The 72,089-nt window shown below is 36.3% G+C and overlaps 1 protein-coding gene across 1 annotated transcript; it reads left to right on the top strand.

Annotated features, from left to right (window-relative positions):
• The first annotated feature begins 32,957 nt into the window (after positions 1–32,957).
• On the top strand, positions 32,958–61,433 carry RASSF9 (Ras association domain family member 9). The gene is made up of 2 exons (XM_008004175.3): positions 32,958–33,266; positions 60,031–61,433. The coding sequence occupies exons 1-2, from the start codon at positions 33,220–33,222 to the stop codon at positions 61,289–61,291; spliced, it is 1,308 nt and encodes a 435-aa protein (XP_008002366.1). The 5' UTR covers positions 32,958–33,219; the 3' UTR covers positions 61,292–61,433.
• The last annotated feature ends 10,656 nt before the right edge of the window (positions 61,434–72,089 follow it).

The raw sequence follows: 72,089 nt of genomic DNA, 5'->3' as shown, positions 1-72,089 counted from the left end.
ATCACAAAACTTATCCCCCACGATCAAGTTGACTTCATTCCTGGGATGCAAGGCTAGTTCAACATACGCAAATCAATAAACATAATCTATCACATAAACAGAAACAAAGATGAAAAATCTCACAATTACCTCAATAGAATCAGAAAAGGCCTTTGATAAAATTCAACATACCTTCATGTTAAAAACTCTCAATAAACTAGATATTGATGGGACATATCTCAAAATAGTAAGAGCTATTTATGACAAACCCACACCCAATATCCATTTTAAATGGGAAAAAGCTGAAAGCATTCCCTTTGAAAACTGGTACATGACAAGAATGCCCTCTCACTACTCTATTTATTATAGTTTTGGAAGTTCTGGCAGGGACAATCAGGCAAGAGAAAGAAATAAAATGTAGTCAAATAGGAAGAGGATGTGAAACTGTCTCTGCTTATAGACAACATGATTTCATATTTAGAAAACCCTATCATCTCAGCCCCAAAACTCCTTAAACTGATAAGCAACATCATCAGAGTCGCAGAGTATAAAACTCAATGTGCAAAAATCACAGGCATTCCTATACACCAACAGTAGACAATCAGAGAGCCAAATCATGAATGAACTCCCATTCACAATCACTACGGAGAATAAAATGCCTAGGAACACAGCTAACAAGGGATGTGAAGAACCTCTTCAAGGAGAACTACAAACCACTGCTCAAGGAAATCAGAGAGGACACAAAGAAAAGGAAAAACATTCCATTCTCATGGATAGGAAGACTCAATATCATGAAAACGGCCATACTACACAAAGTAATTTATAGATTAAATGATATTTTCATCAAATTACCATTGGCATTCTTTGCAGAATTAGGAAAAAACTACTTTAAATTTTATGGAACCAAAGAAGACCCCGTATAACCAAGATAATCCAAAGCAAAAAGAACAAAACTGGAGGCATCACACCATCTGACTTCACACTATACCACAAGGCTACAGTAATCAAAACATCGTGATACTGGTACCAAAACAGACATGTAGACAAATGGAATAGAACAGAGACCTCAGAAACAACACCACACATCTACAACCATCTGATCTTTGACATACCTGACAAAAAGATCAATGGAACAGAACAGAGACCTCAGAAGTAACACCACACATCTACAACTTTCTGATCTTTGACATGACAAAAACAAGCAATGCAGAAAGGAAAGGATCTCCTATTCAATAAATGGTGCTGGGGGGAAAACTGACTAGCCATATGCAAAAAAGTGAAACTAAACCCCTTCCTTATATCTTGTACAAAACTTAACTCAAGATGAATTAAAAACTTAAATGTAAAACCCCAAATCACAAAAACCCTAGAAGAAAACCTAGGCAATACCATTCAGGGCATAGGCATGGGCAAGACTTCATGATGAAAATGCCAAAAGCAATGGCAACAAAAAGCCAAAACTGACAAATGAGATCTAATAAACTAAAAAGCTTCTGCACAGCAAAAGAAATTATCATCAGAGTGAACAGGCAACCTACAGAGTGGAGAAAATTTTTGCAATCTACCCATCTGACGAAGGTCTAATATCCAGAATCTACAAGGAACTTAAATTTACAGGAAACAAACAAACAGCCCCATCAAAAAGTGGGCAATGTATATAAATAGGCACTTCTCAAAAGTCAACAAACATATGAAAGAAAGCTCAACATCACTGATCATCATCAGAGAAATGCAAACCAAAACCACAATGACAAACCATTTCATGCCAGTCAGAATGGCAATTGTTAAAAAATCAAGAAACAGGATGGGTGCAGTGGATCATGCCTGTAATCTCAGCACTTTGGGAGGCTGAGGCAGGAAGATCATGAAGTCAGGAGATCAAGGCCATCCTGGCTAACATGGTGAAACCCAGTCTCTACTAAAAACACAAAAAATTAGCCAGGTGTGGTGGCAGGCACCTGTAGTCATAGCTACTAAGGAGGCTAAGGGAGGAGAATGGCATGAACCCGGGAGGCGAGCTTGCAGTGAGCCAAGATTGGCCACTGCACTCCAACCTGGGTGACAAAACAAGGCTCCATCTCAAAAAAAAAAAGAAAAAAAAAAATTCAAGAAACAATAGATGTTGACTAGGCTGTGGAGAAATAGGAACCTTTTACACTGTTGGTAGGAATGTAATTTAGTTCAACCATGGTGGAACACAGTATGACAATTCCTCAAAGATCTAGAACCAGAAATACCATTTGACTCAGCAATCTGATTATTGGGTATATACCCAAAGGAATATAAATGATTCTACTATAAAGACACATGCACATGTATGTTTACTGCAGCACTACTTACAAGAGCAAAGACATGGAACCAACCCAAATGCCCATCGGTGATATAGACTGGATAAAGAAAATGTGGTATATATACACCGTGGAATACTATGCAGCCATGAAAAGGAACGAGATCATGTTCTTTATGGAGACATGGATGAAGTTGGAAGCCATTATCCACAGCACACTAACACAGGAACAGAAAATCGAATATTGCATGTTCTCACTCATAAGTGGAAGCTGAATATTGAGAACACTTGGACACAGAGAGGGGAACAACACAAAGCAGTGCTTGTTGAAGGGATGGGGGGTGAGGGAGGGAACTTAGAGGATAGGTTGATAGGTGCAGCAAATCATTGTGATGCACATATACCTATGTAACAAACCTGCATATTCTGCATATGTATCCTGTTTTTTTAGAAGAAATAAAGCAAAACAAAGTTTCTGTTTTGTTTTGTTTTTTTGAGACAGTCTCACTCTGTCTCCCAGACTGGAGTGCAGTGGCGCAATCTCAGCTCACTGCAACCTCTGCCTCCGGGTTCAAGGAATTCTCCTGCCTCAGCCTCCTGAGCAGCTGGGACTACATACAGGTGCATGCCATCACGACCGGACAATTAGTTTTATTTTTATTTTTATTTTTATTTTTAGTTGAAACAGGCTTTTACAGTATTAGCCAGGATAGTCTTAATCTCCTGACCTTGTGATCTGCCTGCCTCGGCCTCCCAAAGTGCTGGGATTACAGGTGTGAGCCATCACACCTGACCCACAAAGTTTTTTTTTTTAGACAGATTCTCGCTCTGTCACCCAGGCTGCGACCTCCGCCTCCTAGGTTCAAGCAATTCTCCTGCCTCAGCCTCCCAAGTAGCTGGGAGTATAGGCACATCCCACCATGCCTATTTTTGTGTTTTTAGTAGAGACAGGGCTTTACCGTGTTAGCCAGGATGGTCTTGATCCTGACCTTGTGATCCACCCACCTCTGCCTCCCAAGGTGCTGGGATTACAGGCGTGAGGCACTGTGCCTGGCCCACAAAGTTTTTTTATAAAAGAAAATAGAAACCAAGAAAGGTAAATCTCCCAATTTTCAGGATTTTGCAGAAAATTGTATTTTATGAAAATATTACAATCTTTAAATGCTAATATTTAGTTCAATTTATTTACAACACTATGCAGACAAATTGAAATGTGTAGCTACTGGCCATGAAGGCTGAGGCAGGAGAATAATGGGAACTTGTGAGGTGGAGGTTGCAGTGAGCTGAGATCATGCCACAACCCTTAAGCCTGGGTGACAGAGTGAGATTCTGTCTCAAAAAAAAAAAAAAAAAAAAGGTACAAAATGTGTTATGTAGCAGACATACAATAAAAGTTAGCTTACACATCCAACAGGAAACTAAACTTGCCCCTCTCATTTACTCATTTTTCCTCTTCTACTTTACATTTACATACTTTCATCTCTTGAAATCATTCCAGGATCTGTTCATGAAATCTTAAATCAGATTCTGTCTCAGAGATTCTATATGAACCTTATTTCTCTTCCTTCTCTCCAAAGTTGAGCATCCTTGTGTCTCTGTGCTTTCCAATATTGAAGTCTTTTAGTGTTAGTTTCATATATAGCATTTGTCCCTCTTTGGATTATTTTTTAACTGAGGCAAAATTTGCATCCAGTGGAAGGCATAAGTCCTAAGTATAAATGTTGATGAGTTTTGACAATTATATACATTTGTGTAATTCAAAAACCCCCCAAAAATTCACATTCCCAGAGAATCCTCTGACATCACATGTAAGCACTTAAATTTGCCTGTTTTTAATGTTCATATAAGTGGAATCAATTTTTGTATACTTTTTAAGTGAGTGTCTACTGATGTTCAATATAATGCTTTCAAGATTGCTTTATGGTACTACACACATCAGTAGTACCTACCACTTTATTGCTGAGTATTATTCTATTGTATGAATATACTGTAACTTTATTCATTCTCCTGTGCAATGAACATTTGTGTGGTTTCTAGTTTGGAGATATTATGAAAAAAGCTCTTACGAACCTTCCCTCACATATAAGTATTTTCCTGGACATATATTTTTATTGTTCTTGTATATACCTAGAATGAAATACCTAGAATGAAAGTGTTGAGTTTTAGAGTAGGTGTATGCTCAAATTAGTAAGAAACTGACCAACAGTTCATTATGGTGACTGTCCCATTTTAAAGTCCTTGCTAACATTTGGTATTACTACATTTTAGCCATTGTAATGTGTCATCTCTTGGTTTTTCATTTTTTATGACAATGTTGAACTCTTTGTCTTGTGCATAGTGGCTATTCTATTTTTGTTGTTGTTGTTGTTGAGACAGGGTCTCACTCTGTAACCCAGGCTGGAGTGCAGTGATGCAATCTTGGCTCACTGCAGCCTTGACTGCCTGAGCTCAAGTATGCTCCTGCCTCAGTCTCCAGAGTGGCAGAGACTACAGGTTGTGTCATCACACCTGGCTAATTTTTGTATTTTTTGTAAAGATGGGGTTTCACCATGTTGCCTGGGCTGGTCTCAAACTCCTCGATTCAAGCAATCCCAAAGTTCTGAGATTGATAGTGGTGGTGGTCCATCTGGAGCACTGTTCCCTACCGAGTTGGGTAGGCAGAAGACCTGCTCCAGGATGCAGCTACAGCCACTCAGCCATGGATGGCATGTTGATGGCAGAAGACAGACAGGTTCCTGGGTGGAGAGTGGCAGGTCTCCAACGAAACCCCACTTTCTTTTTTCTTTTTTTCTTTTTCTTTTTTTTTTTTTTTTTGAGACAGAGTCCTTCTCTGTTGCCCAGGCTGGAGTGCAGTGGTGCGATCTGGGCTCACTGCAAGCTCTGCCTCCTGGATTCATGCCATTCTCCTGCCTCAGCCTCCTGAGAAGCTGGGACTATAGGCCTCCACCACCATGCCCAGCTAATTTTTTGTATTTTTAGTAGAGGCAGGGTTTCACCGTGTTAGCCAGGATGGTCTTGATCTCCTGACTTCGTTATCCACCCGCCTCAACCTCCCAAAGTGCTGGGATTACAGGCATGAGCCACTACACCTGGCCAAAACCTCACTTTCATTCCAGGGATAGCCTGAATCCTGGGGCCTGGCTGCCAGTTCTGAGTAGAGTTTACTCCCCAGAATGAGAATTTATGTTGTTTTCTCTGGACCCACCCATGGCTGCCCATGAACCAATTAGCACACACTTCCTCCCTTCTGAGCCCATAAAAACCCCAGACTCAGCCAGACATTGGGACTACCACCTGCATGAAGGAGCTACCCACTCCAGCTCTCGTCTCCATTGAGGGCTGCACTTATCAGGACTACCTATCTGTGGAAAGGAGCTACCCACTATGGGTCTCCTCTCTGCTGAGAGCTGGACACTTGTCGGGATGCCCTGCCTGTGGAAAGGAGCTATTTTGTAGGCTATTAGGAGCACTAATCAGAAAGAATAAAAATGGTCAATTGATTCCATCAAACTTAAACACTTGCTCTTTGAAAGACATTCTTATGAAGATAGATAAGCTGCAAACTGGGAGAAAATATTTGCTGTGCATATATCTGAAAAACTTCATAACTCAACAGGAAAAAGACAGCCCAGTTAAATAATGGGCAATGATCTGAACAAACACTTCCCAGAATAAAATATGAGTAGCCATGGTTGGGTGCAGTGCCTCACACCTGTAGTGTTGTCACAGGATCCTTAGGGTGTCACTTTTCCAGCTCAAAACGTCTGTGGCCAGTGGCACCTTTGTTCTTTTGATCTTCTGAGAGCTGTTCCTTAGCTCAATGAAGCTCCTCTTCACCTTGCTCATCCTCCAGTTGTCTGCATACTTCATTCTTCCTGGATGCAGAAAAAGTACTCAGGACCCATCGAATGGCAGAACTGAAAGAGCTGTAACACAAACAGGACTGAAACATCCCCCTGCTCACAACTTTGTGGGTGACAAGAAGGAGAGAAGGAGAGAAAAGCTGCAGCTGTATTAGTTTATTTTCACGCTGCTGATAATGACATACCTGAGACTGGGAAGAAAAAGAGGTTTAATGGACTTACAGTTCCATGTGGCTGGGGATGCCTCACAATCATGATGGAAGGCAAGGAGGAGCTGGTCACATTTTACATGCATGGCAGTGTGCAAAGAAAGAGAGCTCATGCAGGGAAACTCCCACTTTTAAAAGCATCACATCACATGAGACTTAGTCGCTATCACAAGAACAGCACAGAAATGACCTACCCCCAAGATTCAATCATCTCCCATCCGGTCCCTCCCACAACACATGGAAATTGTAGGAGCTAAAAGACGAGATTTGGGTGGGGACACACAGCCCAACCATATTAGAGGCCCTTTGGGGAACCCAGACCTAGAACCTCCCCAAGCCAGAGCTGTAACACCATCTTTGGGGCGCTGCGGTTCCTGGCATCCCCAGACTTCTGGGTTACACTGTGTTCCCTGGTCCCTACAGTGGAAGTCCATTGCAGTATGCCTGGTTTAGCTACAGCATCGCAGGGAGCTGGTACCTGTGTAGTGCCTGGAGCTACCCATCCCACTGAATCTGGCATGCCTGACTGTGCACAGTGGCCAGACTGTACTTGCTCACACATTCCTCACCACTCCACACCTGGCTCACCCTTGTCAGGCATGGGATGTGGGCTGGTAGCATGAACTGAGCACAGCCTGCCAGGCAGTGTGGGCAGAACAAGCTCAGTGGGCCCAAGAAAAACTCAGGCAAAAGTGCCACCAGCTACAGAAGTTTCAAGCTGGAAAAGCGACACTCTAATGATCCTGTGACAGCATTACAGGTGTGAGCTAGCGCACCCAGCCCTGGCTACTCTCATATTTTTCTTTGGAAAGTGTTTGTTCAGATCATTACCCATTGTTTAACTGGGCTGCCTTTTTATTGTTGAGTTATGAGTTTTTTTTTTTTTCCAGGTATATGCACTGCATATATTTTCTTCCAATTTGCAGCTTACCTATTTTCATAAGAATGTCTTTCAAAGAGCAAGTGTTTAAGTTTGATGGAATCAATTGACCATTTTTATTCTTTCTGATTAGTGCTCCTAATAGCCTAAGAAATCATTGCATACCTCAATGTCACAAAAATGTTTATGTTTGCTTCTAGAAGGTTTATAAATCTAGCTTTTACAATATAGTTCTATGAAGTGTTCTCAAATTAATCTTTGTGCAGGCTGTTGAGGTCAGGTTCATATTTTTCATTTTTATATTTCATTCCTCCACATTATTTGTTAAATAGATATTGTTTCCCCATTGAAATTATTTGGTGCCTCCTTTGAAAAACCATTGATTGGATCATAGAAGTTTACTGTCTTTGAATGGTCTCTTTATTTGGCCTTATGTAAATAGTATAGTATTTTGATTACTGTATCTTTGTAGTAACTTTAAAATGAACAAGCTTAAGTTCCTCAGCTTTGTTTTCTTCAAAATCACTCTGGTTTCTGTTGATTCTTTACATTTCTACATACATTTTCGAGTCAGGTTTTTTGTTTATATTTTAAAAGTCTGGTTTGATTGGGATTGCATTAAATCAAATTGATTAATTTGAGATAATTGATATGTTCAATGCATTTAGTCTTCTCATCCATTAATATAGTATGTTCTCCATTGCTTCAGATCTTTTTAAATTTAACTTCTGCTGGGCATGGTGAGGCACATCTGTAGTTCCAGCTACTTTGAAAGCTGAGGCAAGAAGTTCCCTCGAGCCCAGGAGTTCCAGGCTGCAGTGAGCGATGACAGTTCCTGTAAATAGTCACCCTACCCCATGCACTTCTGCCTGTGCTACATAGCAAAATCTTGTTTCTTAAATAAGAGAGAGAAAAAAAGATAGAGAGAATTTATATGTATCTTATAAACCATAACTTCTGTCAGAAATATTTTATGTTTTCAAACTAGAGGTCTGTTTTAGCAAGTTTTATTTCTAATAATTGTTAGCATATAGGCAGCAAAATGATATTTATAAATTGTCATTCTACACTGCAATGTTGTTAAATTCATTAATTAGATCTATTAGCTATGTTTATGTAGACTCCTTTGGATTGTCTACGTAAACAACCATATTGTATGCATATAAAGACACTTCTTTTTTCTCTTTTTCTAACCCATAAGTCATTTAGTTACTTGTTATTGGTTCTTACTGAATTAGCTAACACTTCCAGTACAAAGGTGTTGATTAAGTGGTGAGAGCAGAAATCCTTATCTGATTTCTGATTTTAAGTGGAAGCAGTTAGTATTTTACAATTAAGCATTATGCTAACTGTAGGTTTTTCTTTTTATTCCTAGTTTGCTGAGAGGTTTTTATTTTTTAATCGTAGATGGGTGCTCAATTTTGTCAAATGTTTTTGTCACATGTATTAAGATTATCATATGAATTTTGTCCTTTTTATTATTTTGATAATGGTTTTGACTAATTTTTAAACTATTAAATCAACATTATATTGTTGGGATAACAGCATAATGTCATGTCTTATACTATTTATATAATGTAGAATGTATTTTGTACTTTGCTAAGGGTTTTTACATTTCTTTTCATAAGAGATTGTGTTCTGTGCTATTTGTTTCTTGAAATATATGCAACTATTTTTTGTATCATAATTAGTCTGGCCTCACAAAATTATATAGAAAGCGATCTCTTTCCTTTTATAGGTGAAACATTTGTGTAAGATTGGTATCATTGCTTTACCAGTAGTTAAGAGTCTACTAGTGAAAACACCTTGACCTGGTGGGAAAGTTCAAACTTGTAAATTTTTTTTTTCCAAACAAATCTAGGCCTATTCATGTGTTCTGCTTCTTTTATCTAATCTGTCTTTCGTCAAAAACTAATCACGGAGGATGACAGAAGTTTTCCTCTGCTTATTTTTAAGTCCTTTAATGTATGCCTACAAGATGTCATGGTACATCACAAATTACTTAAGACTTGGACAACCAATGGCTTAAGAAAATACAAGTGATAAAATTCACACATCCCAATAATTATCTTTCAACATGATCACTCTAGGAAGCTCTCTACTAATTCTGACAACAAGGTCACAATACCAGCTTGAGATGCAGCCTCAGATAAGTATTTTTGGTTTTAAATGCATTAATAGGACCTGGGTTGATAATCCTTATTTTAGTAACTTGTATCCTTTATTGGTTTTCCTATATTATCTAAGTCATCAAACTTATTGACATGTATTTACTCATAATATTTAGTTATTATATCATATTTTCTGTAGGATCTATAGTAACATTTTCTTAATCATTTCTGACATTGTGTTTTTCTCTTTAATTTCTTGATGAATTTTGCTACAGATGTATCAATTTTCTTCATCTTTTTATAAAACTGGCTTTTGGCTTTTGTTGACTTTCTCTATCATTTACTCTCAATTTTATTCATTTATATTCTTGACATTATTTATTTCCTTCTGTAGTTGACTCTTAAACAATGTGAGTTTGAACATAGGGGTCCACATATGTACAAATATTCTTCTGCTTCTGTCATCTCCAGACAGAAGGACTAACCATTCCCTTCCTCTTCCTCCTCAGCCTACTCAACATAAAGATGATAAGGATGAAGGTGTTTATGATCATCACTGCTACTTAACAAAGAGTAACTATATTTTTTCTTGCATGTGATTGTCTTAATAACCTTCTTTCTCTATCATACTTTATTGTAAGAATACAGTATATTATGTACATATATAGACCATACAAAATATGTATTAATGGACTATTTATGTTATTGGTAATACATACTTTGTCATAACTTTAACCGAGTAGGTGAAAGATCTGTACACTGGAAATTACAAATAATTGATGAAAGAAATTAAAGAAGGCACAAATAAATTGAAAGATATATTGTGCTTCCAGATTTAAATAGTTAATATTGTTAAAATGTCCATAGGGATTCCTTTTTATCCTCTTCACTTCTCATTGCTTGCTGTGCTGGCCCACACCCTCTATCTGTGTGTCTCACCAAAAGCCATATGTTAATCTCAACAGATGCAGAAAAAGTTTTTGATAAAATCAAACATTCTTTCATGATAAAAACTCTCAACACATTAGGCATAAAGGAACATGTCTCAAAATAATATGAGCTATCTGTGACAAACTCACAGCCAACATCATACTGAATGGAAAAAAGCTGGAAGCGTTCCCCTTAAGAATTAGAATAAGACAAGGATGCCCACTCTCACCACTCCTATTCAACTGGAAGTCCTAGTCAGAGTAATCAGGCAAGATAAAGAAATAAAAGGCATCCATATAGGAAAAGAGGAAGTTAAATAATCTCCCTTCATTGAGTTATAATTCTATATCTAGGAAACTCTAAAGATTCTGCAAAATAATTCTAGAGCTGATAAAACAATTTAAGTAAAGTTTCAGGTTACAAAATCAATGTACAAAAACTCCCTTCACTGAGTTATAATTCTATATCTAGGAAACTCTAAAGATTATGCAAAATAATTCTAGAGCTGATAAAACAATTTAAGTAAAGTTTCAGGTTACAAAATCAATGTACAAAAAGCAGTAGCACTTCTAAACACCAACAATGTTCAAACTGAGAACCAAATCAAAATGCAATTCCATAGTTCCCAAAAAGTAAAATATTTAGGAATAAATCAAACCAAGGAGGTGAAGGAGCTCTCCAAGGAGAGCTACAAAACACTATTGAAAAAAGTCAGAGATGATACAAACAAAAGGAAAAAAAATTCCAGGCTCATGGATTGGAAGAATTAGTGTTGTAAAATGGCCCAACTACCCAAAGCAACCAACAGATTCAATTCTATTCCTATCAAATTACCAGCATCACTTTTTCACAGAATTAGGGAAAACTATTCTAAAATTCATATGGAACCGAAAAAGAGCCTGAATAGCCAAGGCAATCCTAAGCATAAAGAACAAAGCTAGAGGCATCACATTACCCAACTTCAAACTATAATACAAAGCTATAATAACCAAAACAGCATAGTACTGATATGAAGGCAGATACATACATGAAAGAAACATGATACAGAACCCAGAAATAAAAACACACACCTACAGCCATCTGATCTTCCACAAAGTTGACCAAAAATAAGCAATACAGTAAATACTCACTAGTCAATAAATGGCACTGCAATAGCTATCCATATGCAGAAGATATCCAAATGGCTATCCAAATGCAGAAGAATGAAACTGGACTCTTGCCTATCACCATATACAAAAGTCAGCTCAAGATGGATTAAAGACTTAAATGTCAAACTATAAGAATCCCAGGAGAAAACATAAGAAATATGCTTCTAGACATCACATTGGTCTTGGCAAAAAAATTATAACTAAGTCCTCAAAAGCAACTGCAACAAAAATGAAAACTGACAGATGACATCTAATTAAACTAAAGAGCTTCTGCACAGCAAAACAAACTATCGACAGAGTAAATAGATAAGCTGCAGAATGGGAGAAAATATTCACAAACTATGCATCCAACAAAGGTCTAGTGTCCAGAATCTTATTATAAGGAACGTAAATCAACAAGTAAAATACAAATAACCCAATTTTTTAAAATGGGCAAAAAGCATGAGCAGACATTTCTTAAAAGAACACATATAAGCAGCCAACAAACATGAAAAAATATTCCGCATCACTAATCCTCAGAGAAATGCAAATCAAAACCACAATGACATAAGTAACACCAGTCAGAATGGCTTTTATTAAAAAGTTAAAATATAACAGATGATGGTGTGGTTATGGAGAAAAGTGAATGCTTATATATTGTTGATGGGAATATAAAGGAGCTCAGACACTATGGAAAGCAGTTTGGAGATATCTCAAGGAATTAAAAATAGAACTACCTTTCAACCTGGCAATTCCATTACTTATTATATAACCAAAGGAAAATCAATTATTCTACCAAAAGGACATGTCCAGTCATATGTTTATCGTATTGTTATTCACAGCAGCAAAGACATGGAATCAACTCAGGTGCCCATTAATGATGGACTGAATAAAGAAAATGTGGTACATGTTTACCATGGAATACTACACAGTCATAAATATAAACAAAATTGTTTCCTTTGCAGCAACATAGATGTAGCTAAAGGTCGTTATCCTAAGCAAATTATTGAATAAATGGAAAATCAAATACCACATGTTCTCACTTATAAGAAAAAGCTAAACATTGAGTACACTCAGACCTAAAGATGACAACAATAGACACTGGGAACTACTTGGGTCTGAGGGCAGAGAGAGGGCAAGGGTTGAAAAATTATTTATTGTATACTATGCTTACAACCTGAGTGATGGGATCAAATGTGCCCTAACCCTCAACTTCATGGAGTATGCCCATGTAACAAACATGCACAGTTACCTACTGAATCTAAAATAAATGTTGAAATTAAAAATAAAAGAATTGAGGGCTCAAAATTAAATCCACCCATTTATTACAGTCAATTGATTTTCAACAAAGATGCCAAGTACACACAATAGGAAAACAGCAGGTTTTTCAATAAATGGTACTGGAAGAACTGATATGCACATGCAGAAGAATAAAATTAGATTCTTACATCACACTATATATAAAAAACAGCTCAAAATGAACAAAAAACTTAAATGTAGCACTTAAAACTGTAAAACTGCAAGAAGAAAACATAAGGGAAAAACTTCATGACATTGATCTGGGCAATGATTTCTTTAATAAGATGCCAAAGGAACAGATAACAAAAGTAGAAATAGACAAATGAGATTATATCAAACTAAAAAGATGCTTCACAGCAAAGGAAACAATCAATATAGTTGTATTAGTCAATTCTGACACTGCTATAAAGAGCTGCCTGAGAGGGTAATTTATATAGGAAAGAGTCTTAATTGACTCAGAGTTCTGCCGGCTGTAGAGGTCTCCGGAAACTTACAATCATGGCAAAGGGGAAAGTAAACAAGTCCTTCTTCACATGGCGACATGAAGGAGAATTGCAGAGCAAAGTGGGGAAAGTGCAGATACCCTTATAAAGCCATGAGAACTCACTTGCTATCATGAGAACAGCAGGAGGAAACATCCCCATGATCTAATCACCTCTCCACAGGGTATCTCTCCCAACATGTGGGGGTTACAATTTGGATTACAATTCAAGATAGGATTTTGGTGTGGACACACAGCCAGACTATATCAACAATGAATATGCAATTGATAGAATGGGAGACAATATCTGCAAACTATGCAACTGTAAAGATGCTAATATCCAAAATATATAAGTAACTCAACTCAATGCCAAGTAAATAAATAAACCAATTAAAAAATAGGCAAAATGGCCAGGCATGGTGGCTCACACCTGTACTCCCAGCACTTTGGGAGGCCAAGGTGGGTGGATCACCTGAAGTCGGGAGTTTGAGACCAGACTGACCAACGTGGAAAAACCCTGTCTCCACTAAAAAAAAAAAAAAAAATACAAAAAATTTGCCAGGCATGGTGGTGCACGCCTGTAGTCCCAGCTACTAGGGAGGCTGAGGGATGAGAATCACTTGAATCCAGGAGGTGGAGGTTGCAGTGAACCAAGACTGCACCATTGCACTCCTGCCTGGGTAACAAGAGTGAAACTCTGTCTCAAAAAAAAAATAAAATAAATAAAATAAAATAAAATGGCAAAGGACTTGAATAGTTATTTCTCTCAATAAGACAAAATGCCCAACGTGTGTGTGTGTGTGTGTGTGTGTGTGTGTGTGTCTGTCTGTAATGCTCTACATCATAAGCATCAAGAAAAGCAAATTAAAAACACAGTGAGATATTGCCTCGCACCTGTTAGAAGGACTATTATAAAAAAATGATAACAAGTGTTGACTAGGATGTGGGGAAAAAGAAGTCCTCACACAGTTAGTGACAATGTAATTATGGAAAACTGTATGGAGGTCCCTCAAAAAATAAAAAAAACTAAAACTGCCATCTGATCCATCAATTTAACTACTGGGCATATATTCAAGGGAAAAGAAATCTGTATTTCAAAGAGATATCTGCATCTCCATGTTTATTGCAACATTATTCACAGTAGCTAAAATGGGGAATCTACCAAAATGTCTATCAACGGATGAATGAAGAAAGAAAATGTGATAAATATACACAATAAAACACTATTCAGCTATAAAAATAAGGGGATTATGTAGTTTTTGACAGCATGAATAAACCTGGAAGATGTTACATTAAGTGAAATAAGCCAAGCACAAAAGGAAAAATACTGCATAATCTGAAAGAGTTGAACTCAGGTAAGTAGAAAGTAGAATGATGGTTATCAGGGACTGGAATGGTCTTGGGGGTGGGTGTTTGGAAATGTTGATAATAGGACACAACGTTTCAATTAGACAGGAGACATATGTCAAGAGATCTCTTGTACAACATATTGGCCATAATTAACAATATATTGTACTCTTGAAAATACTGAATGGGTGTAAAGGGTCCTTATGACCAAAATAACTATGTAAAGTGATACATATATTAATTAACCAAGTTAGTCATTCCACAATGGATGCACACTCCAAAAATATGTTGTAAATAGTAAGAACATACAATTTTATCTGTTGATATTTTAAAAATAAAAGGAAAATGTAGCATTTTAAAAAAATATACTAAGATCTTTACTGCAGTGTTTGCTTTCACACCTTCAGGCCAAGACATTCTTTCATTGCACACAAGGGATTATAATCAGGAATTGTTTTGTGAGAATGAAGTCAGCAGAAAGGCTGGTAAATAATAAGAATGTTTTCTGGCACCTGGTTGTGGTAATACAATACTTTATCTCCCACATTAATAATAGCTGGTATTTATGGAGTCATTGTTTTCTTACAGCATGTCTATGGGATTCAATTATATCCTGCTTTACAAATAGAGACACGGAGGCCCAGAGTTTGAATAAGTGGTTTGTGGTGGAACTGTGCTTCAAACAGATGTATTCTAGCTCAAGAGTCCACGTTCTCAACCATTCTGCTATAAACATACGCAGGGTCCACAATATGTAAGTACCTGATACGTAGATTCTTGGGATGGCAATATTTGTATTGAGATTGCTTGGATGCAGCAATTCTTTCTCTCTCCTTTTCTCTGCTTCCAGTGTGTGGCCAATGTCATTTTAATTAAGGCATTATTCATTTAGATGTGATAACGGAGTCAATCATGTTTCAGTGAAGTTTTGTCAGGTGACTTTGAATAACTGTTCTTAATTTATCATTGTTAATGCACAGGGAGATTGCAATCTGGAACACAGCGGGGGGAGTCTGCATTCAGAAATGTCTTATTTGATTTTAGATTTTTAAGAATATAATTTATTGCCATTCATTTAATATGACAAAATTTACTTTTAAAAAGTCAGATTTTTAGGTTTCTCTTAAAAAAAAAAATCAGAAACTGTAGAAATAATGGACCCATGTTCCACATAGGGGCAATCTGCTAGAGCTGTCTAGTTCACTATATTCATTAGCATAACCTGTTTAACACCCTTCGGCAATTTAGTTAGCAGCCATTGAAATGTAGTTTCACTTGAAAGAAAAAAATTCGCTGATATCAGTTTGTAAAATTGTCTATAGAAATATCTTATTCTTTTAAACATTTATATCGAATGGTTCATAATTGAAGTGTGTTTTTGTATTTAAACATTCACTTATTAAAGTACATTCAGTATATGTACTTTATATATCTCTTCTTCATGGCTTTATATCTCTTCTCTTCCTCTTAGTAGCTTTGTAACGGCAAGCAAGTTATTTCACATCTCTCTTCCCAGTTTCCCTTATCATAAAATGGATTTGAACATGAGCCTATCTCATAGACTTTTGTAAGCATTAAGAAAAGTGTCTGACATATAATAGATAGTTGTTATAGAGATAGCATCTGACACTAGAGAGTTGTTATAATAGATAGATAGTTGTTAGACAATTCATTTTTCACTATTGCATGCAGTGATGCCAAAATATACCTTCTGGGGCATTTACAATGTTGAACTCCTCTAGGTTAGATTTTTAGAATTAGAACCATTAAATAAAAAAGAAATGTGCACTTTAAAGTTTTACAGATGTAATTTTGGCAAATTATTCCCCAAGCAGGGAGTTTCAATTAAATACACATCAACAGCGTGTGCCTGGTAGATACTGGGGAGTATTATTCTTTTAAAATTTGACCAATCTAATGTTTAAAAAGTGACTTGCTTTTGTTGTTTTGTGCTGCCTTTCTTTGATACCTATTAAATCTAATTGTAACAGTTATTTAACTCTGTGTAACAATTTACTCCAAAACTTAGCATCTTGGAACATTTATTAACTAAAGCAGTTTGTAAGAGTCAAGAATTTGAGAGCAGCTTTGCTAGATGCTAAGGCCTCAAGGTGTCTCATGAGATTGCAGGTAAACTGTAGATGAGGGCTGCAATCTCTAAAGGGACGGGAGTATGTAAGTTGACTCCTGTGGCTATTGGCAGGCGCCCTTCAGTTCCTCACCATGTGCACTTCTCCATAGGGCTGGTCACAAAATGGCTTCCCCCAGAGCAAGACAGAAGCCAGTCTTTTAAAACCTAATACTCGAAAATGATTCACAACCACTTCTGCCAATATTTGTTAGAAACTAACCCACTTTTATTCATTACAAGTATTTTAATAAGACCTTCTACACTTGGCCAGGCATGGTGGCTCACACATGTAATCCCAGCACTTTAGGAGGCTGACAAGAGTGGGTCATTGGAGGTCAGGATTCAAGACCAGCCTGGCCAACATGGTTGAAACCCTGTCTCTACCATAAATATGAAAATTAGCTGGGTTGTAGTGGTGCATGCCTGTAATCCCAGCTACTCGGGAGGCTGAGGCAGGAGAATTGCTTGATCCTGGGAGGTGGAGGTTTCCCGTGAGCTGAGACTGACAAATGTGAACAGCTTACCTGCAGTTCTAGCTTTTTAGCTGCCATGTTTTCTATTGCTCTCAAAGGTTTCAGTCTCAAAAACTAGGTGAACAAAGTCAGATATGCGACCACTGCCCTAACAAGCTCAGACACCGGCAAGTGTAGAAGTAACCTTAAGGTCATGTAGTCAAACATTACTTCCTGATGTACTCTCAGAAACTCGCACACTTAGCTAGAATTTGAAGATCCATAGTGGTTTTGTTTTGAGTGGTTTCCAGAAAGAATCCTTGCTCATAAGCCTGCAGGTTTTTTCTGTTGAACTCTAGAGAGAAAGCTGTAACCTGAGAAATTTCTTACGTCACACGATCCTTGGGATGTTACTTTTCTGGCCAGAAACCTCTATGAACAGTGGTACCTTTGCCTGAGTTTTGCTTAGGCCCACTGGGCTTGCTCTGTCCACTCAGCCTGTCAGGCTGTGCTTGGCTCACGCTACCTGCCTGGATTCCATTCCTGCCAGGGGCGAGCCAGATGTGGAGTGGTGAGGGGTGTGTAAGCAAGCGATCATGGGGTCCGACCACTGCACAAAGTCAGGCACACTGGCTGCTGCAGTGGACGGCAGTTCCAGGTGCTGGCACAGGCACCAGCTCACTGAGAGGCTGCGGCTGGACCAGGTAGACTGCAAGCAGCTTCCATGTCTGACACTGGGGAATGTTGTGGTGCCAAGAAGCTTGGAGATTCCAGGACCTGCAGGGCCCCAGAAAGGGAGTAACAGCCCTGGCTCGGGGAGCTTCCCAGGTCTGGGCTCTCCGAAGGGCCACAGTTCTTCTCTCCCCTTCACCTGCAATGTGGTGAGCAAGGAGAGTGTTTCAGCCTTGTTATAGCTCTTTCAACCCTGCTATCTGGCAGGTCCTGAGTTCTTGTCCTGCCTCCAGGAAGAATGAGGTATGTGGACAAGTAGAGGGTGAGCAAGGTGAAAAGGAGCTCTAATGAGTGCCAGAATAGCTCAGAGGAGACCCTGGAGTGGATAGCTCCTCTCTGCAGGCAGGTTGCCCCATTCAGGGTTCAACTCTCATCTGAGAGGAGGCATTAGAGTAGGTAGCTCCTCTCTGCAGGCAAGTCTTCCCATTGTCTTCCCAAATCTGACTGACTCTAGGGTTTCTATGGGCCTCAGAGGGGAGGAAGTACCTGCTGATTGGTCCAAGGGCAGCCACGGGTGGGCACAGGAAAAAACACCACAAGTTCCCTCTCTGGTCCAGGAGACTGGCGCCTGGCCCACAGGCTTTAGACTTTCCTCAGCCTGAAGGCGGGGCTTCACAAGGGACCCATCCCCTTCTTCCTTAGAGCCTGTCTGCCTTCTACTGCTTTCTGTGGTGTCCAGGCTGTTCATGAAGAAGGTCCAGGCAGGCCAGTGCCGAGCTTCCCTCAGTCCCCACTGGGCCTCCCTCTTGTGCTTATCAGAGCCCAAAGTCCAGAGGGGTCTGAGACAGCAGAGGTCTGGCGTGGCAGTGCTGCCCCAAGCATGCACACACCCGACTGGGCTCTGACAGCACCAGGGCTCATCCACAATCTTGCCCCGAGATCAGAGCGGTGCCGAGAGTGGGGAGAGGCCAGGCAGCTGGAGCAGACACCTTCAAGACCGATGAGGCACGAAGGGGGGTACTTTCTAGTTCCCCAAGACTGTAGAGATACCCAGGTCCTCAGCCACGGCTTGGGTGACTGCATCTGGACCCGGGAGGGCAGGGCTTCCGCCTGTTTCCGGTCCCCAGGAAACATAGCACAGGGAAGCCCAGGTCTGCAGCTGTGACTTGGGTGACTTCAGCAGTGCCCAGGAGAGCAGGCAGGAGGCCTGCTTCCAGTCTCCAAGAGAACAGGGAGCCCGGGGTCTGCAGCCATGGCTTGGACAGCTGCAGTTGCACCTAGGGAGCTCCTGCCCTGCCACCTTGTTAGCGGTGGGTTTCCCACTTGTTCCCGGCTCCCGCTGGCTCTGTGGAGAATGCAGCCCCGGCTGTGCCTCCCCGTTGCAGCCTGCGTCTTGGTAGCGGCTGCTCCAGATGGCCTGCCATTGCCATCACTTATATTTGGATTTGGATCACTTTTAGCATCACTGGTATCTTTTCAGTTCAATAGGAAACCTTAATTCATTGAAAAATTCTGTGCTGCTCAAAGGACAAGTGTGGATTTAGAACCCTGCACTTCCCAGGAGGCTTCTAGGTGCAGGTGCAAATCATCCACCTCTTCTTCCAGAACACAAAGGGATAGTAAGAGGAGGTAGCTTTTACCCAAAGGGCAAATGGTACTATGGTGTCCTTCTCCAAGGAAAGTCAGTCCAAGTTCATTTGCTTCATATTATTGGTGTATTAGTCTGCTGTCATGAGCAAATGACACAGACTGGGTGGCTTAAACAACATAAATTCATATTCTCACAGTTCTAGAGGCTAAAAGCTCATAATCAAAGTGTCCGAAAATAGCTTCTGGTGAGGGTTCTCTTCCTGGCTTGTAGATGGCCACCTTCTGTGACTGCTGCATCCTTACATGACTTTTTATTTGTTTATGAGCAATGAGAGAGAGAACTCTGTTGTCTCTTCCTCCTCTTGTAAGAACACCAGACCTATCAGTTTAGAGACCCATCCATAGGCACTCATTTAACTTTAATTATTGCCACAAAGGCTCTCTCTTCAAATACAGTCACATTGGGTTTAGGGCTTCAATATATGAATTTTGTGGAGGACACAATTCAATCAGTAACAATTAGTATTAGTGCTCTGATACATTTGAGCCTATGATGGTCTCCATATCATAAGGAAATAAAATTTGTACCATGGTGAATTCACATTACATTCACAAAATCTTTAATAAGTCTTAAAAAGGAAAGAGTCCCAAATCTACTTAATAAAAGTAAAGTATCACTTAAGGAAATTTTCCAAAGGCAATTAAGTGATTATATTATAATTATAAATTATTATTTTTGTTAACAACAATAGGTTAGCCTTGATTTGGTTTTGATTAATTATTCAATCATCACATAGCTCTCAACCTCACTTTTCTTATCCACAAATTTGAGATTTTATTTTCTTTCCTGCTCAGCACGCTACGATCAAATAAGACACCAAATATAAAAATGCCTTATGTAAAGCACTAAACATAATATTATATCATTTACCATAGAAGGTGAATGTATATTTGGTGGCATTTATATACTTATATGCACATATTTTATGTTATGTGCATACTTTGTGTTTCATAGCCTTCAAAACTTTCTTTGAAGTGGAGCAATTTCTGCCAGTAGTCAGCCTTATGTGGATTTATCTAATTAGAGTGAATAACAGTCATAGCTCCTTAGTAAGGAAATTTGGACTTTTATTTAGGACACAGGTATCTGACCAACACTCAGCCAGTCAGCTACTCAAATATTAAGTTTAATTTATTAAAAAATATTTTTAATGGAATCATCTATTAAAGCTGGATGACTAATTATACCACCTGACTCCATGTAAGTACTACAAAACTTAGTAGTGCCATTCTGAACTTTTATGGAGAATCAAAAGAGCATTGACACCATAGAAACCTAGAGTTGAAATGGAATCCCAGCTTCTGAGATACACCTAATCCATTCAAGATAGTTATTTCTTCTATTCTTTCTTTCTTTTTTTTTTTGAGACAGAGTCTCGCTCTGTCGCCCAGGCTGGAGTGCAGTGGCGCGATCTTGGCTCACTGCAAGCTCTGTCTCCCAGGTTCACGCCAGTCTCCTGTCTCAGCCTCCCGAGTAGCTGGGACTACAGGCACCTGCCACCATGCCCAGCTAATTTTTGTATTTTTGGTAGAGACAGAGTTTCACCATGTTAGCCAGGATGGTCTCGATATCTTGACTTCGTGATCCGTCCGCCTCAGCCTCCCAAAATGCTGGGATTACAGGCGTGAGCCACCGTGCCCGGCCATTTCTTCTGTTCTTAAAACCTCTTGGAGAGGTTAATTTACAACCCATGACACCTACCATCCATATTTAAAAGGTTTTGTGAGAAAAGCCTCATCCATTTCAATTTTTAGTGACAGTTTCCTATTACCATGAGCTAATTTAAGACAGGAAAGAACTGCTGAAGATAGGTACTTGTAGATAATAATAATAATTGTAGTAGCTCTGATATTCAATTTAAGAATTTATTTTTACTGACTTTTGGGGGCTTTCCAACTTTTTGTTGTAAACAACTCTGTTTTGCACAATGCCCTTTTGCCACAACCTGTTGTACAAAGATTCTCACTCAAATTATGATCCTACCCTCTGGCCAGCTCTAATTATTTCTGAGTTCTTCTCTCTCTTTTCCATACAAAAGAAGTTCTATCTTATTACTATTCACTTGATTGAGAATGGGGTTTTGAGTAAATCAGATAAACTGATTGATTATAACAAGCTATCTAGTATGTTATTTCCTCACAGATTACCATGTAAGTGTCGACAAATTGGCTCACAGTCAAGTATCTGTGTGATCAGAAGAATTTCAGCTCTGCTGTTCTTTTTATGAAGGCCCTGGGGACAAGTGGCTCTTATCACAGATGTCTATTGTAATTATACCAGTAAGCCAATTTAATAATTAAATTGTGAGAAGTAAATTTCTAGCAATAAGAAGAGAGCACATCTTTATAAGAGTTTTTTATAAGAAAAAATTATCTTAGACTTATATTTAATAAGAAAATGAGGTTGCATTATTATTATTTTCTCCATTTATCGGATCAGAAAACTGGGGCTTGGAAGGTTAAATAATTTACCCAAAGTCTCTACTAGAAAGTGACAGAGCCGTGACATGGATCCTTGTCTGTGCAGCTCCAAAACTTGCACTCTTAACTCCCACGCTATATCTGCCACCCTTTTAGTGAAGTCGTGTATACTAAAGCTAAAAGTCGGAAAAGCTTGTGTAATAAAGAGCCTTGAATGATAACCTACAGAGTTTGTGCTGAATTCTAAAAGAGTCTTTAAAGGATTTAAGATGAAAATAAGAGTGGTATTTTTAAAACTTTAGTTTTATAACATATTGTAGGAGGAAGAAAATCAAGACATCGATGTAAACGGTCAGGGAGCTGTGCAAAGACTTTGCTCTCCATTCTTTGCACGCATTAGATCAGCCCAGATAATTTTGAACTTTAGTTGTCAGAAAGGAAATTAATACCTCTTCATATGGGTCAGGTGCAGTGGTTCCACCTGTAATCCCAGTACATTGCGAGGCTGAGGCAGGTGGATCGCTTGATCCCAGGAGTTCCAGACCAGCTTGGTCAACATGGCAAAATCCCATCTCTACAAAAAAATACAGAAAATAGCTGTGTGTGGTGGTGCGTGCCTGTAGTCCCAGCTACTCAGGAGGCTGAGGTGGAAGAATCACCTGAGCCCTTTAGGCCGAGGCTACAGTGAGCCAAGATTGGTGTCACTGCACTCCAGCTTGGGTGACAGAGTGACACTGTCTCAAAACAGACAAACAAACAAACAAACAAACAAGATTTCATATGGAAACAGGCTGGGTCTCTATCAGACAACATGTTTTAACAATATTTAGCTTTTGATATCAAGTCAACCAAAGATTAAATCATTTTCATTTAATTGCAGAGAGTATACATTTATTGTTTTATCAAGTATAATGTATCATCTTCAATGTTGATTTTTCATATGTTAATCTATTTGTAAGGGAATACATCTTTCCTATATTGGCTGACCTTCATATCATAAATGAATGAAAGGACATTCTATTTTCTACCATCAAAACCCTTTTTGCACATTTTATGTTTTAAGAAAAGTAGAAATTATATAGCTAAGTAGCCATCTTTCCTCTATAAAGACTTCCTATATAGGACTACTTCTTCTATAAAGGACTTCTTCTATAAAGGACTACTGTGTTCTCATAGTTTTTCAGGGTATAATTTTCAGGAAGCCAAAACATGAATTTAATACAAATGTGTAGTGAGCAAGTGACAAAAATTGACAACTCATTAGTGAGGGATCCAGCAGAATTATAAAGCTGGTCTAAAAGAGAATAAGAAAGACTGTTATGGACAGAAAGTGAATTAAAGACAGAATGCTGAGAGAAAATTAAATAGATGTAAAGTTGGTTGATGTTCTACAATGTAATAAAACTACACTTGTGTTATATTTTCTACTAGATAAAATAATTTATATTGCTTCTGAACAACAAAATTTACTTTTTTGTTAAAAACCAGTTTAACATCTAATCTCATGGAGTCTCAGCCAAATAAAAAAAGAGTAAGTAAAAGAAACAATGCATTTTTCCAGAAAATTAAATAATCTTTGAAGGAGTCTATTAGACAATGCTCCATTATATGTTTGAGATAACATGCAATCATCCATTTGTTTTAGTTTCAAGTGTGAGATAATTTTTCCTAACCACCTCTACCCTATAATAAAAACACTACTTAGGTTAACACTATATGTCAGCAATTGGTATGCATTATTTCATTTTGTTCTCAGAATTAATATCAATGAGCAATGAAACTTGTTATTTTTTTCCAAAAAGTTTTTACGAGAAAAATGTGAATGAGAGTTTGACTATTTTGAAGGTTATTGCTCCACATAGCCAAATTCATTTCTGAAAAATGATATGCCAATTTTTAATATTTATGCAGAGTAGTATACTATGCTCATCGTATTGACACTATTGAGCATCATTTTAAAAAGTAGTCGGTTTGGCAGAGGTAAAACAAAATCTTGTTTCAATTTAACTAGAAAGTATCTAGTTACTAGTGAAGGTTACTTTAAAAACATTATTAGTACATATATGGTGTATATATTTATGGGGTACATGAGATATTTTAATACAAGCATACAGTGTGTAATAATCACCTCAGGGTACATGAGGTTTTCATTCCTTCAAGCATTCATTATTTGTGTTCCAAACATCTTAAATTGCACTCCTAAATTGAAGTTATTCGTTATTCTAAAATATACAACAAATTGTTGCAGATTGTAGTCAATTTTTAAAAACATGTTTTTGGGGGGGCGGAGCAAGATGGCCGAATAGGAACAGCTCCAGTCTCCAACTCCCAGCGCGAGCGACACAGAAGACCGGTGATTTCTGCATTTTCAACTGAGGTACTGGGTTCATCTCACTGGGGAGTGCCAGACGATCGGTGCTGGTCAGCTGCTGCAGCCCGACCAGCGAGAGCTGAAGCAGGGCGAGGCATTGCCTCACCTGGAAAGCGCAAGGGGGAAGGGAATCCCTTTTCCTAGCCAGGGGAACTGAGACACACAACACCTGGAAAATTGGGTAACTCCCACCCGAATACTGCGCTTTAAGCAAACCGGCACACCAGGAGATCATATCCCACACCTGGCCGGGAGGGTCCCACACCCACGGAGCCTCCCTCATTGCTAGCACAGCAGTCTGTGATCTACCGGCAAGGCAGTAGCGAGGCTGAGGGAGGGGCGCCCGCCATTGCTGAGGCTTAAGTAGGTAAACAAAGCTGCTGGGAAGCTTGAACTGGGTGGAGCTCACAGCAGCTCAAGGAAACCTGCCTGTCTCTGTAGACTCCACCTCTGGGGACAGGGCACAGTAAACAATAACAAACGCAGCAGCTCTGCAGACGCAAACGACTCTGTCTGACAGCTTTGAAGAGAGCAGTGGATCTCCCAACACGGAGGTTGAGATCTGAGAAGGGACAGACTCCCTGCTCAAGCGGGTCCCTGACCCCTGAGTAGCCTAACTGGGAGACATCCCCCACTAGGGGCAGTCTGACACCCCACACCTCACAGGGTGGAGTACACCCCTGAGAGGAAGCTTCCAAAGCAAGAATCAGACAGGTACACTCGCTGTTCAGAAATATACTATCTTCTGCAGCCTCTGCTGCTGATACCCAGGCAAACAGGGTCTGGAGTGGACCTCAAGCAATCTCCTACAGCTACAACCTACAGCTGAGGATCCTGACTGTTAGAAGGAAAGCTATCAAACAGGAAGGACACCTACACCAAAACCCCATCAGTACATCACCATCATCAAAGACCAGAGGCAGATAAAACCACAAAGATGGGGAAAAAGCAGGGCAGAAAAGCTGGAAATTCAAAAAATAAGAGCGCATCTCCCCCGGCAAAGGAGCGCAGCTCATCGCCAGCAACGGATCAAAGCTGGACGGAGAATGACTTCGACGAGATGAGAGAAGAAGGCTTCAGTCCATCAAATTTCTCAGAGCTAAAGGAGGAATTACGTACCCAGCGCAAAGAAACTAAAAATCTTGAAAAAAAAGTGGAAGAATTGATGGCTAGAGTAATTAATGCAGAGAAGCTCACAAACGAAATGAAAGAGACGAAAACCATGGCACGAGAAATAAGTGACAAATGCACAAGCTTCAGTAACCGACTCGATCAACTGGAAGAAAGAATGTCAGCGATGGAGGATCAAATGAATGAAATGAAGCGAGAAGAGAAACCAAAAGAAAAAAGAAGAAAAAGAAATGAACAAAGCCTGCAAGAAGTATGGGATTATGTAAAAAGACCAAATCTACGTCTGATTGGGGTGCCTGAAAGTGAGGGGGAAAATGGAACCAAGTTGGAAAACACTCTTCAGGATATCATCCAGGAGAACTTCCCCAACCTAGTAGGGCAGGCCAACATTCAGATCCAGGAAATACAGAGAACGCCACAAAGATACTCCTCGAGAAGAGCAACTCCAAGACACATAATTGCCAGATTCACCAAAGTTGAAATGAAGGAAAAAATCTTAAGGGCAGCCAGAGAGAAAGGTCGGGTTACCCACAAAGGGAAGCCCATCAGACTAACAGCAGATCTCTCGGCAGAAACTCTTCAAGCCAGAAGAGAGTGGGGGCCAATATTCAACATTCTTAAAGAAAAGAATTTTAAACCCAGAATTTTATATCCAGCCAAACTAAGTTTCATAAGTGAAGGAGAAATAAAATCCTTTACAGATAAGCAAATGCTTAGAGATTTTGTCACCACTAGGCCTGCCTTACAAGAGACCCTGAAGGAAGCACTAAACATGGAAAGGAACAACCGGTACCAACCATTGCAAAAACGTGCCAAAATGTAAAGACCATCAAGGCTAGGAAGAAACTGCATCAACTAACGAGCAAAATAACCAGTTAATATCATAATGGCAGGATCAAGTTCACATATAACAATCTTAACCTTAAATGTAAATGGACTAAATGCTCCAATTAAAAGACACAGACTGGCAAACTGGATAAAGAGTCAAGACCCATCAGTCTGCTGTATTCAGGAGACCCATCTCACACACAGAGACATACATAGGCTCAAAATAAAGGGATGGAGGAAGATTTACCAAGCAAATGGAGAACAAAAAAAAGCGGGGGTTGCAATACTAGTCTCTGATAAAACAGACTTTAAACCATCAAAGATCAAAAGAGACAAAGAAGGCCATTACATAATGGTAAAGGGATCAATTCAACAGGAAGAGCTAACTATCCTAAATATATATGCACCCAATACAGGAGCACCCAGATTCATAAAGCAAGTCCTTAGAGACTTACAAAGAGACTTAGACTCTCATACAATAATAATGGGAGACTTCAACACTCCACTGTCAACATTAGACAGATCAACGAGACAGAAAGTTAACAAGGATATCCAGGAATTGAACTCATCTCTGCAGCAAGCAGACCTAATAGACATCTATAGAACTCTCCACCCCAAATCAACAGAATATACATTCTTCTCAGCACCACATTGTACTTACTCCAAAATTGACCACGTAATTGGAAGTAAAGCACTCCTCAGCAAATGTACAAGAACAGAAATTATAACAAACTGTCTCTCAGACCACAGTGCAATCAAATTAGAACTCAGGACTAAGAAACTCAATCAAAACCGCTCAACTACATGGAAACTGAACAACCTGCTCCTAAATGACTACTGGGTACATAACGAAATGAAGGCAGAAATAAAGATGTTCTTTGAAACCAATGAGAACAAAGATACAACATACCAGAATCTCTGGGACACATTTAAAGCAGTGTGTAGAGGGAAATTTATAGCACTAAATGCCCACAAGAGAAAGCAGGAAAGATCTAAAATTGACACTCTAACATCGCAATTAAAAGAACTAGAGAAGCAAGAGCAAACACATTCGAAAGCTAGCAGAAGGCAAGAAATAACTAAGATCAGAGCAGAACTGAAGGAGATAGAGACACAAAAAACCCTCCAAAAAATCAATGAATCCAGGAGTTGGTTTTTTGAAAAGATCAACAAAATTGACAGACCACTAGCAAGACTAATAAAGAAGAAAAGAGAGAAGAATCAAATCGACGCAATTAAAAATGATAAAGGGGATATCACCACCAACCCCACAGAAATACAAACTACCATCAGAGAATACTATAAACACCTCTACGCAAATAAACTGGAAAATCTAGAAGAAATGGATAATTTCCTGGACACTTACACTCTTCCAAGACTAAACCAGGAAGAAGTTGAATCCCTGAATAGACCAATAGTAGGCTCTGAAATTGAGGCAATAATTAATAGCCTACCAACCAAAAAAAGTCCAGGACCAGATGGATTCACAGCTGAATTCTACCAGAGGTACAAGGAGGAGCTGGTACCATTCCTTCTGAAACTATTCCAATCAATAGAAAAAGAGGGAATCCTCCCTAACTCATTTTATGAGGCCAACATCATCCTGATACCAAAGCCTGGCAGAGACACAACAAAAAAAGAGAATTTTAGACCAATATCCCTGATGAACATCGATGCAAAAATCCTCAATAAAATACTGGCAAACCGGATTCAGCAGCACATCAAAAAGCTTATCCACCATGATCAAGTGGGCTTCATCCCTGGGATGCAAGGCTGGTTCAACATTCGCAAATCAATAAACATAATCCAGCATATAAACAGAACCAAAGACAAGAACCACATCATTATCTCAATAGATGCAGAAAAGGCTTTTGACAAAATTCAACAGCCCTTCATGCTAAAAACGCTCAATAAATTCGGTATTGATGGAACGTACCTCAAAATAATAAGAGCTATTTATGACAAACCCACAGCCAATATCATACTGAATGGGCAAAAACTGGAAAAATTCCCTTTGAAAACTGGCACAAGACAGGGATGCCCTCTCTCACCACTCCTATTCAACATAGTGTTGGAAGTTCTGGCTAGGGCAATCAGGCAAGAGAAAGAAATCAAGGGGATTCAGTTAGGAAAAGAAGAAGTCAAATTGTCCCTGTTTGCAGACGACATGATTGTATATTTAGAAAACCCCATTGTCTCAGCCCAAAATCTCCTTAAGCTGATAAGCAACTTCAGCAGAGTCTCAGGATACAAAATTAATGTGCAAAAATCAGAAGCATTCTTATACACCAGTGACAGTCAAACAGAGAGCCAAATCAGGAATGAACTTCCATTCACAATTGCTTCAAAGAGAATAAAATACCTAGGAATCCAACTTACAAGGGATGTAAAGGACCTCTTCAAGGAGAACTACAAACCACTGCTCAGTGAAATCAAAGAGGACACAAACAAATGGAAGAACATACCATGCTCATGGATAGGAAGAATCAATATCGTGAAAATGGCCATACTGCCCAAGGTAATTTATAGATTCAATGCCATCCCCATCAAGCTACCAATGAGCTTCTTCACAGAATTGGAAAAAACTGCTTTAAAGTTCATATGGAACCAAAAAAGAGCCCGCATCTCCAAGACAATCCTAAGTCAAAAGAACAAAGCTGGAGGCATCACGCTACCTGACTTCAAACTATACTACAAGGCTACAGTAACCAAAACAGCATGGTACTGGTACCAAAACAGAGATATAGACCAATGGAACAGAACAGAGTCCTCAGAAATAATACCACACATCTACAGCCATCTGATCTTTGACAAACCTGAGAGAAACAAGAAATGGGGAAAAGATTCCCTATTTAATAAATGGTGCTGGGAAAATTGGCTAGCCATAAGTAGAAAGCTGAAACTGGATCCTTTTGTTACTCGTTATACTAAAATTAATTCAAGATGGATTAGAGACTTAAATGTTAGACCTAATACTATAAAAATCCTAGAGGAAAACCTAGGTAGTACCATTCAGGACATAGGCATGGGCAAAGACTTCATGTCTAAAACACCAAAAGCAACGGCAGCAAAAGCCAAAATTGACAAATGGGATCTCATTAAACTAAAGAGCTTCTGCACAGCAAAAGAAACTACCATCAGAGTGAACAGGCAACCTACAGAATGGGAGAAAATTTTTGCAATCTACTCATCTGACAAAGGGCTAATATCCAGAACCTACAAAGAACTCAAACAAATTTACAAGAAAAAAACAAACAACCCCATCAAAAAGTGGGCAAAGGATATGAACAGACATTTCTCAAAAGAAGACATTCATACAGCCAACAGACACATGAAAAAATGCTCATCATCACTGGCCATCAGAGAAATGCAAATCAAAACCACAATGAGATACCATCTCACACCAGTTAGAATGGCAATCATTCAAAAGTCAGGAAACAACAGGTGCTGGAGAGGATGTGGAGAAATAGGAACACTTTTACACTGTTGGTGGGAGTGTAAACTTGTTCAACCATTATGGAAAACAGTATGGCGATTCCTCAAGGATCTAGAACTAGATGTACCATATGACCCAGCCATCCCATTACTGGGTATATACCCAAAGGATTATAAATTATGCTGCTATAAAGACACATGCACACGTATGTTTACTGCAGCACTATTCACAATAGCAAAGACTTGGAATCAACCCAAATGTCCATCAGTGACAGATTGGATTAAGAAAATGTGGCACATATACACCATGGAATACTATGCAGCCATAAAAAAGGATGACTTTGTGTCCTTTGTAGGGACATGGATGCAGCTGGAAACCATCATTCTCAGCAAACTATCGCAAGAACAGAAAACCAAACACCGCATGTTCTCACTCATAGGCGGGAACTGAACAATGAGATCACTTGGACTCGGGAAGGGGAACATCACACACCGGGGCCTATCATGGGGAGGGGGGAGGGGGGAGGGATTGCATTGGGAGTTATACCTGATGTAAATGACGAGTTGATGGGTGCAGCACACCAACATGGCACAAGTATACATATGTAGCAAACCTGCACGTTGTGCACATGTACCCTACAACTTGAAGTTTAATAATAATAAATAAATTTAAAAAAAAAAAAAAGAAATGTTTAAACCACTTACATTTAACGCTATTATTAATATGTTTTGCTTATATATAACATTTTATTATTTCTATTTGTCTTATAACATTTTTGTTCCTTTTCATTCTTTTTCTGATTCTTTAATGTTAATTATTAATAAAATGATTTCATTAAAAAAAATAAAAAATAAATAAAATAAAAACATGTTTTTAATTGGACATGGTGGAGCATACCTGTAGTACTAGCTACTTAGATGGGAGAAACAAAAGCATTGCCTGAGTTCAGGAGTTTGAGACTGTAGTGTACAACAATTGTGTCTGTGAATAGCCTGGGCCACACAGGAAGATCCTAACTCAAAAAAATAAAAAAATACAAAATTTAAAAAAATAATGATTTTTGTTACTTTCTTTTAGGATTGTTTTTGCTCATTTTTCTATTAAGGCATTAGTATTCTGTTTTTTTTTTATTCCTTTCCGCTTCTACTATCTGAGAGACATTAACCCTTTGTGCTTTTTCTTTCAGCTTTATTAAGGTATAATTGGCAAATAAAAATGGTATATATTTAGTGAGTACAAACCTTTTTATGTGTAATTCTTATACATCAAAGAGCTTGCCATGAAAAGTATTAATAGGGCATTTTATGTGAGGGTTAATGACACCTAAATGAAACTCATTTGTGATAACCTGAAACTCAACGTAAGATTATGCTAGTAAAGACACAGTATTGTTTCCTCATTCCCCATTAAAACTCTTTTATTGAAAAATATAATACACATACGTATATAAAATGTTCATAAGTGTGCAGAATCGAAACTAAAGGAAGTGTAGGGATATTTGTAAATGTGAAATTATTTGCAAATTGACTGCAACAATTATATTAATAAGTAAACAGTATAGCTCTAAGGGATTACATTTTGAACAACTTAGAATAACTAGGTAAACTTCCATAATAGTTTAAATCATTTCTTGTGAGGTGCTAGTAAAACCAAATCAAGAACCAAAACAGAAATACACCCAAGATTAGGTAACTTATGTTGCATCGGAAGTGCATATATACACAGTATGTAATATATATAACACACACACACATATATACACTTATGTTTACAAAGATGAAGATGTGCATACAGATGTTTATACATGTACATATGTGTACATTTATACATATATACGCACAGAACATGTCATTACTACTCTTGGTGCCTTGATTTTCTCTGGAATCACTGACCATATCAAATTAAGATGGGTATGTATTTTTTAATTATCCTAACTCCTAGGGATATAAAAAGGTGACTAAACTGTAACATTAGCTATTGTAATGTTTTTCACTTCATAATGATTTGGATGTATATATGGATATAATATATGATTTATTATATAAAATTGTAAATATTATAAATAATAAAATAGTATATGACACATGTGTATATGTACATACAGAAATATGAAATATAGATGAATAGAGAAAGATTATGATAATAAATAATGAAAAACATGATTTATCTGAGCACTGCATAAATCAGTGTGTATCAGAATCATGGAAGCCCTTGAGATCACTTTTTTGTTTGGTTTTGTTGGGGACAGGGGATAAATTCCCAAAGTAAGCATGAACCATTCATATTCTTTGCCAAGGCTCAGAAAGAACTCACAAGTTTGTTGACTTTCTTTTCCCTCCCTCCCTCATCATCTGCCTGGGAATCCTGGGAAGGCTGGTGGGGTGGAGGGTGGTGGGGTGGTTTTAGGGGGGCATATCCCAGTAAAACACTTCCATGAGAAAGCTCTCCTGGCCCTTGCCCCTAAACAGCGCTTTCCCATAAGTGCCAGGTACGTGGTGGGAGCTGCGCTGGGCTTCCTGCAGGCCCCTGAACTCTCCCAGCTCCATTCCCCTGCCCTGCTTCTGGGTTGGAGCTCTCCTGGGACCAGGTGAAACCCTCCCTCCCTTAGACTTCCCTTCACGTTTCGAGTTCCAGCAGATCCCCTAGGTGTGTCTTCTTTACTCGTTGAGAGCAGGAGCAGTTTGCTTTTCCTCTGAAATTCCCAGGGCTCTAAAGGCCCAGTGAATGTCAAAGATGGGGTAGAGGTCCACATAAACTCCGTGGAAGTCAAACACTAAACTCCAGCTGGTTCTTAGACCAAACTGTGATGCATCAGCCCTGGAGCTCTGTGGTCCTTCAGGTCCTTCAGCTTTTGCAAGATGAACTTGAGAGTGTGGAGGAGGGACCTGGAAGAAGCTCTTAAGACGGTGAGTTCAGGGACTTAAAATCCTAAATTGTCTGTGAGTCCACCTTGATCTGGTTTCCATCTTCGCTCTCCTTAATATATTTTAAAGTCCTGACACCCTGGCAGGGGATTTGGGGGTCGAATGCGTTGGCAAACAGAGTTCTCAGCTCTCCCTCATGCTTGCCATGATGAGATGACTTACCACAGACTGGAGCTGAGCAGGAGTTGGGGGATATTTACTTTTAATCCTTTTATGTGCTTTCAGTACACCTTGTGTGGTTGGGTGTGGAAAGCGGGGGATGGGGGTTTCCAGATCGAGTGAAATTCCCGTTCCATTGGTATTACCATGCCTGTGGGGTTGGCAGTTCTTTAAGTTTAGCTAGTCTGCAAATAACTACAGAACACAATAGAGTCCTCCTCCCTTCCTCTCTCTCTCTTCCTTTTTTTTTTTTTTTTCTTTTCCTGCTTCCAAACGCCTTCTTCGAGGCTGAGGCCGGGCAGGTCTCCAAAGGTGCAGCAGCCACAACAATCCCGCAGTTCAAAGTTAAGCAGCAGTTGCACAACTTCCAGAAACTTTCTCAGCCGGCTACTAATGAGCTGAAAGCCAGGAACATTCGAGGAGAAGAGAAAGTTTCCAGCCCTCCTCCCTTTACCCTGGAAATCCAGACACCCCCACCCCTACCCCCAGATCGCTTTAACATAACTTCTTTATTCGTTTGCCCGACAGACCATGGCTCCCTTTGGAAGAAACTTGCTAAAGACTCGGCATAAAAACAGGTAAAGTAAAGCGTGTGTGTGTGTGTGTGTGTGTGTGTCTGGTATGTGTAGTCTGGACCCTACCTGTGAAAGCCTGTGTTTTGTGGTTGTTAGATTCTGATAAAAAACGCTTTGTGGGGACAAAGCCCTAGCCTAAAGAGTTAGGCTAGTATGAATACCTAGATGGTAAGGATATTCCCCCAGTATTGATGATGGCATTTACCAGCTCAAGAATCACAAATGATAAAGAGTGAATATTTTTTACTCCTTTCTCCCCTTTTGACCAGTCCTGGCTCCACAATTAGCAAGAAAAACAGTTTCTCTTTTTGTTGCCCTGGACATTTGAGGGTAGTAGAATAAAAAGTGTCGTTTTGTTTCAAACAGAGCTTTAGAATATTATAGAAAGAGTTAAAACTTTGATAAAGAGATAACTAAAATTTATAGTCACTAAATAGGATGAGAAATAAATCTGCTGATATAATTCAGAAACAATGCTTTGGCTCCCCTGAGAGCGGGGCATTCCTGAAAGCTGGATTGTTCCCAAAGTGAAAATACTCTGGAGAGAAACTCTGTGTGAACTGATTCTTTCAAAAATCTTTGAGAATTTTAGGAAGTTATAAGCACTAAAGAAGGATTCAAGCAGCTATCCTCTCTAATCCTTATTATTACTATTTTACTTTGATTTGATTTGATATTTCAAGCTTGAAATGCCCGTAGTATAAATAAGTTACTTAAAACACACATACACACACATATTTTCCTAGGGACAGTATGTCTATTTTAGTCTTGTTAAATATTTTATTTACACATCAAATGTTACGTTTTCATGCCCAAAACTTGAGAATAAATTTAGACATGGGCTATATTTTTTAAGATATATTTATTTTGGCATAGGGACTTGTCCACCACTTTTCTCTCAATCATGCCTGTTTGTACTTGTCATAATTTGCTCAGTGCAGATTTAAAAGGATACAATTACATGGTAGGAAATGATATAATTATTTTAAAATGTCTACATGACGATAGAGAGTAATACAACTTTAAAGTAAATCTCCATACTTTATTTTGTGCACACATGCCTACTTTGAAAATCCTGTTTTTAACTCATTCCAAATGTATTCATGATTTAGTTGACAAAATTTCCTTTAGAAATTAAATGGCCTTGATAAATACTGTGAAAGTTTCTAAGTAAGCTTTATTTTCTAATAATTTGACAATATTTCACAAATATGGTATTTATGATAATTACAGATAATGAAACTGTATATTAAAATAAAGTGGTTTGAGTATTTAAAATCTGTGTTTTGATGGTGACAGTGTATTTTAAAATATTCTAGAATATTCCAGAAAAGCCTCCCCCAAGCCAAAAATAAAAATATTCTGGTTTCTAAATGATATTTTTGTAGTGGTATTTTTGTAGTATTGTTTTGGCATTTGTTTAAATGTCATCAAAATATACAAAAAATACTCTGGAAAACTTCATGGTTTCATAAATCAAGTTGTGTTTCTGGCATACTATCCCTGTAGTCAGGGCTTTCTGTTTGTTTGTTTGAGGTTTTTTTGTTTTGCTTTAGCAATTTGAGATTTCAGTCATTGGTATGCCAAATACAGGACAATAAAACTTTGCATGCGCCCCTGAGTTTCCCTCAGGGAAGTGCATTCTTCAATTTCATTACATCAGTTCTGCCACTCTACTATCTACTCTACCTATAAAACTAGCTTTCTTTCGAGGAGGTGAGTATACAAACATTTTTTAAAAGTTTTCTATGCAAAATTATGAAAAGGTGAAAATAAAGATAAAAAGTAGAGAGTTTAATAGTGTTTCAAGTTTCTCAGAAAATGGAATGGTTCCCGAAGATGATGCTTTGTTATAAAGGCAAGTGTTTTGGAAAAGGTGGCAATAGTAAGGATATGCGTAAGCTTCTCTAATGAAAGTATTTCCCTCTACAGATGTGTATTTTTCAATCATTAAGAAAGATTTAAACCACAGCAGTGGTCTAGGACACAAAAATATGGGTATTTCAAATTAAGCAGTAAATAAATTACAGAGTGTATTGAAATAGAATTAATATTTGTTTTGGTATTTAGTAATGCTACATACGGGGTCTTTGGTTTTGTTTTTTCACCTTAGCAGAGGTGAGATCACAGGTGAAAATTACTTGCAAGATTAAGTTTGCTCATTTTGTTTACAGTTTCCATAATGATTTGAATAACCACACTCTAAAGCACAGAAACAAAATCTTTTCTTCAATGATGAGTGATTTATTTTTTCATAGAAAATGTGATTTATGATAAGATAGTTACCTGATAAGAGTCACTATATTCTTCAAATACAGACATAAAATTTCTTGTACAATGTAAAGTAAGAATTTGGATAGCAAATATATTTATATGCCTTATGATATATGACAGGCAACAATAACAAAAACTACTTGAGCATAATTGCATCTTTATCAGCAGGAAAATATATGTACTGTTAGAAGGAACATTGGAGATTAAAGATCATAAAATTTTGAGAAAGTCTGCTTACAGAATTTTTCTGCATGCTATTCTCTGCCTCTCTTTTCACTTTTGGTCACTCTTGGAGTGATACTTAATCACCCAGAATTGAACCTCATGAGGTAGTACTATAAATGTTCTTATAATAAATGGATAGTTGAGAGCTTTAGAGACAAACAGGATGCAATTAAAACTTCAAAGTATGAGGCAATACAAAATTTTAGAAAACACAAACCATAAAGCTTGGAGAAGGTGGGGCCATATCTGTCTAGACACCATTGTGTTTTCATGTCCAAGACAGCGCCTGCCATGTGGTAGAACTACAATACAATTATCAATTTTGTAAATTGAATTATAATTTGTACTCAAACTATAAATATACTAATTATTGTATTCTCTATTCATCATGTGACACTAGCTGGTATTACATAAAAGTGAATACTTTTTAAAGAGTTAGTTGATATTTAATGTAATTCAAAACCTAAAGAGATAGACACATAGTTATATGGATTTTGAAAACAAGCAAATTTGATCGTACTAGATAATTTTTTCCCCAAATTTAAAGATTATTTAGTTCAACAATTTAGGAAATAGTATTCAGGAAATTTGAGAATAATAGATGCCTAAATAAAAAGCCTGAAAAGTTTGTATGCCCAAATATAATTAGGCATTTCATTTCAAACTTTCATGGAAGACATGGAACCAATCTAAATTTTTTTCTGTTTACAATGAGAGTTAATCTTTTAAATTTTTCTAAGTGTGATAATGTTTAATTGGAAGACTTCGATTTTAAGAGAATCTGTTGATTTTAGGAGATGAATTATTACTTTGATTCCAGAAAAACAGAATATTCTATGACTGAATTCCAAAGATTCTTGATGCATATCTTCTTCATCAGACTTTTGTTCAACATGTTTGAATACAAATGTTTGAGAGATACAAAGAATACAAATGTTTGAGAGTATAGATATATTTCAACAAGCTGTTCAAGTTCTGAAAGTGTTTTCTAAAAGTTGCTAGGGAGCCAATGTTCCTCACATAAAAGCTAAATAAGTAAATAATGAAACACCAATCCATTTGAGATTCATATGGACATTCAGCAATTGGATTTAGATTATTAACCTATTTACCATTCACATAGATTCCATTTGTGAATATGATTGTCTTTATATTAGATTATGTTTTCAAGGTAAAGATTGTTTTAATGTTAATATGTCTAAGTAACAATCAGAAATTTTGTAAAAGTTCAGATAACTAGAATGTTATTATAAAGCTTTTTCGGAACACATGGTTGTAAGGTATGATTTTGTAGTGTTTTAATTAATAAAGTTTGGAGACAGAGAATTGGTTGGTACTTTCACCAAACCTTGCTGGAAGTACAACATTGCTATAATGAAATAGTGTCTAATGTATTTTGCAAAATAGGAAATGAGAGTAGTTTGCATAGGTGATTTGTAAGATAAAACATAATGAATATAAAAATATTGAATCCAGTTTAAAGGGCATTTAAAATTATTTTGAAGTACTATTTAGTTTTGTCTTCATTTTCCCTTAATTTCATCTCAAGGGTTTCCTTCGACTTTCACAAAACGGACTGATATATGAATATCCACTATAGGCTATGGCAGACATACTTGTAATGTCAACCTAAAATTAAAAGACTCCAAAAAATTTGCTTGTCCTGAATTTATGAGCATAAAATATTATATCTTTATTGTTTTATAATTGATACATAAAATTTGCATTCCAGGTTGCTTTTTAATCAATTAGAACATATTTAGCAAAAAGTTCTTAAAGCCAAGTACATTATATTGTCACTAGAAGTAAATCATTCAATGATTGCTTCATCAGAAGAAAGAATTAAGTTTTGTGGTTAGAGTAAAAGTTGCTGACAAGAAGGATGTCTTCTCTCTGTAATTAGAAGTATGGTAATTTGTGTATTCTGCAGAGTGGGAAATTATTATGCACTATTTTGTTTATCCTTCCAATCAAGATTCAAAATGTTCTCAAAATTGTATGGAGAAGTGCCAGATATTTGAGTATATAAATCTTCACAGTTCTCAGGAGTTCCTGAAAGTGATTTCCCCTGATTACATCTGGTAACTCAAGTAGTTATTAGTTGGCAGTGGAGAGCTCATTAGGAACAATGACTGGAATGCTTTATCCCTAGCAAAAATATCCTGAGAGCTGTGACAAGGGTGAAATTGAGCTCTAGGTTAAACCTGAATTGTTTCTGAAGAAAAACTAAGCCAGCTTTGTACTACATAAAATATATTATATACAGTATCAGTGCCTGGACACATGTCAAGGTGAGAAGTACTTAAATCAATTTTTGGAGAAAAGTGTTAAAAAGTTTGAAGCTGTCTAATAATTTAATTTAGATAATGTATTTATTGGCTGTATAACTGAGAAAGTTTTGATGTTATGTTATTGTCATGTAGTTCCAGGAGATCTGATGATAACCCTAAATAATTCACAAATGTGTGGCTCTATTCTTTTGATATTAGTTCCGAAAATGAAATAAGGTTGAAGTAGGAGTATGTGTTTAACTCTTGCAGGTGTATATGAATACCAGTCCTTGACAAGGAATCTCTTTGCTTCTTACATATCAGCTTTCTAAAATGAAACCTCGTGATATCTGCACCAGGTATACGTCACAGGAAAAAGTTCAGCTTACTTCTGCATTATAATTACTTTAATATATGGTTGCTTAATTAATTTCTTGACATCCAAACACAACATTGGCAAAACACAACACTGATTTCTTAAGTGCTAATTCTTTACTATTTTTAATAGATTGTGATTCCATTCTCATGGAGTCTGCTGTAGTACTACACCTTCTAGAGAAAGTTTGTGTATTTGTTGGATAAAATTGAAAGCAATTACTAATATAAATGATCATACAAGTACGAAGTATTTATGAGAATGGAGTAGAGCCTTGCGAAGATGTTTGGCACTGGCAGTAATAAGATATTTCAAGTATAAGAATGAGCAATGTAAATTAAATCTGCTGAAAAACAAGGAAAATTATGCTCAGAAGTTTATATCTTCAGACTAGAATGCACCCTGCTTTTATAAATAAAGTGATTTAAGCATTTTGTTTAAAAAAATCATTGAGTATAGGTCCAATCAGAGCAGGGACCTTACTTGTCTTTTTCCTTCCTAGATAGCCAGAGAGTAAGTGCTCGAAAAATATTTGTTGATTGAATAAAGACATTCAACATATACTCTCAAAATACAGCTGGTCAGTAGTGTATTTATGTTAAGTGGATACGTGGGTACCTTAAAAAATGAATCCATTAATGCAAGGTTGACCTCTCATCTTCCCTGTTCCTAGGCTCAGCTCCTGGCTTTCAAGTGGTAAAGGGCCATATCTAATAAATCGAAGATATGAGACTTTATCAGACGTTTGGTAGAAAAACAAAGCAAGGAGCATGGTCATTCGTTCTCTAGGGATGCTCTTACCTCCCCTCGTCCCCCTAGAGCACAGCCAGGTAGGCATATGAGTGAAGTTGGGTGGGTGAGACTGAATGGCTTCTAAAGACTTCACTGTTGAATATGGAGCATATCTCCTTCTTATTTGAGATAGTTTAGTAACACAGTTATAGGAATGTTCTGAGTGGCTACCTTTTAATTTTATTCTTTAGGACGGGTAAACTGTGTTTAGTACTGTACCAGGCATGCAAAGACACAACCCCATTCCTAAGAGATTAAACTCCTAATTGAGAAAACAGCATTATAGTAAAATAGCTCATGCAAGAACTTTTTAAAAATCACTCTTCCAAGGAAAACTATCTTTGACAGGGTAGACAAAATCATAATCTTTGTAATACAATTAAGAAAATTAGAGTATAATCTCTTGGAGTTGATGAAGGCTATTCCTCTGTAGAGTAGGTGTTCAATAAATGTTGATTAACTCTATGTAGAAATATTTAAGAGAGGAGTAAATGGAGGTAAAGGAAAATAAAATGAGCATCATCGTAATTAGCTAGCATTTATTAAACTCCCACAGGCAACAGGCTTGAACAAGAGAAGGGAATGCAATAGATTTAGAAAAATATGTAGGAGGGGGCTGAATCACACAGGGCTAAGATTGACTCACATATGATAATTAAAAGAGAAGAATCCAAGAAGTGGGCAATAATATGGTCAGTTTGGCAATAATCAATAATCTTAGTTGAGTTGGTGGAAAACAATATTTTATAATTACAATAAAAGTGTTTAAAATAATTTCAGTATTTATATAACATTGTCAGGTTGAAAGTCAATGGCAGTTGACTTCTGTTTATTCTAATCATCACATTAAATTGGTCAGTTTATCAGATCTTGAAACTGAATAACTACCATTTTATGAGTCTTTTAAATTTTATTTCCATTTATGCAGATAGTGGTCCAACTTCAGCAAATTTTCAGGCTCACTAATTACGGTGTATGATTGGTAGAAGCTTTGTGTCAGAGGCCTACTGATATGCCCTCTGGTGCATGTTTATTGTTCTCAACCAATGGTTGGGACGTTTTGTAGCCACCTCATATACCTTTAGTTACTCTTAATGCTCCTTATTTATTCTGATCTTTTTCAATCCCACTGGAATCCCTGAAATTATGGTTAACTGTGGTAATTTAACATTCAGTAGAAGAGCATTTGTTTTGGCAAAACACAGTCTTCCACAGTAAAGCCTAAAAGGATACCTATTTCAGCTCTGCACATAAGACCTTGTGTTTGCCTGGAAGATAAGAGAGATGCTATTAGTAAACCATGGAACTTTTTATGGAGTAGACATGTAATAACTACCTTCTCATATGGAGAAGAATTGTACATGATTAGTAAAAACATTTAAAAGGCCATAGTAAAATGTTGAAGTTTCATCTTTGTCAATAGTGCAGGAAACTAGGCACATTACAGAGGTAGACCACAAAGCATTCAACTTTATTCCTTGACTGCCTGTTCTTCCAGCAGTGGAAGTCAAGGAATTTCTTCCTAGAACTGTAACTAATAGCCATGAGACTTAGACTAAGTACTGTTTTAACAATGTTAAGCATTTTTTGTGGTTCTACTTTTAATTAGGAGGACTTGCTGTAATCACAATTTAGAAGAATCAGTAAAACGGTTGACTCTGGAATGTAATGTTTTACAGAATATGCTCATAATATTTTATTTTTCATTTTTGTGGACACATAGTAAGTGTATATATATATATTTATGTGATACATGAGATATTTTGATACAAGCATACAATGCATAATAATCACATCAGGGTAAATGAGGTATCTGCCACATGAAATATTTATCCTTGTGTTACAATCTGATTACACTCTTTTAGTTATTTTTAAATGTACAATTAAATTATTACTGCTACAACCACACTCTTGTGCTATTAGATACTAAAAAATTTATTTTATCATTTCAGAAAAAAACATACATGATGTTCTAAGTAGATCACAAATCTCACTCCATCAGACTTGTGACCTATTTAAATACACACACACGCACACACACACATATATTTATATCGAGTTATATTGTGAAGTATTAATGATAAATCAGGTATGGATTATGTTTTTAAGGAGCTTGCTGATTAACAAGACACACAAGCCATATGTAAACAATTGAAATATAAAGCAAGCATTTTAAAGTGTCATAATAAAATCCACATGTTGAATAATAAATATTTATTTACCTTGTAGTATGTGCCATATATTTTTCTAGATGCTAAGGATAAAGTAGTGAGAAAGATAATCAAGGTTTTTCCTCTGATTGAATGTGTAATGCAGTGGTAGACAGATAGACAATGCAAGAACAATACGTGAATTAGACATTTGAGATAGTAATTACTGTTATAAGGAAAAAATAGAGTCGTGTAGTGGAGAGTGGAGAGTGGTCTGGGAAGAGTTGGTTTGTTAGTTAAGACTGTAATGAACCAAAGAAATCAGGCACGTCAGGCTTGTGGTAGAAGACTCTTTCAGCCAGGTTGAACAGAAAGTATAAAGTCACTAAGACAGAATATGGTTTGGAGCTGTGGAAAACATGAAGGAAGACCAGTTAGTAAGGGGCTTAACTAGTAGGGAAAGTAGTTGAAGACCTAGATGGAGTGTGATTATTTAGATATTTGTGAATCATAAGAAATGTTGATTATACTTTAAATGCAAGGGAAATCCACTGAAGGGTGTTAACCAGGGGGAATTATATAATCTTATTTACATTTTTCAAAAGGTCAACTTAGCTAGTATGTAGAGAGGTAATTGTAGTAGGACAAAGAGTGAAAGCAGGGAATCTAGTTGCAAAAGGTGTACAGGCAAAAGGTGATGACTAGTGTAATGATAGTAGAGAAGGAATGTAGGTGACAAAATGGATACAGTTTGGAAGGAGAACTTAAATTTGTACTGAGTGAGGGAACATGAAAAATGAAGGATGACTCTGAGGATTTTAACAGGGATGATTCTGAAGACATTTGTCAAAGAGCAGCTGTTGGGAAGAATGTGTGGAAAATTAATGATTCTTCTCTAGCCTTGCTAAGTTTCAGATTAGTTAAATATATAAAGTAGAGCTATTCAGTAAGATATTAGGGCCTGAAACTCAGGACTGACATATAGATAGAGTGGTATGTTAGGTGACAAGGAGAAACAACCTCTGTGGGTTTTAAAAATAGTGTCTATCCTGGCATCTAAATGAGAGGGAAGGTTAGAATGTAACAAGTTGGGAAAAAGAATATTGTAGGTAAAGGAGAAAGAGGAGGAAATGTAAAATATTTGGCATAATAGTATCAGTGAGTTTGTGAATGGCCAAACAGATTACTTTACTTTTAAATTTAATTTAATTTTTCCTTAGATTGTGGTGGGAACCACTGAAGGGCTATGAGCAAGAAAATGATATCATCATTATGTCACATAAATATCAAACTTGAAGAAATATACTTAAAAATATTGGAAGGAATGGAGAAAGAATACGAGTGGGCCAGGTATGGGAGAGTTGAAGGACTTTCTTAAACAGAAAGAGAAGAATGATTTAAGAGTCACCATGGAGGCAGAATTTATAGGAATTCAAAATTCAATGCATAGGACCAGTATCAGGATGGAAAAAAAAAAAAAAAAAATTGGTGACTAGATTTCGGTTCTGAGTAACTGGAGATACATGTGTGTCATCATAAAGAACAGAAAATATGACAGAGATAGGTTTTGGGAGGGGAGAACATCAGGGTGAAGAGTGAAGAAAATTAAGGTGTGATTTTAATGCTTCCAAATATTCCACCTGTAAACACCTGGTGTTTGGATACACTGCACCTGAGATGGGACTGTGAGAGCAGCCTTTCATCCAACCTACTCTTGTCCCTCCTGACATCCATATAGGGCTGATTAACACAGAATAGCACGATGCACCTGGAGTGAGGCTTTCAAAGGCAAAACACAAACTGGTTTCCCAGTCAGGGCTGTCAGGCTGACTAATCTTACATGAATCACAGTCAGGCCACATGAGGCAGTCACCCTTTTAATGATCCTTTAATCATTACCTTTGGTTGAAACTGCTTTCAAACATAGCCATTATTTCCAATGGACTGTAAGGGTATGTGTGTGTGTGTGTGTGTGTGTGTGTGTGTGTGTAAGGATCACATTATTTTTACCTGTTTATCTCCTGGAGAATGGCACAGAGAAAACTTGTGTAGATATTGAAGTTCAATAAACATTGTATTATTTAAATAAATACAGTGTAGATTTCTGGGGCAGCCAAATTATCTAGGATAGGAGCTGTCAAACTTTTTGTGTAAAAAACATAATAAATATTTTATATTTTCCCAGACATAGTGTCTCCATCTCAACTACTCTGTCCTTGTAGTATGAAAATAGCTATAGACAATACATAATGAAATCTATGTGACTGTGTTCCAATAAAACTTTTATTTACAAAAACAGGTGGTGGGGCAGTTATAACCATGAGGACCTTAGTTTACAGACACTCGATCTAGATTATTGACTGAGAAATTCCCTTTATATATCTCCCTACAACTCCCCCTTCTCATCTCCACCCCACTCCCAAATTTAATACCTACTGTATTAGGCATTTAGTCGAAAGTGAGACTCAGTCCAGGACTTGACTGGCAAACTAGCAAAAAAGGAAGCATTATCTAAAGTACAAAGTGCTGCTACTAAGTGTATATTAGATTTTGTAGAAGTATCAACATGGTGAAACTTCGTCTCTACTAAAAATACAAACATTAATCAGGCGTGGTGGCATGCGCCTGTAATCCCAGCTGTCAGGGAGGCCGAGGCAGGAGACTCATTTGAACCTGGGAGGTAAAGGTTGCAGTGAGCTGAGATTGCACCACTGCACTCCAGCCTGGTCAACAGAGTGAGACTTCCTATCATAAATAAATAAATACATAAATAAGCACACATTTCCATTTGGGTTTGTGGGAGTGAGGCTATTCAGAGAAGGTCAGAGAACTTTCCTGAAAGCAACACTTAACACTTAAAGCAGAGTAAGAGTTAGATGGAGAAGGGATCAAAGGATATTTCAGGATAACGCAACAGGTTATGGAAAAGCTCGAAGTCAAAATAAAAGCATAGCAGATGCGGTCCGTTCCAGTCGAGCAATCAATAATGTGATATGTGTAACAGCAGGTTATTCGCATAGTAGACCTGTTAGAGATCAGCAAGAAGTAAGGAATGGCTAACTCAATATGTATATTAATTAATGCTTGGCTATGAGTTAGAGGAGTCAGATTATGGAAGAAATCCTAGGAGCAGAAAAGAGCTAGAGAGTGGGATAAAGGGAGACAGAGACAGGTTTAAAATGCAAGACTCAGAAATAATTTAAAGATTTCAATCAAAGAAATTAAAACTAGATTTACATTTTAAAAATGACAGTCTGGTAAGATTATGGGGCACAAATGTGAAGGGGAAAGATTTTATAATAACAGAATATACAATATCTTACTACAGTAATATATAGTAAAAGATTTGTCTGAATTCTGGTAGTGATGAATATGAGGGCAGATATTTGGGCTATTTAAGAGAAAAGATAAACAGTGATTGGTTGTTAAAGAGGAGAGAGGCAAAGGAAAGAGTTTAGGAAAACTCATTTTTCAAGCTGGGTAAACAGATGGGGAACACTATTAATAATTGCATTCAGTAGGATGGGAACTCAGGTAATGGAATAGTTTGATATTTGAAAGAAGAGTATGATGAATTAGTTTTCACGGATCAAATCTGAGGTGTTTGTAAGTTATTAAAATGAAAATATCAAGATTAAAAAAAAAAAAAGCTGGGAATATAGGTCTAGAACTCAAGGTCGTAATAGTTAGGTTTGAGAACCATCATCATACAACTGGTTTACAGACTGCAACTGTTATTGCAGTCACACACAAGACTGTGTTTAGTGAGACAAGAAATGAGTCACAGTCGAAAATTTAGGGGATGCCAACTGTATCAGTTATCACTTACTGCATAATAAAACATTCCCCAGCCAGGCACGGTGGCTCAAGCCTGTAATCCCAGCACTTGGGAGGCCGAGGCGGGCGGATGACGAGGTCAGTTGATCGAGACCATCCTGGCTAACACGGTGAAACCCCGTCTCTACTAAAAATACAAAAAAAATTAGCCGGGCATGGTGGCGGGCGCCTGTAGTCCCAGCTACTTGGGAGGCTGAGGCAGGAAAATGGCCTGAACCCAGGAGGCGGAGCTTGTAGTGAGCCGAGATTGCGCCACTGCACTCCAGCCTGGGCGACAGAGTAAGATTCCATCTCAAAAAGAAAGAAAGAAAGAAGGAAACAAACAAACAAACAAAAACACTCCCCAAATTAGTGGCTAAAAGAACGATTTATTATTTTCCATAATTCTGTGGGTCAGCAGGACTGGTTCTTCTGCTAGCTTCACCTAGGCTCTCTCATGAGCAGCTGATTGGCTGAGGGCTCAGTTCAGGTAGAGCAACTTTATTTCGATGGATTGCCTCTTTTCTCTCCATATACTCTTTGAACTCAGGCTTTTTTCATCAAATAGGAGTCTCAGACTGCATTCCAAAAAGAAGTAAGCAGAAGCTGCAAGACTTTTTGAAGACTGAACTCAGAACTTGCAAACATGGTTTTTGTCACATTCCATTGGTCATAGCAAGTTCCAAGGTCTATTCAAGGGGTGAAGAAATAGAGAGCTTCTCTTAATGGGAAGAACTGCCAAGTATTTGTGGCCATGCTAATCTTAACTTGCATGACGTCCACATCTATTGACTATGTGGAAGAAGCAACGTCCATGTAGGATCTGGGAAGAAGCAGCTGGAAAAGTAAAGGAAGACGCATGTGAGAATGGCATCGTAACAGTCAAGGAGAGGAGAGTTGCAAGAATGGAAGGAGGAGGTCACAATGCATTATGTTACAAAGAGGTCATGTCAGATCAGTTCTGCAAGTGACTATTGGGCGTGGCAGTTAGGAGATTTCTGATAACGCTAAGAAGGCCCGTGTCTACTGAGGACGAGTGGAGGCAGTAGATAGACATTTTGTGGTGGGTTGAGGAGTTTCTGAAAAGTGATGTACTAGAGAGAATAACAATGGATTGCTATTTGGTGTGTGAAGGAAAGATAGTGGAGGGGAATATGTGGTCAAGCGAAGGTTATTTTAATGTGACAAAATAGTAGAAAGAACCAGAGAAAAAGGTAGAAGATAAAAAGAGTTTATGAAGGGGTAAATTATAAAGCAAAGTCCTAGAAGAGGTGGAGACGGTAAAATTCAAAGCATATTAAAGAGTTAAAACCTAGGGAAGAAAAATAAACGCACAATACTTTTGATATAGACGATTCGTATTTTTCTCTTACCAATAATGTTCCCGAGTATAATATCTCTCCTTTTCCTTAACAAAATAGAATGGCAAGCCCTGATATACTCTCATTTCTACAAGTTAATAATTTTCTTTTTCTCTTCAAGAAATTTATTTGTGATTAATGTAAATAGTTGATTATTCAGATGAAGTTTCCAGTTGGAAGTTATTTTATTGCAGTTCATTACAGGATATATTCAGAAAATGAAAGTCAGGGATAACGGGGCTCACCTCATGTTTTCAGCTATCCAACTGGATAACTGAAATTCTTTCATGTGACTTATGCCCTTCAAGTTTACCAGCTTATCTCGGAATACATTTAGAGGGGAAGAGCAGGTGGTTGCACATAAATACAAGCTCAAAATCATTATCATTAGGAAATATCTTGCACTAAGAAGGCAAAGCCAATATGGATTCGGCTGTCAAAAGAAAATCTCGTACTAATAGCTGAAATAACAATAGTTATCAGTAAACAAACCATTAAGGGTAGGTGACTTTCCTTTTAATAAGCACTTATTTTTTGTTGCGAAATATTTCTTTACAAAATACCAAACAGTAAGGGCACTTTAGCAACCTCGCAGGTGCAGGTAATACTGGGAAGTGAACACTCAAATTTTCAACAAGATTAGATATTTTCTCACCATTTCATCTGGTAAATACCACATGTTAAATATTTGTATTTTGATTATAATCAGTTTCCGGAATCTGAACTATGAGTTCAGTTTACTTAACCCCAAGTGGTTTCCAATACACATTCTTTACACACTCTCTTCCCTTTTCTCTGTACGTGGGAATTATGTTGTATAGCTACCCTGCCATTATGGAATGTCTAGGGTTTTTCTTATCCCGCATGTCTGGTTTATAATATTACTTCTTGGAAAATTAAAGTGGCATTAGTAGAGCACAGAACTAATAAATACAATTATACACACACACACTCATATACACACAAACATATATCAAATTTTAATTTTCAAGATAATTTTTTCTTTTGTTTTTATTAAGTGATGACTGTCCTAAGTTTCCATAGAGTCATTAATTTTCTGAAAGACTCCAATTTTCAAACTATTTTTTAAAAATGCTAATGCTTTGAGTTTGGAGGAAACTATTTTCATAGCACTAATTTTCATGCTTTATCTATCAAAACAGTGATTCAAATTTCCTTAGCAACCTAAGAAAAGAACTGTATTATTTATGAGTTCTGTATTTATCTCTCCCTAGGATTGCAGCTGTATGATCCAAAAACAAATGTTACTTCAGAAGACATTTGCCACATACTGGATAAAATTAAGCAGAGTTAGTTGTGGGCCAGAGCTTCCTATTTCATGTGTAGCATATTTGCTTTACCTAAACCGCCTTCAGTTTTTCTGACGTGATTATTTTTTAAGTGTAGGAAATAGCCAGACAAACTTAGAATTTATTGGTCAATGTAGCTTTTTTTTTTTTTTCCTTTTTCTTTTCCTTTTCTTTCCTTTTCTTTCTTTTTCTTTCTTTTTTTTTTTTTTTTTGTCACCAGACTGGAGTGTAGTGGCGCCATCTTGGCTCATGCAATCTCCGCCTCCCAGGTTCACGTCATTCTCCTGTCTCAGCCTCCGGAGTAGTTGGGACTACAGGCGCCCGACACCACACCCGGCTAATTTTTGTATTTTTAGTAGAGACAGGGTTTCACCATGTTGGCCAGGATGGTCTGGATCTCTTGACCTCGTGATCTGCCCACCTTGGCCTCCCAAAGTGCTGGGATTACAGGCATGAGTCACTGCGCTGGGCGTCAATGTAACTTTTAAAGGCTGAACAAGTGGGGGAACATTGAAACTTACTAAAAATAAATTGAACAATTCTCTAAAACTTAAAGAAGACAGTCAAAGGTCTCCTAGACTGACATTCAATATGTGTTCCTGAAAAAAATTTTAATGTTTTATGTAAGAGATCCCATCGGCATTTTAATACAATTTTATGCAGTCGTACATTATTTACATGAGGGAAATATTATTTAATTTATTGTTAGAAAATACAGGTGGCTTCTGAGGAAAAAAGATGACATTTTTCATTTTATATGGTAAAAAATAGTTTAATTTGTGCGTTACAGACGTTTCATGTAAACCTTCAATATTGTGAAGTGACAAGGTCAAATACATTTAGAAAGTACTGTATACTGAAATCATTTTCCTTTTCTTGGGGTTTTATGATGTAACATCATCATATTAAATGCCCTCAGAATTCCTAAAGTAAAGAAATCTATTTCACTGTGTTTATCCAGGGGTTGGCAAACTTTCAGTAAAGGACTAATAGTAAATATTTTAAGGTTTGTGAACCATAAGATCATTCTCTGTCACATACTCAACTTCGTCATTGCAGCATGAAAACAGTCATATGCAATATGTAAACAAATGAGCATGGCTGGGTTTCAGTAAAACTTTATGGACACTGAAATTTGAATCTTATGATTTTCATGTCTAAGCTGGTTATTTTCCTTTTGATTTTTAAAATCATGAAAAACTGTAAAACACATTCTTAGACCATGAACCATACAAAAACTGGTGGTGGCCTGCATGTGATCAAAGGGCTATAGTTTACCAACACCGTGGTAGCCAAATAATTTCCAAATTTATTTGAACATCAAAACATTGACTTATCACCTATTTATTGACTAATGAACAAGTCTAAAAAAAACTAGAAAAATAACTGAACCAGTTGTCCTTTTCAATTTTCCATTTCCAAAGCTAGCAGAGACATTTTAGCTTTGTATGTTTAAATATCTAGACAAGGTACTAATATTTACAAATATGAACTTGGCGCTCTGCTGGTCTTCATATAACCACATTATTGTTGTCTTCTTTTTTTTGTTTTTTTTCTAAAGCAGACAGAGAACTAGTCATTATAAATGCTAACTATGTATCAGTCACTGGCTTAGGAACTTCACATATGTTGTGTAATTTAATATTTATCACAAACTTGTGATTTGGGTGTGTTGTGTAGATGAGAAAATTTAAGCTTAGATGTGCATAATGATCTATCTGTACTTATTGATTCACTCATCCATAAAATGGGCATAATTTTAGTACATCCTCATTGGTTTGGGAAATGGATTAAATAGGTTTAAACATGTAAAGCACTCAGAGCATAGCACATACTAAATGTTCATTAAATATTGGTATTTTTTATTAGAAAATAATTAAATATGAATTATCTCCAGGTGCAGGAATGAATAAGTCATTTTAAATTTTCTTATTTAAAATCCGTATTTTGCTAATTGTTATGGTAAACATTGTAGTATAATCAAGTATGATTAAAGCGGCTAGGAACTGTGGCTCGTGCCTGTAATCCCAGCACCTTGGGAGGCCAAGACATGAGGATCACTTAAGTTGAGACCAGCTCCAGTAACATAGTGAGACCCTGTCTCTTAAAAAAAAAAAAAAAAAAAAAAAAAAAGAATGCTTGAGGTAAAAAAAAAATTGCCTAGTATGTGAAAAAACCAGTAATCAAACATACATGCATTTGATTCCTTCCAAGTTACTCATTATATTGTTTTGGAGGTTTACAATACCATGAAGAAACTTTGTTTAATCCAGTTTTAAAAATATTTTTAGAAATTTGAATTGAACAGGCAATTCAATATTTTATTCAGGTGTTCACCATGGAAATTACAAAATAATTTTATATTTCCTTTTTTTTTTTTTTTTTTTCTTGAAGTTGCACCTCCCGGGTTCATGCCATTCTCCTGCCTCAGCCTCCAGAGTAGCTGGGACTACAGGCACACGCCACCAAGCCCAGCTAATTTTTGTATTTTTAGTAGAGACGGGGTTTCACCATGTTGGCCAGGATGGTCTCGATTTCTTGACCTCGTAACTCTCCTGCCTTGGCATCGCAAAGTGCTGAGATTACAGGCGTGAGCCACCATGCCCAGCCAATTTTATAGTTCCTTTTTAAACTGATTTAAAAAATGAGGAGTCTGTGTATGATAAGCCACCTGATTTCAAGAAAATCAATTATTGAATATTGCATTGATAGATAACTTTGTATATTGATAATACATTGATGTAGTTGATAAATAAATGTATATTGTCTTGTGTTTTTATGATACCACAAAGCATATTTTCTCAATAAGTTCAAATCTAACTCAGATATTATATTTTGTTTTCAGAAAAAAACTTACTAAAACATATTGATTATTATATTAGATTTACTAGAGAGTTCATCAGTGGTCTGACTCAATTCTAATTCAGTTATCGAAACTTATTTTACTCCACTTATTAGCTGAGGGTAGCATTGAACAAACAATCTCTTGTGCCTCAGTTTTCTAATCTGTAACATGGGTTTGATAATACAACCTATTTGATATGGTTGTAATGAAAACTGAATTTATATGCATAAAGCATTTACAACAATTGCTGACATTTACTAAGCATACAATAAATATGAGTTATTATTATCCAATGTATCTTTTACCTATCCTCAACTGTTCTTTAGTTATCTTACCATTTTTAAAGTAGCTGTTCCTCAGCTACCATGCCCACATTAATCATGTTAAGGCAAGGCACAATTTGAATAGGTCCCCTTTACAGACAAGATCTAAATTACCACCTTCGTCCCACATTAAATCTCTTGAAGCTCTTTCTACAAAGGGTTATGGAGGTTGTGAATGAGTTGAAGGTATTGAGAACAACTTCTATGTCTTTTTTATTATTTATTAAAGACTACTTAACTTTATTGTTGCCTTTCTTCTCTGAAATTGTATAGTACATTTGTACAGAGCATATCTTATGATTTCTAGTAGTGCTTAGTGTGGTCTTGAATTTTAAAAATCTATTTCTCTAAACATATATTTTTTTCTTTCCAGCTATATGACAATATTCTGAATATAAAGATCATTTTATCTTCCATTTCTCTTACATCCTTAACACCAAATCATATTTGTTAAAACTGAAGTTCCATTAACAAATACATGTTGAAGCAAATTATAATAATTTATGTACCATAGCTTAAAATGAACAGTGAATTTGGAGGCAAAGTGACATAGAATAAATGCAATTTACTTGTATAAAATTTTTATTAAAAATTGCACATTTGGCCAGGTGCGGTGGCTCACGCCTGTAATCCCAGCACTTTGGGAGGCCGAGGAGGGGGGATCACAAGGTCAGGAGATTGAGACCCTCCTGGCTAACAGGGTGAAAACCCGTCTCTACTAAAAATACAAAAAATTAGCCAGGCGTGGTGGTGGGCACCTGTAGTCCCAGCTACTTGGGAAGCTGAGGCAGGAGAATGGTGTGAACCCAAGAGGCAGACCTTGCAGTGAGCTGAGATTGCGCCACTGCACTCCAGCCTGGGCGACAGAGCGAGACTCTGTCTCAAAAAAAAATTCTGTAATGGTGTTAGAGTAAAATCAGCTTCTATCTACTGAGGATTATATTATTATAAAATGTACTGACATTTAACGAAGATTTTGAAGGGAATTATGTGCACTGTGTTTTAAGAAAATATGAGAAAGATAATCCCCATTTCTCTATGGAAAGAAAATTTTGGCTGAAAACATTTGTTTACCTTCCATAGCATGAAAAAAATCAGGCTATAACACTAATCTTAGCTTAGTCAAATACTGATGAAATGTAGAATATTAGTAACCATTGTTTTTTTATTTTAACTTTTAAGTTCAGGGGTACCAGTGCAGATTTGTAACATAGGTAAACTTGTGTCATGGGCATTTGTTATACAGATTATCCCCTCACCTGGGTATTAAGCCTAGTACCCATTAGTTATTTTGCCTGAACCTCTCCTTCCTCCTATCCTCCACCCTCTGAAAGACACCAGTGTGTTTTTGCCCTCTGTATGTCCACGTGTTCTCATCATTTAGCTCCCACTTACAAGTGAGAACATGCAGTACTTGGTTTTCTGTTTCTATGTTAGTTTGTCCAGGATAATGGACTCCATTTCTGTTCATATCCTTGTAAGGACATGATCTCATTCTTTTATAGCTTCATAGTATTCCATGGTGTATATGAACCACATTTTCGTTTTCCAGTCTACCATTGATGGGCATTTAGTTTGATTCCATGTCTTTGCTATTGTGACTAGTGCTGCAATGAACATATGCGTGTGTACATGTATTTTTATATCTAGCCTCTATAAGGAACTTAAATTTACAAGTAAAAAACAAACAATCCCATAAAAAAGTGGGCAAATGACATGAACAGATATTTTATTTTTTAAGTCAGAATACAGGCAGTTTTATTTGGTTTAATGTAATGTGTATGTCTTTTTCTTTTTCTTTTTTTTGAAGACATACATGCAACCAACCATCATATGAAAAAAGGTTCAATATCATTGATCATTAGAGAAATGCAAATCAGAACAACAATGAGATACCATACCATCTCATGCCAGTCAGATGGGTACTATTAAAAAAAAATCAAAAATAACAGATGATGGTAAGGTGGAAAAAAATTAATGATTATACACTTTTCAGAGGAGTGAAAATTAGTTCAGTCATTGTGGAAGACTGTGGCAATTCCTCAAAGACCTAAAATCAGAAATACCATTAGACTCAGCAATCTCATTACTGGGTGTATACCCAAAGGAGTAACCATTGTTTTATATTCAGCAATCAGAAAGCACAATGCATGGAATAATGCATATCACCAATTCACATGAATAAGGGTGACTTTGTGACCATATTAGATTCCAGAGTGTCTTCTGGACAACAAAAGAAAAATAATGTTATATTCAGTTTAATTTTATTGCTAGGCTATTTTTAAAGGTTGTCCCTGACTTGTTTAGACCTATTTTTTATGCCTACAGCTCCCCTAATCTAGAGGTTTTTGGTTTTTTTCTCTCTCTCTCTTATTTCCTACAGTTGTCTGTGGGGTTTCCCTTTCACCGTGTAAAAACTGCAAATAATTTCTTGGCCACCTCTTTCCTTAAACTTTCAGTGCCTAGAAATCTTCCTTCCTAATTCTAATTTTTGTTTGTCCCTTCTGTCCAGGACAGAAATAACTTCAAGGAAGGCATATAAGAGAATTGCAATAAACCATTGTGCTGACTCCCATCCCTAACACAACCATCACTGCATGGGTCTAAACCATTCCAAGTATGTCATATCATCCACACATCTTCTTTTTGTCCCATAGCTCATTTCCTGTATATAGTGGCCATATATTCGAATATAATTTCTTAATCAAAAAGAAAAATTTACAAGGCTATGAATGGAAGCCTTTCCATGAACTAAAATTAATCCTGTTCCTTAGAACCAGTTCTGGAGTTAACAAAGAGGCCCAGCTGGATAGAATTAATTATAGCAAGCATAAAGGTTGATGATGGGATGAAAAGGAGCAACAACAACAACAAAAAAGTCCTATTCATATTTCGTTAAATAGAATGCCAACTTTCATCATATGTTTTAGACTACTTGAGATTGCTGCATCTCCCTGGCTTGTTGTTTTTGCTTTAATACATTTTACTATTAGATTTCCTAGAAGTGGTAAGAAAAAAAGGGAAAAGGGTAGCTGTACTGAAAGTATGTTTTATTTTAAATCTGGAACAGGGCTTGTCAACAGTGCCACTATTGACATTTCAGGCCAGATAATTGTTTGATATGAGAAGCTGTCTTGTGCATTGTAGGATATTTATCTTTCTGGCTTCTACCCACTGGATACATACTGTTTTGTTTAAAATCTGGAAGAGGGTGTGTCAACAGTGCCACCTGATGTGAAAACCAAAAATGTGTCTACACGTTGTCACATATCTCCCAGGGGCAAAATCACCCTTGGTAGGGAACCACTGAGACAAATTTCAGTTTAAAGAATAAACAATGGTAATAAGAAGGAAACAAAGACTAGTCTTTGGGAAGCTGGCCAAGACTCAGATATGCCCCCAAAGCTTCACAGGTCTCATCTTTCAATCTGATGGAAGTTTCCCTCACAATCTCTAGGCATAGGTGCCACCAATAGGTTGAAACTGAAAAAGTCCAGACTCTGATTTTCAAGCACGAAGTCTTGTTCTGCAGAGACTCAAGCAATAAAAGCATTTCCCTTGGAATCACTTCTTTACATAGTAGCTACATTGTGTTAGTATTATACTTTCCAGGCTGGCCTGGGAAATCAAGAGTTGTTTCACATGTTCTATGGAAAAATGCACTCAGAGTTCCAAATATTTTCCATAAATTCCCTTTATAGATTACATCCTAGTGTTCATATACTGGGTTTTAGAAGCATATCTTATAATGTAATTATTCTTAATAATTTAATATTTTATTTATTCTTATTGTTTTGAAAGTGGGTTCCTGCTAAATTTTATATATAAAATTTTAGCCAAAGTTTAATGTCTACAATACACTAGGAAGAGATTTTGCTCTTTGATTGATTTTCCAGGGCCAACTTTCGTGCCTTTTATCTTTGGGCCACTGAATAAAGATGGCCAAATTTTATACATTTATCCACTTAGCTTCATTTTTCTCTACCTCCACACTAAATTCCTTTTCTGTAAATATAAATTTTGTTGAATCTCCAATTTGATGCTACAATATCATAGACAATATTTTATCTTAAAACTTCAGGATTTAAACTGCTAATTTATTTCTTGATGCTTTGTGCTTAGTCAATTAAAGTATTTTGAAAGAATATTTGATTGTATGAATGTTGTCTTTTTTATTACAAGCCAACTCATTTTAATTCTGTGTAATTGTTTCTGTGTTATTAATGCTAATTATCAGTGGAGAACTATTTTAAGTGCTTGCTTCACAATAGAGTCAATGTAAAAAGTCCCATATTCAATTTTTCACTAATATTTCAAAGTTATTGTGGAAAAATACCTCTGAGGCTAACACATGTTGTTGAAAGATTCATGTAATATATAAATCCTCTTGAATTTATGATGAAGATATTCGAAAAAGGCAAAACCTGAATAATGAAACTGGTGTAGGTGAATAACCAAGTATATATCTATCTTTTCAGTGAAGTGTGTCTCATTAGCACAAATTTAATCAAAACCAGAAAACTATAAATCGGGGAAGATTAAAAACATTCTTGGCTCATCTTTGATCCAACGTATATATTAATGATTTTTTACAATGTCTCTTATTTGGTTAAGAGTTATTTTATTTTGGTAGTGTACATGCCAATAAAAAAAAATAGACTGGTTGAAACAGGTGAAAAAATATTGTGTATAAGTTAGAAAACATTTATAAAATAATATTGTTAAGTACTATAGTAAAATCAATAAGGTTACTGAATAAGAGTACTAAAAACACTATACCATTCTGTGTATTAAGTAATAATAGTGGTTATTTTATTATCATTCTTAATACCTGTATTTATACAGTATATTTTCCACAATTTTCTACCTCTATTACTCTTATTTTTACTTGAAGAAATATGTCATATATCTACATTGCAGTTTTATAGTGAAGAATATATAGAATTAGAAAAAATAATGTAGCTGAATTTTTAAAATCTGTTCATAAAAATTAAGATAAAATCTTAAATTTAAATTTTCAAGTCCAATCATCCCTGCTATATATTTTTCAAAATATTTGCAAATGAATCTCAATATTTCAGGGGTTATTAAATTAAAATGTACATTATATAGCATTATGAACATTAAAAATTTTTCTTGTGTATATATTGATAATTTTCAAACATACTATGTGATTATAAACTACCTTTAAAATAAACAGAAGTATGTTAAGCAACACAACAAAATATTTCTGTGAAAACCTTAGGATGTATTTAATGTTTTCAAATTTAACAAGGTTTCAAATATACAACTAAGAATAGTTATATGCATAAGAAATTTCATAAATGTATACTATGTAATTATAGTTGTAGCATAATATACGTATATAGTGTAACAAAATATTTTCAATAATGTTTTGAATTGTTTTTCATTCAATTTCCAATAACTAAAACATAGTAAAAGATAATTGTGTGAAGTAGTTATGAATTGGTGGGAGTCATAGTTTAAATATGAGTAAAAAGCATTTTCTCTTTTGTTAGGAATCATTGTTGAAATGGACAAACTAGTTCAAATCAAGTGCAATCACAGCTATAATGTTATTCAATTTTGAACGTATATTTCATTGTAAAATGTCTTAAGTTTTATTGATTGTGATGTGTTTTAATCAGAAACAAAATGTAACATACTGTAATTAACATTGTGTAAGGTGATACTCTGAGTTTTTATTTATTCATTGTTTTACCTGCTTAAAGTGGACACCTGGTACATTACCTTGTTATAAGTAATGATGTAGATAACTGATTCAAATATTTTTGACCATATAATTTATTAAAGAAAGTTCATGGATGATAAGCTATTAGCATGCTAACTACTATACTTTGAAGACATGACCCCACTAAATTCTGGCTTATGAAATTTTATATCCACTGGCAAATTGTGAAGATAACAGTTATCAAATTAACCTAAAATTCTAAACTGAAATTGGCATGAATTAAGTGTGAGTGTGGTAGTTACTTTATTCTGTTAAATGTACAATTTTTTGAGTAAAAGTTTTTCCTCTATAATGTAATACAGGAGTAATACATTTGGAATTCCATAATCCAGGAAATCTCTATTTTATACCCAGTTAATTTAAACTAATATACACTTGCAAACAAATTATGGTATTCCTATAGAGGTGCCCATCAGGACATCCACCTGTTGGTTACTCCCTTCCAGAATATCTAGTGAGGATCACTCCTGGAACCAACATCAATATCAGTCTTACCGTCTGCCTTCAATCTCAGCCCCTATTCATCTAGTATTCCAGAATCAGATACAGGGGACTCTCTCAATGCTTGCCTTTATACTGAATGTTCATGAAGAAGATAATAAAGTTAAAGGAAGGCAAAATTATACTTTACCTAAAAGCATTCAACCCAGGAGTTTGATTAACTATTGTAAGTAAAACATTAATTTTATGAAGAAAAGTACATTGAGTTCCAAGTGTTAATTTAAAAGTAACTATTGACATGTAATCAATTCATATAAATTGGAAAATATTTGTAAGTGAGTAGTCTTAATAGCTATTGTAATCCACTTTCAGGGATTATAGGTTAAAGTATAAAGCCAGAGCTGGAAGGAAAACTCCTACTTCCTAGCTTTGTGACTAGGCAAGTGACTTTCCCTCTCCTTGCCTCAGTTACGTCATCTGTAAAATGGGGATAACATTAGTAATGCCTTATACATGGGTTCCTAACTTCAGGGCTGTTGCCTAAGAAACCTCTAAAATAGAAATATCTTCATTGGATTGAAAATTGTAAATATCAATAAACATATTTCCAATGAACAGGAAAACATATTTGAGGTATTAAAAAGTATTGAGTGAGCAAGAGCAGAGTATGGTGAGCTGAAAAGGAAAAAAAAAGGAATAATAACAATCAAATTGGCAGTGGGATTGTTCATCAGTGAAACCAAAACACAGATAAGAATAGAAAATAGACATAAATCTTGGGATATGAGATTTTATAAATTAAAAACAGAATAAAGCAATGTTTATCTGCTCAGCCCCAAGAAACACACACATAAAGCAAAGTAACACAGAACAAATAACAATTTTACACATGCAATATATGTGTATATTTTATGCAATCCACTGTTGCATTAGAATTGGAGGTTATGTGTCTCAACTACTAGATTTGAATCCATTAGATAAGAACTGTTTGTTACATGGTATTACACAACAAACCAAGCTATCTAATCTAAATTTGTATGTTTAACCTTTTGTTGTGTTTGCATTTGTAAATACTATTATTTCTACTAACCAGTACATTTTGAAAGGTTGAGATAGGAACATTTTATTTAGGCCCAGTTCGAGTGTTAAAATATTTATTCATATCAGATGACTAGGTTTTCATGGGGCTGTGACCAAATGAAAATATTTATGTCTATAAAGTAATGATTAAGATTTCTAAACTGATTTAATTTTGATGGATATTTATTCCACATCCTTTCTATATTTTTAAATTTTTAAAATTTTATTAAATGATACTGAGGCTCATAAGTCTATATCAGTCTAGCAACTGGGTGCTACTAATGTATTAAGGAATTCAGCACTGGAACCGCCAATAAACAAACACATGTTCCATTCTCAATCCTGGCACTTTCCCCACAATAAAAGAGAAACATTTTCTTATAAATCACGCATGTCTTTGTATCATACACATTTCCCATGACAGTGCCGGTCACAGAGGAGGTGCTTAACAAACATTTGTGGAATAAATGAATAGAAACTCAGCTGCAGCCACGTTATAAAATAAATATGGTTGATTTTAAATAAATCCTAAGTCTGCTATAAAGTAGACCCTAGGCCTGGTGAAGCATATAATAGTTGTGAATGATTTATTGCCTAAATTCAGTAATAGATGGTTATTACTTTTAAATGTGTTAAGAAGAAGTTTTAAAAATGTTTTCAAATTTTTTTAAATTTTTTTGCATGATTGTAAAATTTCCCCAAAATATTGAGAAATAGCTGACTGCAGAAAATACAAGGACATTGGAGCAGATTTAAAAAAGAAAGACAGAAAATGATAGTTCTGGAGCCAGTCAGATTGTGAGGTTATTAATAAGGTATTACTTTTTAAATATGTAACATAGAACCAATGTGCATGATGATCATTAGTGTTCTTTCCATGTGAGCTGAAAACTGGCAGATCTCTAGAGGAGGTCACAATATACAAGAACTTGATCATTCCAAAGCAGGAAGGATTCCAATAGGAATAGGGGTCATGGGAGTATTTGGGAATCGTCACATACATCATCATCATCATCATCATTATTATTCTACTAGTAAAAATGATTATATGCTCAGTTTCTGAGTCTCCTTCAGAGCTCTAGTGTAGGCATGAAATAAACAGTTGTTAATGAAAAAGAATGACTATTTTTCCATTTTGTACTATTTTTAACTCTATGATTTCACTATTGCTACCTATGCTTTAATTAAAATAGCCTCAGTTGTCTTGAATGAAAGTTTGCTCTTTCTAGAGCACACTAGGAAATAAAAAGTTAATTAAGATCCTTTCCATGGTTTTTATATTTTTCTTGCATTAAATCTTTTGACCTTTTTTTTTTTTTTTTTTTTTTTTGAGATGGAGCTCACTCTGTTGCTCAGGCTGCAGGGCAGTGGCACAATCTCCACTCCCTGCAACCACCACCTCCTGGATTAAAGCAATTCTCCTGCCTCAGCCTCCTGAGTAGCTGGGATTACAGGTGTCCATCACCACACTCGGCTAATTTTTGTATTTTTAGTAGAGACGGGGTTTATCCATGTTGGCCAGGCTGGTCTCAAACTTCTGACTTCAGGTGATCCACCCGCCTTGGCCTCTGAAAGTGCTGGGATTACAGGCATGAGCCACCACACGTGGCCAATCTTCTGACTCTTATTCTCAACTTTAAAATGCCTCTCTCATTAAGGGTAAAAATCTAGAAAGCGTATTAATGTTAAACCATCTTTCTGAGTTTACACAGGTGATGACAGAAATATAATGTGCTTTTGTTTTTCTTTCAGATCTCCAACTAAAGACATGGATTCAGAAGAGAAGGAAATTGTGGTTTGGGTTTGCCAAGAAGAGAAGATTGTGTGTGGGCTGACTAAACGCACCACCTCTGCTGATGTCATCCAGGCTTTGCTTGAGGAACATGAGGCTACATTTGGAGAGAAACGATTTCTTCTGGGAAAGCCCAGTGATTACTGCATCATAGAGAAGTGGAGAGGCTCAGAACGGGTTCTTCCTCCACTAACTAGAATCCTGAAGCTTTGGAAAGCATGGGGAGATGAGCAGCCTAATATGCAATTTGTTTTAGTTAAAGCAGATGCTTTTCTTCCAGTTCCTTTGTGGCGGACAGCTGAAGCCAAATTAGTGCAAAACACAGAAAAAATGTGGGAGCTCAGCCCAGCAAACTACATGAAGACATTACCACCAGATAAACAAAAAAGAATAGTCAGAAAAACTTTCCGGAAACTGGCTAAAATTAAGCAGGACACAGTTTCTCATGAGCGCGATAATATGGAGACATTAGTTCATCTCATCATTTCCCAGGACCATACTATTCATCAGCAAGTCAAGAGAATGAAAGAGCTGGATCTGGAAATTGAAAAGTGTGAAGCTAAGTTCCATCTTGATCGGGTAGAAAATGATGGAGAAAACTACGTTCAGGATGCATATTTAATGCCCAGTTTCAGTGAAGTTGAGCAAAATCTAGACTTGCAGTATGAGGAAAACCAGACTCTGGAGGACCTGAGCGAAAGTGATGGAATTGAACAGCTGGAAGAACGACTGAAATATTACCGAATACTCATTGATAAGCTCTCTGCTGAAATAGATAAAGAGGTAAAAAGTGTTTGCATTGATATAAACGAAGATGCGGAAGGGGCAGTTGCAAGTGAACTAGAAAGCTCTAATTTAGAGAGTGTTATGTGTGATTTGGAGAAAAGCATGAAAGCTGGTTTGAAAATTCACTCTCATTTGAGTGGCATCCAGAAAGAGATTAAATACAGTGACTCATTGCTTCAGATGAAAGAAAAAGAATATGAACTCCTGGCCAAGGAATTCAATTCACTTCATATTAGCAACAAAGATGGGTGCCAGTTAAAGGAAAACAGAGTGAAGGAATCTGAGGTTTCCAGTAGCAATGGGGAGATTCCTCCCTTTACTCAAAGAGTATTTAGCAATTACACAAATGACACAGACTCAGACACTGGTATCAGTTCTAACCACAGTCAGGACTCTGAAACAACCATGGGAGATGTGGTGCTGTTGTCAACATAGTTCCAATGCCTTCTTTCTGACCTGCTTTCGTGTTTTAATGTTTGTTTAATTTAATAGGAAACCTTATTTTAAATATAACACTCTGAAAAAAATGTAAATCATATTATAGTATTCAATAGTTAATAAAAACTAGAGAAATGTGTTGTTTTTGATGTGAAATTTCCAAGGGGACTTTAAATATTACAAGTTCAAGCAACGAACTATTTATTACGAATGCAGCACAGATAGCTTGTCGGTGGAGAACACAGAAATAATTTGATGGGAATCATATGATAATCTTCCTTAGCTTCTATGGAAAATGATTTACGTAAACTTTAAAAGCAATCCTCCATATTAGACAGTCCAAATATTCAAACATGAAGAAATAGAATTAAAATGTGCAATGATATATATTTTTCCAAAACTGTATCATTGGAGTTTTTATATCTGTAAAGTATATGGAAGCTACTGTGTTGTAACTGCATTAATTCAAATTTTGGTTCTTTTAATTGATCTTTTGATAATACAACATATCATGTATATCACTTCCTGAACCCTTCTACCTGTTGAGGCCTATGAAACAGGCTGCTGTTGGGACATGTATAAACACTGGCAGGGAATCAGACATATATAGGATACAGATGAGGCAGGGCCAAGTGCTGCATGCAAACAGCAATTTTTATAAAGAAGTCTAAAATTATTAAGAGCTATGCATGGGTATTTGCTATCTGGCAATTCAGATCTCCTGACCAAACACATGTTCATTCACTGAGTGAGGTACAGTGTGGGTTACAGAGAAAATCAAAGTGTTATTTGTTTATGTCTTGTCTACAAAAGTTGCAATGATGGAATTTGGAAACCTTCTGTGGATAAAGCAGAATCTGCTGTAATTATTAGCATTTTGTCTCTGAACCTACAGAGAGGAAACCACATGGACAAAAGACTTATTCTGCTATGCCATAATTCAGATTGTCTTATTTCTTCATCTAAAGTGCTTTAAAAAACTTAGTTCCTAAAAACGTACTAGCAAAATCGCAGACACACTAGTAAGAATCCAAGAAACTGAAGGGATTATTTAGGTCTTATCTTGACTGACAATCACTATTATGGCCGACTATGCTTGTTTTTTAATTAGAAATGTGCTTTCTTCTCTCTCCCTTCTTTGCTTACTTTCTTCTTATCTGCCTTCCTGTCTGCCTTACTTCCTCTCTTTTTTCCTGCCTTCATCCCTCCTTCTCCCGTCTTCTTTTTTTCCCTTTCTTCCTTCCTGCCAATGAACACATGATGCAATCATAATGAAATAATTATTTTTTATTGTACTGTTAACTCAGTACTGCGGCAGTTTATTTTTTATTTAGCTGATACCTTTCCTGTGTGTCAGTGCACATGTAAGTAGAAATATTATTTTAGTTAGTTTCAATATGTGGACATTGGTTAAGCATCCCAATCTTTCTCATTTCTTCTCTTTTATTCTTATGCATACTTCAGTGCAGGTTTTAACTCAGTGTTCTTATTGTTTTACTTTCAACATTTGAAAAGTATTTAATTTTTTAAAGCAACTTTATTGTTAACTCATTAAAAAAAAATCTATTGTTCCTTAAATTTTCTTAACATATTTATTTGTTCCTGCCTTCTCCTGTCTTTTAACTCATCTTTGGGAAGATATTTAGATTTTTCTTATTGCTTCAGTTTCATGAGCATTTATACTATCATTTCTTGCACCAAAATAGATATTTTCAGGTCTTATTTCAAGTTGGCTGGAAAGAAAAATAGAAATTTCCATTCCATGGAAAAATATAGTGATAAAGAGTAATAATTCTGACATTGGTTATATATTTTTTTAAAAAGATAGAATTGAATAGTCATCTGTGAAAGGAAAGTTCACCTGCCTAAGAGTCCATGAAATTATTCAACAATATAAGCTACTGACATATTCATTGTTCACTAATGGGGATCAAATTCAGAAGATCATCATAAATGATAAATCAATTGTAACATTTTCCTACAGTGGAAGTAATCTCTTTGAATTACTCTTATCTTTAGTGAGAAAATAATGAAAGAACATGCTTGTCTGTTTGACTAATTATCTGAATTCGAAAGAGGTTCTGATAAGAAGTAGGCCTGGAGAGAGAATTTCATCTTAGAAACTTTGAATTAACTTCTGCTTTTATACAGTTAAGCACAGTGATGCATTTAAGGGTCAATTCTTCCATATTTTACAGTAAATAATGTTTGCAAGTCTCAGAAAGCAGTACCATTGCTTTTTAAATTCATTTTAGAATTTCCATTTGCTCGTTAGTTATACAAATGCATTTGTGCTTTCGATCATTACAATCATTATGTTTTAATCATTCATCAGCTACTGTGGTGAACCTCTTAATTTACAGTTACATGTTAATATATTAACACAAATAGAAGTACTGAAATACAATGCCGTCACGTCTGGATACTGAACTATTTGTTATAAAATTAAGTGAGAATTAGAATTATAAGTATAGAATTTGATAGAAAATAATGTTATTATCTATAGAAATGTTAAAGTATAAATTCTTGAGTAACCTGACAGGTTAACTATGAAATTGCTATATGCAGCTAGAAGAAACAACCAAAGCTGACAGTTCTTAATTTCTGTAACAAGATCTAGGTTCATCCTTGTTCATCCTTCCACTTGGAATTCTCCTTTTTCTCCTGCTGCAGTGCTCTGAAATCTTACCCTTTCCACAGTCTTTTTAATGTGCTAGCTCTTCTATGATATGTTTGTTCCATTCAATCAGTTGGAATCTCATCACTGAACCCAGAAATATTTTAGAGGTACTTCTCATAAGAAGCATTTTTATTCTGGCGTAGGCTATATATATTTATGCACTTACCTAATTCCCCTCCTTCAGTGAATTCTTATTATAATACTTTATCATCTGTCTTGTTAGCCTTACTCTTTCCTATTAACTTCTTTGCCCGCTACTCCCTTTCTGAATTGAGTGGCTAAATTTTAGAGGTTTGTAGCTTTTGTGTGTGTGTGTGTGTGTGTGTGTGTGTGTGTGTGGTGTGTGTTTTATACACGGCAAATGATGCTTATACATTTTGTACATGAATGAATATGTATTTTAGAAGACTTAAAACATTAACAGTGATTGAGCTTATAAATTTTGGGAAAGAAAAGTTAAATCTTCATGCTACTATGATTTTTTAAAATGTGACATCAGTTTTCATTTTTATTTTTAATTCATAGAATTACTGACTTAATAAAACCTATATGTTGTCTCCTTTAGCTGATTTAATGGTTATATTTTAGAATTTTTTATTGCATTGTGTGCTTATAAGAAAAAAACATACTTTAGAATTAAGTTTTAAATGGTAGACACAGAAAGTAACTTTAAAATAACCTAAACAAAATATCTATTTCATTTTTCTTCTTAAGTAAAATAACAACACCTCATTAGTGTGTAGAAGCTATTTTAATCCATTAAAATTTTATTTTTATATTTATTTAAATATCTACTGTACATGACAAAATATATTTCTGTGGCTGCATTTTATAATTATTTTCCAAGTAGACATATTGTTCTATTTAAAACATATTTTTTCTAGTGACAAAGAAATACATTTTATCCTGATATATAGTTTTTAACTATTAGACTATTTCTTTTCATGCTGCCTGATTGGTTTAATAAACATGATGTGACAAATATTAAGTATATATCATTTCTTCATGTTGTAACTGATCCAAAATAATAAAAGAAATAATTATACCATTCATGTGATATGGTTTTTGGCAGTCTTTTATTTGACTATATTAAAAATAAATCTTTCAGTTTGAATTATATAATTGCTACTTTTTTTTTTTTTTTTTTTTTTTTTTTTGAGACAGAGTCTAGCTTTGTCACCCAGACTGGAGAGCAGTGGCGCAATCTCGGCTCTCTGCAACCTCCACCTCCCGGGTTGGCTTCAAGCAATTGTCGAGTCTCAGCCTCCCGAGTAGCTGAGGCTACAGGCACCCAACATCACGCCTGGCTAATTTCTTTCGTATTTTTAGTAGAGACGGGTTTTCACCATGTTGCCCAAGGTGGTCTCGAACTCCTGAACTCAGGCAGTTTGCCCCCTCGGTCTTCTAAAGTGCTAGAAATACAGGCATGAGCCACCGCGCCCGACCATAAATTATATAATTGCTAACTAATACATAATTTATCTTAAGGTTAGTTATTTCATGAAAATATAAATATATAGCAAATAAGATTGAACAAAACTACTTATTAGGTTTTATACGTATTTGTTCCAATTTATTGTGGAAGATTATGCCGACTCTTACTCATACTTTTCTTATATAACTCCTTACTCACTCTGAGATGTGGTTATTCTGGAGATGGCCCCATATTGTTCATACAGAGATTCCTTTCTCTGTTTGATAGCAGCAGGGAAATTCATTGTATCAATTATAATAATTATTTTAAGTAATCTGCTCCTTTGGGGAATTTAGATATTTTCTGATAATTTACTATTATAAACAATGTCATTCTATCAATGCATTTCTGTAAGACTAGATTGCCAGATGTAGGAATATTGGCTTAAAGGGTGACAAAGGCATTTTCAAATTTAATAAAATTGACAATTTATCTTTATAAAAATTAATTTTTTATTACCCAAGTTGTTAATGTACTCTTCCCACCCACAGAGTATGCTATTTGTCTTTTAACTTGTTTATCTTAAAGCAAAAAATTAAGTTATATAGTTGAATGTATGGATAAATAAGTCATGAAGTGTTTCTTGGTCATTTTTGAATAGGCCTTCACACTGCGTGATAAATAATTTGTAAAATAATTTCTCTTTTGCTTCTTTAGAGTGCCTTCGTGCTTTAGTTGTAAACTTTTAACCATCTGAAATCAAGTTAGTTACAATGCTTAAAAGTAGGGAGATAATTGACTCTTGTTTAGGTGATTACAAGTTATTTGACATTATTTGCCAAATAACGTTGTGCCACTGTTTTTAAATATCCCTTTATTGTGAACCAAATTCTGGTACATATTTTGAATCTATTTTTGGACTTTTTCTACCATCCCATTGATTTGGCCGTGTATTCACATTCAAGATCTACATGATTTGAATTTTTGTGACTTTATAATCCTTTTAAGATTTGGTATATTAATTATTTATATATTCCTACTACTCGTGTGTGTTTTTAAAATTTTCCTGTTCTTGCTTTATACATTTTGAAATACTTATAATCATCTTGCACAGCTACATAAATAGTCTGTTGGTATTTTAAATTGAGGTCGTGCTAAATTTATATATACATTGTGTGTGTTTGTTTTTGAGACAGAGTCTTGCTCTGTCGCCCAGGCTGGAGTGCAGTGGCGCAATCTTGGCTTACTGCAAGCTCCGCCTCTGGGTTCACACCATTCTCCTGCCTCAGCCTCCCTAGTAGCTGGGACTACAGGAGCCTGCCACCACTCCCGGCTAATTTTTTTGTATTTTTAGTAGAGACAGGGTTTCACCGTGTTAGCCAGGATGGGCTTAATCTCCTGACCTCCTGATCCACTCACCTTGGCCTCCCAAAGTGCTGGGATTTCAGGCGTGAGCCACCGTGCCCGGCCTAAATTTATATATACATTTAGGGAAAACTGACTACTTAAATATTGAGACTTATTGTTTGAGAGCTTTATGTGTTTCCTTTTGTTCAAGTCTTCAGTTGTGTCCCTCAGCAGGATTTAAACTTTATTTTCTTATTGCACAAGCAGTATAAGATTTATTTCTGAATTTCATACCTTTTGTGTTACTGTCATAAGTGAGGTTTGTCTCTCCTCATTAAATTATTCAACTGGTAAGTATCTTCATCCAAGTTAAAATTTGGAAATCCCCTAGTCATTGCTTGTTTTAAGCCCTCACTTCAGAACTATGTTTTATTCATTGAATTCAATAACTTCACTGAATATAGTGGATTAATAGTACATTAATTCTCTATAGTGCATTCATGCTTAAGTTTTAAACTTTCAACCACCTATTCAAATTATTCTTACTCTCATGCATGTAGACTTTCTCTCTTACATTATTTTGCATACCAGAAAAGTAAATTGAAAAAGTTAGGAAATCATCTGAAATTTCAAACAAACAACTCTCCTTACCCTAGAAAAACAAATTAACTGACCAACAAAAGTCAGATTAAAACACATTTGAATGCAAAGAAGTCTAAGATTTTTACCTAATTTGCATAGTATAGAATACCTAAATTTAACTAGTAATATTTGTAATGGCCATGACATAAATACAAATAGGATGTCTATTACTATTGTATCATTGGTCCAGTTAGGAACTTTATGAGGCTACGAAATGAATGTTTGCATAAGAAAAATGCTTAACCTGCAGAGTTTCTCAGCTGTGGCATTATCGGCATTTTTGGCAGGAGAGTTTTTTGTCTGAGAGACTCTCCCATTAACTGAAAAACATTTAGCACACCAGGATGCCCCCTACAAAATAGCAATGGTATCACTATATACTGGGACAAGCAAAATTGTCTTCTTCTAACCCCTCCTCTCACTCCTGTTTCCAAGCATTCCCTAGAGGCTAGTATTGTCCCTGGTTGCAAATAATGAAGTCATATGGGAGTTCAATTATTGTTAGAATAAAATACCACTTATCTCTTAAAAATAAAATTAAAAGAAGAATCAATGACAAGAGCTTGTTATATTAAGTACAAATGCACAGAACGATCTGCTTAAATCAAAGGAACTAGGGCCTTAGATCAAGCCGGATAATAATTTATGAGACTGAGACATAAACATAAAGATGGGAGACAATTTAGGTTTTTTCTTGAGTGATAATTGACATCATCCTCATTTGCCAGGAGTTCGGCAGCCCAAGTTGATTTCAAAATCTACAGAATCTTGTTCATATGCTTCCATAGGTATGGTGCTTCAGAAAGTGCTGATCAGTTTATCAGTTATTGAAACAGTTGTCTCAGCACAAGTATTCTATAATTTCTACTAGGATGAAACAAAAGTTCCAAAAGACTCAATGTGGGAAGAACATTTTTCTTCAGTTTTGTTTAATTCATATCTATAGGGGTAAATTATAACACTAATTATTATTCTGAAATGAGAAAATGTTGCTTACAAGTTCTCAGCAAACTATCACAAGAACGGAAAACCAAACACCGCATGTTCTCACTCATAGGCGGGAACTGAACAATGAGATCACTTGGACTCGGGAAGGGGAACAGCACACACCGGGGCCTGTCATGGGGAGGGGGGAGGGGTGAGGGATTGCATTGGGAGTTATACCTGATGTAAATGATGAGTTGATGGGTGCAGCACACCAACATGGCACAAGTATACATATGTAGCAAACCTGCACGTTGTGCACATGTACCCTACAACTTGAAGTTTAATAATAATAAATAAATTAAAACAAACAAACAAACAAACAAACAAACAAACAAAACCAAGTTACTACTTAAAAATTCAAACGGCGGCCATACAGAAAAGAAAAAGGTAGACTAGAGATTAGAGAACAAGTGGCAGTCATAAATACTAAATGTGTCTCTATGGCCAGGTGTTGTGGGTCACACATGTAATCCCAGGGCTTTGGGAGGCTGAAGTAGGAGGATTGCTTGAGGCCAGGAGTTTGAGACCAGCCAGGCCAACATAGAGAACCTGTCTCTACAGAACAAACAAAAAAATAAGACTAAATATGTCTATAATGACTCTGGTCTGTAAGTATCAGAATTTTAGGTATTTAGTTCTCATTTTCTCAGCATTGCTAGAGTTTATGTGCTTCTATCATGCAACAGCTCCACCATTCCTATTATTGAACAACTTTCCATTTGAAAATAAAATGAACGAAATGGCCTTCCTTGATAAGTAAACCCCTAGATTTACTTACGGCAATTGGTGTAACATATTGGAAAGTAATTTGGAAATAATAGTATAGATCAACAATTATTCATAGCTTTCAATCAGCATTCCTACATTTCATAATAAGTAGAGGGAAAATAATCCAAAATGTGTGAAAACATATATGCATGAAATTACTTGTTTTAGCTTTATTCATAACAGCAAATTAAAACCCTGATAATAGAGCAAGTGTTAAGTAGGTTCTGGGGTATTATTGGAGTAAGTTCAGATTACTGAAATTTACAAATACCAATACTTATCATTATAAGACAATACAATAGTAAAATCTAGTTTAAAAGGAATTATTTCACAAATGTATGTAAACAAACTATGCGAAAAAATAAAACCTACGTAACTAAAAGCAAATCCATATGAAATTGGAAATGCAAAATTTTTCTACAAGTTTTTGTATTAACTTGATGATTTCAGGGATGACATATTTCTTTTCCACTATAAATATATTTCAAAAATATAATTTAAAAACTTTAAAAGTGTTTCCTGTATATAATATCCTTCTAACTTTCTTATTTCTTTGCCGAGGCTCTTTAAAGACTTTTATGAACATGAAACAGCTACAGTGTAATGGGAAATGTCCAAATCAACTAACTGAGAACTGGAAACCTGAAGGCTGTAAACAATTTGAATTCTAGGATGTCAGATTCCAAACTAGAAAATAATTTAAAATAAAAATATTAAAAAGCTAAAATAGATAACCTATAAGGTTTTCAGCTTGGTCAAATTATATTAAATAATGCCTTCAATAGATTTGGTACATGCACAACAAATATTAGGTGTTTATTTGTTGGACGTGGCTCTATTTATTTTATTTTATTCTTCATAGAGCCACCTTAAAAAGAAGTTAAAGTAGCCTACTAACTGAAAAAGAGGGAGTTAAAACTCACAACTCTGCTTCTCCTGATATGTTTACTCTTACCTCTCATTTCTTTTCAGATTAGTTAGGGTGGGGCTGTAGGGTTGTTATAATTGGCCATGATAGACAAAAGAGTCATGGTTATGTTAGTTAAACAATGTATGGCTAGGGAAAAAAGAACAGCGTTTGTGTTTCCAGAACAGAAAAAGCTATTCTGGAAATAGAGGTGGAGAGAATAGTAACTTGTATTATTTATTTTAATATCTCTAGTGCCCAACAGAGATTAGAACTTAATATTTACCAGTAAATGTTAATAAAATTAGATATGTAACTAAAGGGCAAGCATAGTGTCAGGAACTTTATAGTTATTCTATAAATGTTAACCCTTATTACTGTAAGTAATGAAAGAAAAGTTAAATGCCTATTACAGGTAAAATATTGCTTACATACTTTATTTGAAATGAACACTACTGCCTCTCCTGTTTTCATTACTCAGGGCAAATACATTGGTACTAAGATATACAATCAAAGTATGTTTTTTCCATTTCAAATACTATTTTTGAAGTTTTAAAATTTATTCTAGGCCGGGAGAGGCGGCTCACGCCTGTAATCTCAGCACCTTGGGATGCCGACGCAGGCAGATCGCGAGATCGGGAGTTTGAGACCAGTCTGGTGAATATGGTGAAACCCTGTCTCTACTAAAAAAATGCAAAAATTAGCTAGTCTTGGTGACTCGCGCCTGTAGTCCCAGCTACTCTGGAGGCTGAGGCAGGAGAATCACTTGAACTGGGGAGACAGAGGTTGCAGTGAGCTGAGATTGTGCCACTGCACTCCAGCCTGGGTGATAGAGTGAGACTTCATCTCAACAACAACAACAAAAAATTATTCTAAGTAGCAATAGCCCAGACAAGGGAACAGAAAAGTTTTATACCTTTTCAGAACTGAAACTAAGATTTTGAAATGTTTGTTAGCATTCTGTGAAATTTGCAAGTCACTCTTCTCAAGTTAAGTGCAGGTGCATGGCATGTGGATTGGTAATTGCTCCGCTTTCCAAGTACGAATCTTATCACAAAACCTCTAAATTACCTTAGAGGGAAAGAGCCCGAAGATGGATATCAAAGCTACATATCCCTCTTTTAGCATCCACCCATACCACCCCACTCCTGAAGTCATCGTCCAAAAAATTATAAAATACAAAAATATCAAATAATGTGAGGAATAGCAGTTTCACAGAGGATGAGGGTGATAATGGTAACTGGGATTTATCGTTCAAAAGTAAGACAGACTAAGGAGGAAAATATTCTGAGTTGGAGTTTTAAATTTAGGTCAAGCCAAGTCATGAGTCTTTTGGAGGTAATTCCCAAACCTGTTTCCACAACAAACTCACAAAAAGTACTTGTTAAAAATGCAGATTCCTGAACTTTGCCCTGGTGAATTTGATTGAGGTGGTCTGGATTGCAGCCCTAACTTTAGTGATTTTAAATATCTAGCCAAATGATTCTAAAGAAATGGCATTAGAGTGTGGTTTATTAACTCAGCAGAGCTGATGACTAAACGCTTTACAAAGCTAAATGAAGGATGTGGAGAGCAAGCATTCCTAAAGTGATCCATAGAGCTCATTGACTTGGAAGAAACATAAAAAGCACTAGGTCCCAAGCCAAGGGTAATTGGGAAACAGAAATGTGTTAAAGGGCTGCTCCAGAGACTACAGGTACCCAAGACTTATTGTCTCTTTTTTAAATGGTGTCTAATCTAAGATGAAAATGATAGAAGAAATTAGACCATTGTGGGAACTCCTGTTATCATGCGAGCACTGCAGATATTTTTTAACATGTCTTACACTATTTTCCTCAAATATGACATTAACAGGACTTGTAGATTAGTTAATTGTCCAAAAGTGTTGTTTTTCTCGGCTCAAATTAAAAGTAATTTATTCTACAAAATAACTAAGACAAGTCTCCTTTAAGAAGCCGGACATATTCGGTTCAAATTTGGGTTCAAGCCCTAGTTACTTGCATAGTTTTAATCAAATTATTCAACTATTCTGTTCATGAAGTTCTTCAAC

This window comes from Chlorocebus sabaeus, chromosome 11 (genome assembly GCF_047675955.1).
Source record: "Chlorocebus sabaeus isolate Y175 chromosome 11, mChlSab1.0.hap1, whole genome shotgun sequence".
NCBI classification, from domain to species: Eukaryota; Metazoa; Chordata; class Mammalia; order Primates; family Cercopithecidae; genus Chlorocebus; species Chlorocebus sabaeus.
This window is presented reverse-complemented; position numbering and strand designations above follow the sequence as displayed.

Bases quoted from the DNA above. Each gene is read 5' to 3' on its own strand.
- RASSF9 (XM_008004175.3), top strand. From the start codon at position 33,220: ATGGCTCCCTTTGGAAGAAACTTGCTAAAGACTCGGCATAAAAACAG. The intron at 33,267-60,030 runs GTAAAGTAAAGC...TTTTTCTTTCAG, and splicing joins AAGACTCGGCATAAAAACAG to ATCTCCAACTAAAGACATGG.